We start from the raw sequence: 72,089 nt of genomic DNA, 5'->3' as shown, positions 1-72,089 counted from the left end.
CCGTGCCTCGCCCCGCAGCCTGCTCGTCACCGGTCAGGCAGTCACCGCGTCAGGTATTATTGATTTATTGTAAAATTATTTACAGAATTCAAATTTTAATTCTTTTACATTATTTATTTTCTAATTCCTAAATTTTATATTTGAAATCTTATTTGGTTGATATTAATTGTAATATTTGCATATATGTGTGAATTTTTGAATTTGTAAGGTGTGATAAGTGATTGATGCATTTAGTTAGTTTGTTGTTTATTTTTTTTTTTGTGAATGTTGAAATTGTGAGATGTAAATTTGTATAAATTAGGTAGTGTTACTGTTAATTAATTTACGGTATAATTTTCTATGATGATTTAGTTTCTTTATGACGATGATATTATTGATCGTTTCCAAAAAATGAAGACCCGTCAAATGCACTTGTAATTTTTTTTTATTTTTTTATGTAATTTTTTCTTAGTTTGGAATGTATGACAATGAATATTAGACAATATGTGTTTGTGTTGTAAACTTTTCAATATTGAATATCCTTTGTATTTTTTTGTGACCCCTCGATTTTGAAATCCTGGCTCCGCCACTGACTATAGTTATGGGTGCTCTTGGAACTTGAGTTACCATTACACTAGTGGAAAAAACCTTATATGTCACTTAGTATCAGATGCGGTTTTTGTAAAACTGCATCCGAAAATCAAACAAAAAATGGGAGGGAAATTTGGCAAAAAAATTCTGATGCTGTCCTCAAAAAACCGCATCAGATTAAAAATCTGATGCGGTTTTTTTTTAAATCTGATGCGGTTCAATGGACCGCATCAGATTATTGTATTTTTTATACGGGAAATTTGTCAAAATTTGGCCCACGCACGAAAATTGGCCCAACACTCCTAATACTAAATTCCTCCTCACTCCTCCTAACCAGACCCACTCTCTAGACTCCTCCTCTAGACCCCCTCTCTCTCCTATCAAACCCTAATCTCCCTCCTCTCCCCTCTATCTCTCCTCTCTACTCCTCCTTTGCACCACGCCATCATCACCTTACCCCTCTCTCTCCTCTCTACTCCACGAAACGAAGATATGAATGAAGAAATGAAGAACGACGAGCGAAAATGGGGATGAAGAAATGAAGAAACAAAGAACGAAATCAATTGACGAAGAAACGAAGAACGAAATCAATTGACGAAGAAACGAAGAACGAAATCAATTGACGAAGAATCGAAGAACGAATTGGGCTACCATTTTCGTTTCGATTTCCTTAGGTTTCTGCTCTTATTTTTTCTTTTTTTATCTGATTTTGTTTTTTGTATTTTTGCTCTTCATTTTTTCGTTATTTTTTTTGGATCTGATTTAGTTTTTTAGGTATTAATTCTTCTCTTTTTCGTTTTTTGGTTCTTAATTTTCGCTTTATTTCTCTTTTTTGTTTTTGGATCTGAGTCTGTATTTATATATATATATATATATATATATATATATATAAATTTTCGCTTTATTTCTCTTTTTCGTTTTCGTTATTTTTACTTGTGATTCTCTAATTTCTGTAATTTTCGTTACTTTTAGTTATGTTTTTAATTCGTTTTTTCATTGTTCAATTAGAATTGTGTATGTATTATTTTTTGAATTATATATATGTATTGTTGTTGTATATATGTATGTATATGGTTTTTTGCTATTGTTTTGAATGAAATCATCATGAACGATCTTTGTTTGTTTTGAAGTATATATTGTTAATTATTAATTAATAATATATAGTATAAAATATTAATATATATTATGTATTAGAGATTATATAAGAGCCAGATAGTAGAAGTTAGGAAAGGAAAGAATCAATTGGAGTTTTGGTATGAGTTGCGTTGCAGACCTGCAGTTGCAGGTTTGCCACTTTTTTTTAAGGACTTAACCACTACAATCTGATGCGGTTCTTAAGGAAAAACGCATCAGTTAATCACCTAAGCTGATGCGGTTTTCCCCAAAAACCGCATCAGATTGTGCTTTTTTTGATGCGGTTTTGGACGACATCAGAATCTGTTACACCTGCTGCGAGCCCACCTTATGCGGACCAAAACTGCATTCAAAAGGCCATTTTTGACCGCATCAGGTGGGGTTTTTTCACTAGTGATTCATACAATTTAGCTGGATTGGCCATCACAAACCTTTCCATCATTTGATCCATCAAATGAATTGTCTGTTTGCGCCTTTTCGAACGATGTCTGTACTCATTGTTACGAGTTATTTGAATTTGTGTGAAAGAATTTGGATCATCAGAATTCGAAGAACTAGAAGAAGAAATATTGTTATTGTAACTTGATTCGATGATATGGCTGGTTTCAATATTTTTGTAGGGGAAGAATGAGGTTTGTAGGCTTGAATGGTTTTGTGTGAATGGTTGAGTAGTTAGCATTGTAAGGTATATAGAGAGAGAAGGTGAATTATCATCAATATTACACTGATATTGGAGTGAATTGTCAAGTCATCACATGGTTTCAGTGTTTTTATTATAGCAGTTATAATGCACTGATATATGTAGTGCATTATCAAATCATTACATGGTTTCAATGTCTTTATTATTGCAATACTAATGGGCTGACATATGAAGTGAGTTGTCAAATCAAGGTCTTTATTATTGCAGTAGTAGTGGACTGATATATGTAGTACATTGTCAAGTCATGACATGATTTCAATATCTTTATTTATTATTGCACTAATAATGGACTAATATATATAGTGAATTGTCAAATCAATGTCTTCATTATTGCAGTAATAATGGACTGATATATAGAGTGAATCGTCAAATCAAGACATGGCTCATTAATAATATCATGATTTGAATCATTGGATACATATATTAACATTAAAAACATTTAGATTCATTAATATGATAATTTCATACAACAACTGAGTCTAAGACTAATTAACGAACTAAAATAACATTACAATGGAAAGTAGGAAATACATTAAATAACATTAATCTTACTAAAGGAAAATCAGAAAATTACATTGAAAATTAAACCTTAATTAGATCTCTCTTAAGTTGTTGTTTTTCCTCATTTAAATCGTTCCTTGCTGAAAACACGTTGAATAACTCCAAGTTAATCTTCCTGTTTTTAATTACAATTTTCTCCCTTTCTAACCAGACCATCTCACTGTTGCTTTCCTTTTCATGATTAATCTTTGAAACTCAACTTGAAGTTCGTTGTTTTTCTCCAACTTTAATTTTTGGACTTGATCCATCCACTGTTGAAAGGCTTCTGTAGGCATGTTAAAAACATTTCCCTTGCCTTTATTTTTGGTGAATCCGTCGTTTTGAGTAGTTGGATCTCTACTGCTTGGCGTATTTGACTCACTCGAAGTGGGATAGTTGTCAGCTTCGTTGATCCTCCACCTCTTTGAGCCATTTTCTTGATTAGCTGTCTTCTTTTTGCAAGCTTTAACGAGATCTCCCATAGGCTTCCAGACAACATTATGCCTTAGAATTTCCCAACAATGAAGCTTATTGAAGTCTGTTCTGTTATCCTTTTTGTTGATTGCAAAGCAGTTTTCATGATGTCGTCATCGGACTCACCACTTTTCTGACGAGCCTCCACATGAGCATATGCACCAACAAATTTGGATACTTTTGCATGTATTCTTTTCCATTGACTTTATAATTGACCTAACTCTCTGTCAAATGGTAAGATATCAGACTTTTTGAAACTTTCAACTCCTTCTTCCCAGCATCGATATCTATAACACTTTAACTTCCTTAAACATTTCAGTATTTTTTGTCCAGAAGATAATTGTTGTTTGTTTAGTATTATCACCTTTATCTTGGCATATCGTTAGCCACAACTTCACGAGAACCTCACTTCAGCTAGCTTCCATAATTTCTTCGATCCTTTATCTTCTTCTTTGTTGTTGTCATCATCACGCTCCACCGACGCGGCTCGAGACGGATATGAACTACTGAAGTTCGGAAATGACCCTTCACCTTGTGACTGCTGAAAATGTTAAGACATAAGAAATGATGTTTCATCCTGAAAATAACGATAATTCTCATTCGAATTGTACATATTTTCTTGTGAATCTGGAGAAAATTGGGAGTAAGAAGGTGTATTTGATAAACTCAAAATTCTGTTGGGGGAATTGTTGGTTAAGTTGAGCAGGATAAATCATATTTTGTGAGTTGTATCCCATATGAAAATTTGGATCAGTTTGAGAATTGAGATCAATTTGAGAACTAGACTATTGGAAATGTGGATTAATGTGAGGTTATTGAGGTCTTTTGGATTTTGGAGGGGGTTTTTTCTATCGATTTTGGTATCCATAACTAATCTTTATTAGGAGAGAATTTATTTTTGTGGGGTGGATAAATGATGAAAGGAAATAAATATGACTTTCAATAACAAAATACGCTCAAAATAAGATATGTAGATATAGCTCAATATTGGTCTCTATTTATAGACAAAAGAAAATATAGTTGTTGGTGTTTTTTAAAAAAAAAATTAACTGGCAATATGCCCGTTGCAAAAATTTGCAACTTAACAATTATGTTCAATCCTAGCCATTAGATTGAGAAATAAGGAGGATTGGATGTCTACCATGCAGCAGATGCAGGGCCCACTTCATTTTCAGCTTCCTCTCACCTTATACCATGTGGCGATGAACTCGCTTTTGCCAAAGGGGTTTCAGATCGTGGGACGATCTGAGCAAGCACTCTATTCTCCTTTCTTTTCTCTCTCCTAGTTGTTTAATGCTTTTTATTGTCTCTCTCCTCATGATCCATAAATTGGATCAACTAATGGCTTCACTCTTAGATGTGGTTAGAGGAGAAATGAAATAAAAGTGAGTAATAATGATATCATTTCTCTTTTAAATGATATCAGCTTGTGTAATAATAACAATATGCTATATAAGAGTTGACAAATGCTAATTAAATAGGGAAAAAAGATGCAATTTTACTGAAGAATGACACAAAAGTAAGTAATAACGATATCCTTTTCTCTTACAAATGACATCATTTTGTGTAATAAAGATAAGGTATATAAAGTATTGCAAAATGGTAATGAAAAGAGGAACTTATACATATTTGCTGAAAAATGACATGAAAGTGGATAATAATGATATCAATTTGTGTAAAATGATACAGTTAATAAAAAGTTGGAAAATTGGTAATGAAATAGGGGAAATGACATGGCACAACTTTTAAAAGTTTGCTGAAAAATAAAATAAAAGCCAGTAATAATGACATGGAAGAATTCTATAAATGACATGAAACATATTTTAAAATATTAGCATAGGACAAATCCAAAATGATATGAAATTTGCCAATGGTGACATGAAATAGTTTTATCATTCTCACTATCTGGTATGCGTCTTCTAATGTACGTCTTTAAACTTAAATATCTTTAATTATATATTGGTAAAATTTATAACGATTGAATATTAGTAAGTTTTTTTTCTTAGAAATTGAGAAATTTTGAGAATGAAGATTCTCTCCAAGCCTGAATAGTGTCAAGATTCCAAGTGAGAAAAATAAAAAACAGAGGGAACGTAAACTAATACTAATTAATAACCAAAAATACAATATTGATTTTTCTAAAGTGCATAGGTTTAGCTATTTGTTTTTACATTTGCTCAACAAAATTAATATATAGCATAGTCAATTAAGGATATAATTCTTATAATAATTGATATCTAAGAAGATAGAGAGTAAGATGGAATTATCATATCAATTATGAAAATAATCTCCTTAGTTAACTATGTCATATTTATCAGTTTTATTTAGCAAAGTTCAAAACAAATCTCTATTATATAAGCCAAGGGGGGAGTAACTGTGTCCCCCTTGAAATTTACTTAAATGCCCCCAACACAGATATTATATTTCAAATTTCCATAAACAATCTCTGGCCACCTAATCAACCCTAATGCCATGCATAAAGTTGCCTAAACAAATATATCAATCAAATCAAATTCAAACCCAATCAACTCATATAAGATTCAATCACATAAACTTGCCAATAAAAAATATTCATAATTAAAAACTTACTAAATGTTAATACTACATACTATAACAAAAAAAATTACACGGCATAACATCCTCTCAAATCAATTTTTCCATAACACAAACTCCAAACAAAAAAAAATCAGTTCTCTTCATAGATTGGAGCTTCACGACATTCTCAAATACGGAACTTTGAAATTCGCTGATTTTTTTACCTTTAATCAGGTACGCGGTTTGTTATTGAAAATAAAATTATGTGTGATGTTCTATGTTCAATAAATCTTAAAAATATGTATTATGTTTGAGTAAAACTAAACTCAAATTACAGTAACTCTTACGAATATGTGTTGTATTATATATTTGTTTTCCAAAAAAAAAAATTCACTTAAATTATAGTTTCACTAGTGGAAAAATGAAGAAGGGTTGCGCTGAAAAAGGCTTGTAGGGCTGCCCTTTTTGACAACAGCCCTTTCAATAGCAGCCCTTCACTTTTTAAGTAGGGCTGCGCTAGACAAGCGCAGCCTTTCTAAGCTAGAAGGGTTGCGCTTTTACCTAAAAAGCGCAGCCCTTCCTACCAAAAAAAAAAAAAAATTTTTTTTGACATTTTTTTACTATTAATCTCACATTTTCTGAATTTTAACATTTGCATTAAACTTTGAAGTAAACCATCCAAATCCAGAAGAGAAGAAATTATAGATCTACAATGCAACTAAACCCAAATATACAAAAGAGAAGAAATTATAGATCTACAATGCAACTAAACCCAAAACAAAAAAAAAAGAACGAAACGAAACGAAAAGGAACAAAAACTAATATACAAAAGAGAAGAAATTATAGATCTGAAAATACAATAACATTAATCAAAACAAAGATTAAGAAATTATAGATATGAAAATACAAGAACTACCTCCAAACATTAAACTAATAATATTTAAATACATAAAACAAAACCCTAATACATAATTAAGGAAAAAAAATCGAAATTTGGAGCCTTAAACGAACTCGGATGGCTTAAAAAGCCTAAACGTCACAGCATAGCGGTGAGTTTGACTCGTTGGCCCGTTCCGCTTCCGAAAAGGTATCACCATAAGCAATCAGACTCCGTCGGCATGATTAGTGCAAATCATATCAGAGTTTTTGTCGCAACGTTTCTGGGAGTTTTTGAGAGAGAAGAGAGGATGAGAGAGAAGGAGGAAAGGGAGTAGGGACGTGAGAGAAGGAGGAAAAGGGAGGAGGGACGTGAGAGAGGAGAGAGAATGAGGGATAATATATTTGACGAAGCCCGCTTAATATTTAAAGCTCGCGAATTTTTTATTTCAAATTTTTTTTAAGAAGGGCTGCGCTTTTCTTCAAAAGCGCAACCCTTCTGTATGTAATAAGGGTTGCGCTTTTCCTAAAAGCGCAACCCTACTAAGTGAAGGGATGCGCTTTTCTTCAAAAGCGCAGCCCTTCTACTATGTAAGGCTGCGCTTTTTAAAAAAAAGCGCAGCCCTTCCTGCGCAGCCCTTTCTTTTTTTCTCCCCTAGTGTTTGTTTAAAATTTAATTGGAATATAGTTGAAATTAAAATTACATCATAAATGGTCAAAGAAAATGAAATTTCGTCAAAAATGACCTCAATATTCGTGCCCTGGATATAAAAAATATTTGAGACAAAATGTGAGAACTCGAATTATTTATTTTCCCATATATTGTGAAGAATTCAAGAAAAAAATACTTAAACCCATATATTAGAATCAAAAAACTATTTCGTTAATATAACTTTAATATTCATCCCAAATATTAAAAAAAATTGAAACATAATATGAGAACTCGAATTCGGGGGAAATCAAAAAAAAATTCTTAAACCCATATATTAAAATCAAAAAATTGTGCCCATAATCGAATTTCAACATAAACTGCGGAGTTCGGGCCATGACTGCAAGCAAGCTCGGCGATCCATGACGGACTTAGCGAAAGTCAATTCCAAGACCACCAAAGCCAACTCTGCAACTTGCTTGAGATAATCCTGAGCTAATAATCGAGTAAATCGACAGTCTCAATTGAATAGAGAGCGAGAGAAAAAATCGAGTGGTGTGGTTTGAATTGGGGAAAATTGAAGAAGATAATGTTATATTGAATAGAGAGAGAAAAATATTGCGTGAAATTCAGAAATATGAGTATGGTAATTGGAGGAGTAGTGGTCTGATTTTGGGAGAATATCGTCGCACGCATCGCGTGCATTAAAAGGTAGGAGCTAAACTGAACCAAGTGCATAGGTTAGAAGAATCTATATAACATGTACAAGAGTCAATTACTTATATTGGTATATAAAAATGCAACCCTTTACTATATGGGTATAAAAAAAGAAAAATCTGACATGAATAATCTCAACTTTCACAAGTTCTTTAAAAATAATTTCAACTTTGGATTATTTTAGAATAATCCCCAACTTTAGGAGTCATCTTCTCAAAATAATCCGAACTATTAATTTTTTATATATTATAGACCTAAAACAAATTAGTGTAGACAAGAAAAGTGATAGTTTGGTTTATTTTGAGAAGATCCCCTCAAAAGTTAGGATTATTTTGAAATAATACAAAGTTGGAATTATTTTGAGAAGACAGGTGAAAGTTGGGATTGTTCATATCAATTTTTCCCAAAAAAAAATGCTTTTGATAACCCTTATAGCTTTTTTTTTATATAATATTATATTGCACTTTTTGAGACGTGTGAATTCCTGATATACACCTTTATAAACACAAAAATTTCATTTTCATTTCTACTTTTAACCCGATATATTATTTGGAAAGAAATAAACCTTCATCAGGGATCTTGGAACATTTTCAATCGAAGGCCAAATTTTTTCAAAATAAAATATAGAGATTATAAAAGTATATGAGTATTTTCAAATTCAATGTAGACAATTAAATATAGATTAAACCAAAATATCATAATAAAATATAGTACCTTTCCTCAAACAAAATATTGACATTATACGATATTAATGTTATTGATTTGTAAATTAATTAGTTATATTATTTTATGTAGAATTAATTTAATAATTTTTTACAATAACACATTAATAAATTGATTGAATCTACAATTATTTATAAAGCCAAAACAAGGGCACACATGAATAACTTTTCAATTGAAAAAAAAAAAAATCAAATGCCATTGTCACATAATGTACTCAAGTATAGGAAGGTAAGCTTGGTCTAGTGGTAAGACAAGAACCTTCCAACTTTAAGGTTGGGGTTCGATCCCCATTAGAAGTACTTTGCGAGAGAATTTTTTCCTTACCATCTCCCCTCCACTCTCAAAGTATCTGCTCACAAACCCATGTCGGGTTAACCTGCGAGAGGTTTTGTTTGGTAGGGGCCTTCATGTTAACATGGGTCCCAGTGGGAAAGACAAAAAATATTGTACTCAAGTATAATATTGATAGGTTGTCGTACACATGTCAAAAATAATTTGTGCAAAACCTTCTAACAATGTAATAGGATAAGTAGGGTCGAACCCACATAAAGATGGTCAATTTAATCTAGCTTATAAGTTATGGAAAACTAAACAAGATCATATGTATTAGCATTGACGTTCTAAACTATGAAAATCAAATAAACTAAAAGGATTATTTAAGGTAATGGTTCAATGTGTTTATAATCTAAATCTTTCAAAAAATCATCAATTGTTCAATTAATTAGATATTTAGAGCATGTGTTAATCCTACAGTTGGGTATTAATGCTTTCAATTCAACATATGCAGTATGGTCGCTAACAAACTCAGATTTGCTAATTGTAGGTAAGCCTCTAAAAGTCGATTTCTCTATTCTAACTCTTATTAGCATGATTTAATCAAACAATTGATCAGATTGCAAGATTAACAATAATAACACTAATCAATTAGAGATATCAATGGCTAATCTAACCATCAATAACATCAATAAGATTCATATAGAATATCAATATGGATTCACAAACCTTAAAAATAAAAACTACTCAATCATGAAAAATTAATAAAATCTAAATCTACAAAGAAAAACATAATCAATAAGAAATCAATAAAACAAACTAGTTAAAACTCATGTATTATTGAAGAAATAGAGAAACTATGATTCACAAGAGAGGAAAAAAAAAGAAAACTAAAACTAAATTAATAATAAAAATAACGTGAGAGAGAGAGTAAGAGGGGAGAGAGGAGTACTCATCTAATTAATACTAAGTAACCTATTATAAATAGAAAAGTAAGTTACAAAATAAGAAAAGTCGAATAAATCATAAAATACGCAAATGGGTAGCAAATTCCAGCAGAAACAATCCGAACTTCCAAAGGCATAATATCCTTGATTAGAAGTCTACTCGGGGGGTGCCACCTATTGTTGGAAAGCTATTCAAGTACAGTTTTTAAATATGCTGGAATTATTCATTTCTCATAAGTACTACTCCGTTTCCTAAAGATCTTCCCTCTTTCCGTTTAAGTGCGTTTCCAAAAGATCTTCCCTCTTTTACTTTATTCCTTATTTGGAATTTTTTCCCCTTTTTACCCACGCATGTCCCTATCATATGATCCACCATTACATTATTAATTAAATTTTACTCCCTTTCTCTCTCCTACTTTAACCTCTTTTCATTTGTTTATTTATCTTAACCCCTTTCTCTCTCCTACTTTACCCACCCCACACCCCACACCCCACACCCCACACAAATTAATTCTCATTGGTATCTGTATTAACAATAACAAGGAAGATCTTTAGGAAACGGAGATAGTACATCAAAAGTTATGATATTAATAGTAAACGTGACTCATTTTTCACATTTCTTCTAATGATTTTACACTTTGTTTTCGCTCAAACTCGTACTATAAAATATTCAAACAATACTTATGCAGTATATCTCCCTTCCAAATGCCACTAATACTTAAATTTAGCTAATCATACTCCAAATACGTTTTTAATACCTAAACTTCATTAAAAACGAAAATATACTAAATAGGAGTATAATACATAACTTAAGAATATGATACACTAATGAACCTAATAATGATTCCAAATGCTCTAGAATACAATCTAAGTGTACCTACAAAATATATATAAATATAACACATCAAATACTTGCAACATTGCAAGCAAAACTGATGAGTAAGGCATCTCTCTCTCTCTCTCTCTCTCTCTCTCTCTCTCTCTCTATATATATATATATATATATATATATATATATATATATATATATATATAGATATATATTAAAAGGCGTTCCTAAGTAACGAACTATGCCACTTGGCGCTTTTGCCTATCACTTAGAGGTTTTACATAAATTAAACACACATACAATAAAAAAAATAAATAGAAAATACATTTTATAAGATCTGATCCTATGACCTCAAGGTTATATACTAGAGTATTAACCATCAAAACAAGTAATGTTTGGTATTATATTTATGAAGTAAAATGTTAATAAATGAAAATTATAATTACCGGACATTGCGTTAAAAACTAGTTATATTGAATTAAGAGCATAAATTCTCATATACGGCCAGCCACACCCATCATTTCGCATGTGTCCGCCCCATATATAAGCCCAAGTGAGAATTCACGCTTCTTCTTCCCCACAAGTCTCTTTATTTCTTCTTATCATTTATCATAATTCATACAAAGGTTCACAAAATAACCGCAAAAATTCAAATGAGCAACCTTATTCATACATAAGAGCAAACAGGTTAGTAACTTTATTTATCCAAAAGAGTAACGACATTCCACAAAAGTAACCTCGTTTTTCATATAAGTTACCTCATACTATTAACCTTATTTAGGGCATGTTCTCCCCAACTTATTTTCAATTTAGTCAGTTAAGTTAAGTTAAGTTAAGTTCAGTTCAGTTCAGTTCAATTCAGTTAAGTTCAGTTCAGTTGCAATCAGTTCAGTTCAGTTCAGCTCCAACTATCATTTCTTAGTTATGATTTTGATTCATTTCAGTTCAGTTCAATTCAGTTCAATTGCAATAAGTTCAGTTTAATTCGGTTCAATTCAATTCAGTTGCAATCAGTTCGGTTGTTTTGTGTTCAAGAGAACATGCCCTTAGGGCCTGTTCTCTTTGGCATAAAACATCTGAATTGAACTGAACTGAACTGAAATGAATAGTGATATGTGAGAGTAAAAGTATTGTCAAGAGCTGAACTGAACTGAACTGATCTGAACTGAACTGAACTGAATTGAACTGAAAATAAGCTGGGGAGATCAGTCCCTTAATCAAACGATGACCCTGTTTGATCAACTAGCCCCAATTGTTCACAAAAGTAATCCATTTTCTTCATACGAGTAATCTTGTTCGTTCATAAAATTAAACTGATTAATATTCATAAGAGTAACCACATTTGTTTATAAGAGTGACATTTTTTTTATTGCTAAGAGTAATTATATATTTATACAAGTTACTTCATTTGGTGATAAGAGTAACTTTATTTGTTCACAAGAGTAACTCCATTTGTTCATAAGGTTTTTTGTACAAGGATCAACTTCAAAAGGTCATATCTCACAACACTCTTAATATTTTTGAAAGATTTAAATTGGAGATGAAAATTTGGCTCAATAGGTTTCCAGCATCTAGTCAAAAGCTCGATTTCGATGAAAAACGAGTGAAATATAACCATTTAAAAATGAGCTAACAAGGTGTTGGCGCGCGGTTACACCTAAAATTTTGGGTGTGGCCCAGCCACACACAAGACGCTCTGAATTAAGAGTACTCGTGACAAAGAGCGGCACATCACAGGTAGTATAACCAATTGAATTTTTTAATTAAAACTCAAAATTCAGTAAGGCAAATACCTTAGAGCAGCTCCACCAGTTGCTTGGAAATCCTAGCTTGCAATTTTCCAAAAGTTAGAGCTAGTAGCTTTATTGTTGGAGAGAAAGCAAGCTTGTTGCTTCATGAAGCCAAGTAGCTCCACAAAGCTACTTGCTTTGTCAATTTTTTGTGGGCCTCAGTTTTACTTTTATCTTTAATTGTTGATATGTGATGACATGTGAGACCTATAAAAATTACAAGTGGTTGTAGTTTTCCAATAGAAGAGGTTGTAGCTTGGAAATGTTATAGTCTAGAAATTTTATATGACACATAAAGCTACAAGTAATTATAATTTGCCATTGTGGGTGCTCTTATTTTCTGCTGAGAATCTTAATTTCTACTGCCAAAACATACTTTATGTAGAATTGCAGACTGCAATTTCGCCAAAATGCAAGCGGGGAAATAGGAAAGTGGTATGGAAATTGGAACACGTGTAACTCATCTTTTAACAAAACAAAAGTTGGGCTTTTTACTGAGTTTATAAGATAAGAGTTTAAATGATACAATCCCAGTGAAAAAGCCCAGGTCTGCCCCCATTATACTCCGCCTTTGACCCTCGCTTGACAGAGTGTTTCAAACTTCCATACATTATAAACCCCAATTGGGCCAAACCCAATAAATATAAAACCAAAGAACACTCACATAATTGATAATTCCACAAATCTCAAAGTTTTCTCTCTCCTCCATAACAACCACCAATGTCCACCACATCCATTAACAACCACCACCAAACCAACCAAATCTTCGTCTATGGGACCCTCAAACGTGGCTTCCCAAACCACTACCTCTTAGAAAACCTCACCGCCTCAAACGACGCCGTTTTCATGGGCGGTTACAAGACCCTTAACTCCTACCCTCTAGTTTGTGGGCCCCTGGGTATCCCCTTCTTGATCAACATCCCCGGGTCGGGTCACCGAATCAAGGGTGAGTTGTATTCGGTTTCGGGTCGGGCCCTGACCCGACTTGATGAACTTGAAGGGATTAGTCGTGGACACTACGAGAGGCTTCCTTTGGAGGTGGTGACGGAAGAGAAAGGTGACCCGCGGGTGATGGTAGTAGAGGCGTACTTTGGGCACCGGGATTTTGGGGAGGAAATGTGGAGGAAGAATGAGGAAATTGGGATGGAAGAGTATTTGGATAAAATGGGGGAGAAATATGTTAGGGTTGAAAATAGAGATGTTGGTCTGAATTTGAAGGATTATATTCGGGTATATCTTCAATCTAATGAATAATGATCATCATTCATCTAATAATTTGTATTTTTTTAATCATCTAATAATTTGTATAATGATGCACTAATTTTTTTAGTATCTTAATATGCAATAGTTGTATATTCTCTTTGTTTTTTTATTGTTATATTTTTCTTAAATGATTGTTTTTTGTAATTTTTACATTGTTTAAACTTTTCTTATATGGGATACTTGGTCCACCATAAAAATAATACTATTATTTTCTTTCCCTTTTTCTAGATCTGGCAATTGGGTCAGTTTGGGTCAAGATTAGGTTGCATTGGCGGGTTAATGGATTTAAAACCCCTTGACCCAACTTGACCTGGTAACTTAAACAGGTTGAGAATTACAACTCAATCCTACCTTATGATAAACGGGTCAACTTTCAGGCTGACTCGTTTATTTTTTCCCGTTTATTCCAGGAAAAAAAAAACAACAAAGAGTATGTTACAAAGAAACATTAGGCAACAAGCCAATAACTTACCATTAAACCATTACATAACCATATGTTAGTTATTGTTCAAAAATAGAGTTGTTCAAATTCAACCCAACTGTTGTTCAAAATCAATTCAATTACAAGTCCATAATCAATTGTTTATTATTAATTGTAATGAGTTAGGATTTTTACTTTTTTGACTTTCTATATGGAGAATAGAAAGACTGGACGAAGAGAGACTGCTTGAAGTGCTGATAGAAAAAAGCATTTTTAGGCGAAGAATAAGATAAAGGCTAGGGGACCACTTTTCATACTTCCTTACGAAATTGGAGAGGATTAGACCACTCGAGCCAATTTTTTTAGCTGTGAAATGAGTTAGGGGTTTTAGGTTGTTTCCATATATATATATGGGTTAAACGGGTTAAACTCAGGTCGAAAATTTCAACTTGATCCAACCCATTTAATTAAGTGGGTTGAAAATTTCGACCCAACCCATTAGTAACGGGTTGAGTTTGGGTCGGGCTGGGTAATATTTTGCTAGCTCTACCTCTTTTGATGCAAAAGTTCTATTTTTTCACTTTTTTCATTATTTTACATAAAATGGGTTAAAAAACACCTTCCAAAAAACTTAAAAGTGACATTGTCTAAATTATTTTGAATACAATAATGTAGCAATAAAAAAAAAATCGCAGTGAGTATCAACATCTTTGCCATGGTTTCTCCCTTGACAATGTTCTTATTTGTGATTTGTGTTACCCCCTATAAATTTTGAGTTCAACGTAACCAACTTAGAGTCCTAACTCCTATGAATATGGTCTTAGTGCATCTGCTCTTATATACTCCCTCCGTTTCATTTTAATTGTTACACTTACATTTTTCACGCATGTCAATGTAAAACTTTGACGATATATATCTTTAGTTTGGTATTTGTAAAAATTATAAAAAGTACATATTAATAAAATACATACTAAGAGGAATCTAACAAGATCTCACATGACTATGTTTTTATTCACGTATAAGTCACATACGAGGGTCAAAGAGCAATTTGTGAATAGTGTAAAATGTCAAAGTGTAACAATTAAAATGAATCGGAGGGAGTAATTATCTTCTATTTTTCTGTTGTTTCACTGAAATTTACAGTTTGCATATTTTGTCAATATACAAAGAAATATGTTTGAATTTTGGTTACATATTTTTTATGGTAAAATTGATTAATTTCGGGATGTCATGTACTATGTCATTATAATTTTTTTTGAAGAGAATTATCTCATAATATTTAGTTTAATGCGTATTTTAAAGTAACATTTTTTTAGTGATATTCTCAAAGTTATTAATTGTCAATTACTACATGCATCAAAGATGGCAATTTTTTTTTTGACAGGTGGAAAAAGGATTTCATTAATTATAAGGCCAAACGACACTTACGAAAATTTCTAATAAATTTAGAAAACTAACAGACATACATGAACCTTCATAATTGACTACATCACGGATTTGATTAAAATTAGCCTTAAAAAAATTCCCTTCATTTGAAGCAAATTCTGTGAGTTCGCTCTGTTTCGGCATTCTATATATTGATGCATAATTAATTTGGTGAACATACATCCTGCAGCCTTTGCAACTCTAGCAAAAATCATGAAACCATGGATCTTCAACACACCACTCCATACCCATAAAAACAAGAGATTTATTTATGCGCATGGGTATTAAAATCACACACAAACACACAAAGATAAAGGAACACACCAAAGCAATTAAATCCTCCATGTTAGAATAGACTACACAGCCATACACCTCGTCTAGCGCAAAATCAGATCCTTCCCTGATCGGACATGGATTGCAGTACCGGAACCTAACCCTTAAGCCCAAAAATTGATAGAATCCAACTAAGGCTTCACAGCCAAAATAGCCAAGCCCAGAGAACCCACACCAGGAGATCGATCACGGTGGAGGATCGATCTACGGACTGCACGAAGAAGGCCGAACCCACGCAAAACGGACGCTGATCTTAGCCTATCAAGGAGGAGAAGATGGGTGGCCCGTCGGCAAGGGATGGGTAGAGCCTGATCCCGGCCGACATGCCTCCCTTTCGGGCCAACCACCAAAAGCACAGAAATGAAGAGGAGAAAGAAAAGGAGGAGAGAAAGGAGAGAGAGATGACAGAAAGAGGCACGTTCTACGGGCAAAACCTTCAAAAGAGAAGAAAAAAACCCTCCCAAGAGATGAACCCTAGAGGGAACATTCTCTCTCTAGAAAATTAGAGAGAGAAACGGCCATATTAAGTAATATGAGAAAGATGGCAAAAATTAAAAGCAAGTATATTCATCAAAAAAGAAAATAAAAAGAATAGATATTTATCTAATTTTTAAATATCTAAGTACCATGAGTGTTGATTGTCAGACGGTTAGACCTATGCTCATCCAAAATAATTACACTTTTGTGATACATGCTCATTGTTGTTCACTTGGGCGTAAGAGATAATTAGATATCCAATTATTTTTGGAAAAATTGATGTGAATAATTAAAATTCTTATTAGTCTTCTAAATATAATTTCAAATTTAAATTATTTTACAATAATCTCAATTTTATGGGGTACATCCTCAAAATAATTCGAACTATTAAATTTTTATGTATTGTAGATCTAAAACAGATTAGTGTAGGCAAGAAAAATGATAGTTTGGTTTATTTTGAGAAGATCCCCTCAGAAGTGTTACGATTATTCTGGAATAATCCAAAGTTGAATTATTTTAAAAAAACAGGTGATAGTTGAGATTATTCATGTTAATTTTTCCGTTATTTTTTTTGTTAGATTTATAACAATCAAATATCAATATTGGTAACTAACTATTTACCTATTTAAGTCTCCAAAAAATCCCACTTGGAGTAATTGTGGTATTTTCATACTTATACTTTTTACAATTCGTACTTAGTTAACATTATTTTAGTATCAATGGATAGTTAGGTAGTACCATTTTAGTACGAATTTAGAAAGCATGGGTATCAAATGATACCAATTAAAAGAGGCACCTTGATGGAGCTTTTTTACGACTCTACCTGTTGATTGTGAAGAAGACAAGCTCATTTTGTTATTCCAAACTTGGATGTGAAGGAGTGGTGGGCCGATGGATCTTAAATGTTGCCAGGGTCTGCAATTGTTCAATGTCCATCTCAGAGACTCGGACTTGGTCTTGAAAGCTTGCAAGAGTAGCTCGAATGGGCTAATTTGAGAGTCTTGGTATTGGGTATGGGCCTTTGGTTGATATATGGGTTCGCCACCTGAAGGCTGAAGGTCGAGGCGTACTTGTCTTTTCACAATGAAAAACACCAAGTTATGAAGAATCTCTATCTATTTATACAAATATATTAAAAGACGTTATGAAGCAAGACTATTGTTCCTTTAGTTGTTTCGTTCCATGTCATCAAGATACATTAAAAAGTTTAAAATATGTTTCGTACAAGGTTCGACCACGTGACCTCAAGTTAATATAGTAAAGTTTTAACCAATGAACCATACAACATTAGATGCTCTCTTTTTGACAATCAAAGAAGGTTGCTGAGGAGTGAGGTAGAACTTTGGCACAAATAAATATCGTGATGGAACATGAAGAAGTCAGTGACCTAGTATAATTTTTTCGTGAACAAAATCGAGATCCAATTCTACATGTTTTGTGCGTTATAAGAGATTATCACAATAAACCAAATTTAAAGTAGCCTTAATGAAAGGACAATGAAGCTCATGCAAAAGATTACGTAGCCAACATGCCTGAGCATTCTCTATCAATATGATCTTATATAGGGACGGCAACACAGTCCGGTTCCGACCCGACTCAGAGTAGGAGGAGGGTCGGAGTCGGATCTCATAAAATAATCCGACTCCGACTTTAAGTCAATCAATCCTCTTTTCTTATTTATGTTAATGTATAATTTATGTATAACCTGACTTCGACTTTCAACCAACGGTATTATATAGAATTTTTCCATCGAAGAAATGATTGTTAAAATAATAGTAATATTTAGATTTGTACTATATAAGATTTCTATATGATTATTAGAATAAATTATAATGATTAGATTATTTTTTTATAGAAGACTATTCTATTAGAGAACAAATGGGCAGAAAAATAAGTCGGATTGGGTTCGGAGTCGGATATTCGGATCAGATTTGGAGCTGAATGTTCGGATTTTTAAGTCGGGTCGGATTCGGATTTTGGAGTCGGATGTCGGAGTCGGATTTAAAATCTGACTTCTTGTAGGGTCGGAGTCAGATTATGCATAATCCATTTCAAGTCCGACCCGTTGCCATCCTAATCTTATCTCAAAGCATATTTTAAACAATTCTGAGTTGTACAAAGATTATAAGGGTCTGAATACTTACACAAATTTATTGTTAAGTACTTAAATCCCCTTGCTTTTATTAAATCTCAAACTTTATTTTCCTCTTAATATTTTTTTTATAGGTCAGGAGAACAAGCGCACTTAATGAGCGAAGTGAGGGAAAATTTGAAAGTGCACTTGGTGAGCATTCATCCCTTGATCATATAGGAAACGAAGGTGAACCACAACTGCACACCTAAATCCGCATAGTATATCCATTTTAGTCGTTTTAAAAAGCCTGTTCTGTTAAACTTTTATATACGTAATTTCAGATAAATTAAGAAATGTTCAAAACCACTTAAGAGAATTACGAAAATAAAGTTTGTAAATTTCGTAAATTAATTAAAAAAAAAAGTTAATCGTATTAACTTTTTTTTAAAAAAAAAAATTAGAAAAAATGTCCAATTTTTTCAACTAAATCCAAAACAAAATATTTTAATAATAAAAAATGGATGGAGCGATGGACATGTAGATAGGTCAGGCCGTATTACCCACATTAAATCCTCATATTTGCAACTTATTCTTTTTGTCTTTGGAGTACATATCTGTATTCCTAATAGGATTCTAAGACAAAATAACAAAACATAAACCAACTGGGAAATCACAACACTAAAATTTTCTATTTAAGGGGATGAGAATGAGATGAGACTTTATTTATTACTTTCACCTGATTCTCGTAAAAACATTACATTACATCGTTTTTTTTTTCTATAACCCTACGCCGTAAGTGCGACCACATAATTTAGTTAAAGATGAAGGAGGAAGCGTGTGTTAAACGTATACAATTATTTAAGTGCCCTAGAAATAATGATGGAACTCAAGGTTTAATGGTGTTCAAGATTTATGATACTATCTATTCGGGTGAACCTGGAACCATAAGCGAGCGCATAGAACAACAAATTGTCCCGGAGTTGGTTGGGGTGACTTTCGACGAATCGCTTATTCGGTGTTTTTATGAAGAGGCTGTTAGTTCGGAATACGATGGAGCCTTGTCGGTGGTAAAGGCTACCGAAGTGTTTGAGGATGACACGGCTCAAGGTTTAGTTCAAGAAATAGGTAGACATATGCAATGTTGTTATCAGTTTCGTGATAATATGTTTTGGAGCTTTGATGAATTGACCGGCTTAGAAAACGATTGTTCATTGGTTATTTTGGTGGAGGTAGCTAGAGTTTTTGCTAGTATGAATTATCGGGAGGCTAATGAAAAGCTACGGGAGGCTATGAAGAAGGAAACCGAAGATGGTATGGATCAAGAAAGCTATGATGATAATGATGGTGATGATGTTCATGTAACGAGTATTGAGGAAGATGACTCAAAGAAACAGTGTTTGGTTAACTGTCGAGATCATGGAGATGATGATAAGTATGATGTGATTCATGACGATGAAAGAAATAGGGTTAGTGAGTCTTGTTCCATGCATATGGATGATGATAATAATCAAGATATGGTTCATGAAGATGATATAAATAGTGTTAGTGATGAGGAATTTACTTCGATGCATATGGATGACGATTATGATAGTGATGATGCTTATATACAATCCTTTATAGATGATGAAGTTATGAAGCATAATGATCATGTCGATTACGTGAAGAAGTGGAATGGTGTGCCTCTCGACGATAAGAAGTTCGAAATGGTTGAAGTAAAGCCATTGCTCAAAATTGAAAAGATGGAATTAGAGATGATTCGTTATGGTGTTTGTAGACCTATATTTGAGAATAACACATTAAAACATGACAAGTGCTCTATTTGCTTAGAAGGTTTCTCTTATGTAATTATAGGAACTCGAAAATTTATGTTGCTTGAGGATCCGAATGCTATTGTTAGGTTGAGCTGTGGCCATGTTTTTCATCATACATGTATATGTAAGTGGATTCTAAAGATGTCCTCTTGCCCTTTGTGTCGTTCGAGTACCAGTGTTTATGTTCCGGGAGTATGAAGCTCAAGGTGGTGATCAAGAAGGTAAAATGTCGAGTGAAAGCTAGCTAGGATTATCAGTATGGTAGTTGGACAGGTTGGTGTTGCTACTGACTAGTTTTTAGTACGTACATTGATCTGTTGGTGTAGTTTGTTATGAGGCAGTCATTTTTTTTTTGGAGGGGTGATGAGGCAGTCATTTTTGTGTAGTTTATATAGCTTATACAGTTTTGTGAATCTTCAAGTGTTAACTTACTTATTGTTGCGTAATTGAGAATGGTAGTTTTCATCATTTCATGGATGGTTAGGCCTTTGTATGCTATGGAGTACTGTTAGTTGATGTCTTACGTAGTTAAGGGATTAAATACTTTCTAATTAATATTCTTTTTTGTTCTAAATTTTTTTAATAAAGATATCAACAAAAGAAAAGCATTGTTTGTTGTTTTTTACCCCTTCAGTAGGTAATTTAGGGATCTTGTGAGCTTTAATTTACATGCAGCTTCACTTTTTACCCAAAAGAGCAGAGGAACAAATGATAAGGGAGCTACTAGATCAACCAAATTGATGATTGAGCTCATAGAATAATGGAAAAATTGACCTCAACACCCTAAATTATAGCACGGGTGTATCAAATATCCCCAATTGCGGCTTATGGTCAGAACATTTTATAGTACAGACCTAGGTGCAGTCCGTATCACAAATGAGGCATGTTCCCGAAATTCTCACCGAATTTTGCTCCCCTTTCTTATTTTCTTCTTTTTTAACCCTAATTTTTTTACTTAAACAAAAAAGGCACATACCTTCATTTTCTCCTTCCTCAACTGAACACAAAGACTTTCTTCCCAAAATTCCCTCGACCTTCTCCATATTTCCTCTTTCTTCCCAAATGAACCCTAAATTCTGAAAGAGTGAAATTCGCATAACAACAATGAGCACAACTTCATCTTCAAGTTCAAGAAGAATATAAATACCAGTTTAGGTAATGGTAGGGTTTATAAGTCGACATCAATTGCTTGCGATAGTCCAAATTACTTGGAAATTCAACCACAATCAAGAAAAACGCTTCTATGGCTTCCCAATATCTAGCACTCGACTTATAGCTTGTGAGAATTTTGGTCACCGAACTCATTTATGGTACGGATTGCACCCAAGTCCGAACTTCGGGGTGTTCTACCTATAAGTCGTAGTTGGGGTTGTTTGGTGCACTCGCGCTATAGTTCAGACCAATTTTACCTAGAATAAATGGTCTCGGGCAAGGAGTGTTTTCGAAATTATGTTATAGTGCGTAATTTATGCATTTTTTTTATTTTTTTTTGGGAAGTAATATTTGACAATTTTTTATAGCTATAGATTAATTTGGGCTTTATGCTTTGCAAACAATTGATACATGTAGATAAAAAAAATTTGCAAAAGAAATTTTTTTTAGAGAGAGCAAATTAAAAAGATAACTTTAGACCACATACAAATATGTTTTTTTTCATTTTATTTTCAGTCCTTGTTAAAAAAAAAAGTTTAGATAGGGATTTATTATAAAGTCAATTAAGTTCATATAAACAAAAATAAGGTTTGACGCACTCACAAATAAGCTCTGCTACAAAGATTATACGTTTATATAATGTCTAATACATTCAGATAAATTATGATAAGCAAAAACTAGTTAAAAAGACCGAACCCTACTTATGATTGATGATGATGATGATGATATATATATATATATATAATATATATATATATATATATATATATATATATATATATATATATATATATATAATATGAGTACGTGAGTTCGATAAGGTCACCAATATCCCTCTTGGTTCTAGCTCAAGAAAGACAACTACAGATTGCCAATAGGGCTAATAAGGCAAGGGATGGGTGACCAAAAGTCAATACTCTTTGATAATTGAGCGATTTTGGGTTTTAAAGGGCGATATTAGCAGTAAATATCATACAAGTTAAATAAAATGTCGAAATTAGCATATAAAAAATGTAAAAGTCAAATTATTTCAACTAATATGAAATGAAGATCACTTTATCAAAGAGTGTTCTCAATGGGATATCAAGAAGGGTAAAAGCAAATTCAAAGAAAGGGGCAAAAATCAGCCAAAACCTTTTTCGAGAACAAAAATGAAGAGAGCCATAGTTGCAGCATGGGGAGAATCTGATTCTGAAGAGGAATAGGAACAAACAGAAGAAGAAACTGCTCACTTATGTCTCATAGCCAAAACTGACTATGAAGGGGAGTCATCTAACACTAAAGAAGAAGAGCTTACAGAACTTAACAAAAGCCAACTTGTGAAATCACTTCTCGAAAGCTTAGATGATTTTAAGCCTATGTGTGTTTAAAAGGATCAACTAGAGAATTCCCTAAAAGTCACTAAGAAACATTCAAATTGGCTTTATTCTTTAAAAACCGATACTGAAAAACGGTTCGTTGACCTTTTTGATAAAACCAGAACTATACAAGAAGCTTTCGAAAAGGTTAAAAATAAGAATTATTTTTTAAACATGGAACTAGCAGAGTTGAGACTCTTTGTTCCTGAAGGATCAGTTCCTTCAACTAGTACCAGGACAGATTTTGAAAAACTAAAGTCTGATTATGAAAATGTTTTGAGTGAAAATATGTACTAAAAAGGGAATTGGGTTTCTCTAGGAACAAACTACGTGATCCTGTAGGTTGGATACAAAAGTATCAAAACAAAGGAAGGGATGGACTAGGCTTTAATCACAAGAAGAAAAATAAAAAGAAAAAATATGTTAATTTGCCTAGTAGCAAGATATGTTCCTATTGTGGGAACAGTGGAAACATTGTTTCTGACTGATCCACCAAGGAGGAACGTATAGAGAAAAATACATACCTAGTGAAACATGTATGGAAAGCAAAGGATGATTTGAGTCCACAAAAGGAACCCAAGCAAGACTGCTTGGTTCCTACCATTTACTAGTTTCTTTGGGTATAGGTTGAAGTGAGGGGGAACAACATGTGTGTAATATCCCGTATTTAAGTAATACTAATTATCGGATTAATTATAAATTAAATATTTCCAAACTAACAAAAACAAGAATTATAGATATTAAAATGTATAATAAGCTATTTTAAGTTTCCTTTATTTAATCTAACTTGTGGACAATAAAACAAGTATATACTTAAGTAAAAATAGAAATTACAAAAATGCCCCTATGAATCTAACTCTAGCCCATCTTCTTCCTTCCTCCATTTTCTTTCTCTGGCAAATTTTTTTGAAGTGTTCACACATGAAATCAAACACTTCAATTCAATACTACAACGCTCATGTCAGAAATCTTCTTCATTAGTCAATAAAACTTTCTACAATATCTCACAAAATCTGGAATAAGCCCCAAACTTTGAATTCTCAACCTTCTTCCATTAATGTATCTTGACCCCAAATTCATATTTTTCACATGATCAACAATAGGAGCATAGTTTTCCCATAAATTTCTATAAATACCGGTTGATAATTCCATTGAACAAACAAAACCAAAACTCAGAACTTTGTTAGCCAAAAAAATACCACAGAAATATCGCTTTCCTCCTCTGTTTTGGGGCGACCACCACTGAAGCACCACTGAACCACCCTCGTCTGCCGCTGCTATACCCAACCACCAAGCACTCCACGCCGTCCAGCCGCGCAGCCCGCCTCCCAACACCGCCAGCCCAGCCACCTTTCTTTCTCTCGCAGCACCATTTTCTCTCTCCGTCTCCGCGACCCACCTGCACGAACCTCCATCGGAAACGGCCCACCTTCGTCACTCCGACGAGATCCGGCGAACCACCCTGACACCTTCAAACTCGCCGCTGCATTCTCAATTTCCGGCGAAGCCCTGCTGTCGCACGTCCTCTGCCGCAAGGTTCTGTTTCCTTTCATTTCTCTCTTGATATAATTCTGCTTTACTAGTTTAATGATGATTTGTGGGCTCATTTAATATATGAGCCTGATTACTGATATATGGGCCTAAAATATGACAAACATATTAAGATGTAATCTAGATAAACTAATGCATCCTAAGGTCTAACTATTATATCATAAATCCATGTACAAACTTGTTAAAAGTAATCAACCTATATATATATTACTATTCTAATTCTTCAACTCTAACGTTAGTCATAAAAACTTGATCTAAATTATTGTCATGTGAACAAGATAAATTAATTACTATAAAATTTGACTTAATTTACATACATACGGAAACTCGTAACTCATACATATCCACTAAATCATGGGTAAGCATACTTTACTGATAATCAAAATAAGTTCTAATGTGAGTTAGATGTACGAAAATAAAACGATTATTTTAAATGAAGGAGGTTATGATAATATTATGACTTCATGTAATTTCTCAATAAGTAATATAAAAAAATATATAGGAGATAAGTCTTAAGGATTAAGATAATTATTAATATTGTTTAATAATTGAACTTGATTAGTGATTTTGGGCCTAATGTACCTAACCATATTTTACTAAAAACAATTCACGTCAGTTTATGAAATGTTAATATTATTGGAAGTAGTACGTAAAATTACAACTAGTTACTAGTTACTACAATGTTAAAGGTAAAATCTAAGTAATATGACTTAGCCTAATTAATGGGCAAGTTGGGTGAAACAAGTTTAGCAAATATAATACTAAGTAGTCTTATCCTTTAATTTGTTAAGTCCCTATTATTAACCTTAATTTATTAATATTTAAATATGACAAGTTTTTATAAAAGCTAATGCAATAGTAATAATAATAGTAATAATTATTTAAGTAATAAGACAGTACTTATAAAGTTTAGTAAATAAGTGAATAAACATAGTTCCGCAATTATTATGGTTAACGAGTCAACCTTATAACTATAATAATAACATATGAGGAATGTTACGATATTAATCGTCTCGTTATCAATTATTGGTTAGATTAAGGAAAAAGGGATATTACAAGCCTCCCCCAACTATCAAAGTTACTAAGCAGGATTTGAGGTAACGTCTACTGCTAACACCCGCATTCCCTTTCTAAATATCTGTTTTATGTTGATATTTATAATGTTTATGTTAAATGTATGCTTTTATGGATTGCGGGACATGAAATACTTTTATAACATGATCTTTCATGACGTTACGTAATTTATGCTGATTTGATGAAATTAAAGAATATGATTTCCATGATGATTGTGAAGTATAATGCATAAATAAAAAGAAATGGAACATGATAAACAAAAGTGAAAGATGGTTCTTGGCAGTACGATGTTATGTTGGTCGTGCACGTACCGTTCTATTCTATGGCGGAAACGCCACCTTCTGGTTAGGGGCAATTGTCCCTGGTGGCACCGCACTATGCATGGCTTTATGCCACCTTCTGGTTAGGGAACGTTGTCCCTGGTGGCTATTGCCCTATGATTATGACGATGATGATGATGGGAGACGTCCCTGTATGTTATACTCGCCAAGTTACCAATAAGATAATTATGATGATGATTATGATATGAAGATAATAATGAATTTATGTTTACATAAAATGTTTATGAAATGTTTTTACTCTATTCTCTCTCCTCCCTGTTTGCAACTAAAATGAATTGAAATGAATTTACGATGTTAGAGTGTATGTTACTGGGCCTCGGCTCATGACGTTTTGCTTTTCTGTTTTAGGTAATGACGGGGACGACGGAATGGCGTAGCAGTGAGGAATAATTATTACTTAAATATGCAGACTCTTATTATTATGTATTCTAAGCTTAAGAACATTAGTTTATGAACCTTAATTATGTTCCACCTAATTATTTACGCATTTCTAGGTTAGTTATGAAGTTTAATATTTATAAAGTTACGTTCTTTAACGAACTTACTTGCCTTGTATTTTCCAAAAGAAAGTACGGCAGTAACGCACCGACTAAGTTAAAGTCTTCCGCTGCTAAGTAAGAGTTAATTAATGAATTAACGATGCTTAGGAGTCGGGGCGTTACAGAATGGTATCAGAGCCAACGGTTCCGAAACCTTAAGTAAAGCCTTAAAGGTTTTACGTATTTCAATTAAGAACTAAAATTGTTTAGGATATATACTTTAGCTAACATAAGATAATAAATAAATAAAAATAAAATGGTTGTAGATAAATAAGGAAATCAATAATGAATATGAGTGTGAGTGATAGGACGGGAATGGGAAACTTTTACACTACTTTAACGCTATTGAACGAGTATGAGTATATGTTATAAACGTAAAATGTTTTATGTGTTAGACAATGGCCTCAAGTGAAAGTGACCCTATTAATGGGGGAAATGCAAACCACGAATCCGAGGTCACGCTCGAAGAAATGAGGGCAAGGATTGACGCATTGCGTAGCGACCCTGTTTTTGGAGATGCCACCGGAGATGCTAGTGATAACCGAATGGATTTAATGAGGCTGATGATGATGGAGCTTTTACAAGGAAATCGACAAAGGCCTAGGACTGAACAAGAAGAGTGCTCAAACATGTTCAAGAGGTTTTCGGCTCATAAGCCCCCAACTTATGATGGAAAGCCAGACCCCACTGAGTTTGAAGAATGGCTCAACGGCATGGAAAAATTGTTCGATGCCACCCAGTGCCCCGATAAGTGGAAAGTTAACTTTGCAGTCTTTTATCTGAAAGGACAAGCTGATCTTTGGTGGAAAACTGCCAAGGAAATGCAACAGCATCCTGGATTCGGATGGGAACATCTAAAGGAGGCCATGCGCAACCAGTTTTACCCTCAGTCATTGCAACTCCAAATGGAGTCGGAGTTTATTCATTTGAAACAGAGGAATATGACAGTCTTGGAATACGCAGTGAAATTCAATGAACTTGCTCGATTCGCTCCAGACTTGGTTTCCACTGATCGTCAACGGATGAATCGTTTCGAAGGAGGTCTAAACGTTGACCTTCAGGAGAAACTAGCAGCACATATGAGCAAATCCTATCAGGAATTTATGATAGGGCCATCAATGTCGAACGCAAGACGAAACTTAGAAAGGAGTGTTTGAAATGGTAAGAGGAAAGGAAAACCTCAAGAAGGCCAATCAAGCAACAGTTTCAACAAGAAGTTGAATATTGGTCACTTGGAGGAAATCGTAATCAAAGACAAGTTCCTCGGTGCAACAAGTGTAACAAGCAAGGCCATTGGGCAAGGGATTGTCGTAAAGGCACCGACCAATGTTATCGATGTGGTAAACAAGGCCATATAGTGAAAGATTGTCCTGTTCAAGAACAACGAGGCCACAACGTGAACAACCATGGCTTCACAAGGAATCAAGGGAATGGACAGAACTCCACTTATAGCGGCAATGCGAACAACAATCGTAATCCTCCGAGAGGACCTCCACAAGCTGGGAGAGTTTCATGATGCAAAGAGAAGAAGCTGAAGCTGATGATACCGTCATCACTGGTACTTTTCCTATCCACTCTATACCCGGTTGTGTTCTTTTTGATTCTGGAGCTTCACATTCATTTATATCTACTGCATTTTCTAGAACTTTGAATGCAAAACCATGCCCTAAATTCTCTGCCATGTCAGTTTCCATCCCAAATGGTGAATCTATCTCATGTGATGTCATGTATAGAAACTGCCCTATCCTTATAGGAGGCTATGAGTTCCTAGTTGACCTAGTTCAATTTGAATTAACCGACTTTGATGTGATATTGGGAATGGATTGGTTATCCAAGTACCAAGCCGACATTAATTGCCTTAACCATGAGATAACCCTTAGAAGACCTGATGGGTGCAAGGTTTCTTATCGAAGAAGAAAAGCCAAATCCCGTATTATCTCAACCTCAAAAGTATTCAAACTACTTGCGAAAGGTTGTTACGGATACCTTTGCAATGTAATAGACCTAGCAAAACCTGAAGTCTCTTTGTCCGACATCCCTATAGTAAAAGAGTACCCTGACGTATTTCCAGAAGACATACCTGGTATGCCTCCGCAAAGAGAAATAGACTTTAGCATCGACCTTATTCCGGGAGCTGCCCCTATCTCGAAGGCACCATATAGAATGGCACCAGCTGAATTGCAAGAATTGAAGAAGCAACTTGATGAACTGCTCGAGAAAGGGTACATCCGACCCAGTGTTTCACCCTGGGGTGCACCAGTCTTGTTTGTAAAGAAGAAAGATGGAAGTATGAGGTTGTGCATCGATTATCGAGAGTTAAATAAGATTACCATCAAAAATAGATATCCCTTACCCCGCATCGACGATCTTTTCGATCAGCTGCGAGGTGCAACCATTTTCTCCAAGATAGATTTGAGGTCTGGATATCATCAACTTCGTATTAAGCCAGAAGATATCTCAAAAACCGCCTTCAGAACTCGATACGGCCATTATGAATTCACGGTGATGCCCTTTGGGTTAACCAATGCCCCAGCCGTTTTCATGGACTTGATGAACCGAGTTTTCAAGCCCTACCTTGATAAGTCGTTGTTGTATTCATGATGATATCTTGGTATTTCAAGAAACTCAAGTGAGCACGAAGAACACTTGAGAAAGGTGTTGGAAATACTAAGAGAAAGAAAGTTGTATGCGAAGCTGAAGAAATGTGAATTTTGGTTGAAAGAAGTTGCCTTTCTAGGGCACATCATTTCTGAGAATGGAGTCTCCGTTGATCCTCAGAAAATAAAAGCCATAATGGAGTGGCCTAGACCCACCAATGTCCCCGAAATTCGAAGTTTTATGGGTTTAGCTGGATACTACCGAAGATTCGTCCAAGACTTCTCAAAGATAGCTATGCCTATAACGCGATTGGTGAAGAAGTCGGTCAAGTTTGAATGGAGCGATGAATGTGAAGAAGCTTTTCAGGAGTTAAAGAAACGCCTTACCTCTGCCCCAATTCTAACCCTTCCTTCTGGTACAGATGGCTTTGTAGTATATAGTGATGCCTCCAAGCATGGATTAGGATGCGTGCTGATGCAAAACGAGAAGGTTATAGCATATGCTTCTCGACAACTCAAACCGCATGAAAAAAATTACCCAACCCATGATCTTGAACTAGCCGCTGTCGTATTTGCCCTAAAATCTGGCGACACTATTTGTATGGTGTTCCGTGCAAAATCTTTACCGACCATAAAAGCCTCAAATACATCTTTACCCAAAAAGAGTTGAACTTAAGACAACGTAGGTGGCTAGAACTCCTAAAAGACTACGACCTTGACATTCAATATCATCCTGGAAAAGCAAATGTTGTAGCTGATGCCCTAAGTCGAAAAGCTCACCTAAACACAACTTGACCCTACCAAAAGCTATAAAAGATGATCTTTGGAAAATGAAAGTAGAGATCATTCAGAGAAAAGAAGGTGCATACTTAAATGCATTGGAGTTAAGGCCAACCTTGTTGGCAGACATACAGGAGGCACAAGGTGAAGACCCAGAGTTAGAGAAAATAAAGAATGATGTGAAAAAGGGAAGTCGCCAGGATTTGTGATCCAAGAGGATGGTACTTTGAGATTTCAAGGAAGGTTATGTGTCCCAATAAGGAGACATTAAAGAAGAGGATTTTAGAAGAAGCTCATAATAGTCCTTTCTCAATCCACCCTGGAGGAAACAAGTTATACAAAGATTTGAAACAGACATTCTGGTGGAGCAACATGAAGCAAGAAGTCGCTGAATTTGTGGCAAGATGCTTGACTTGTCAAAAGGTCAAGATAGAGCACCAAAGACCTGCAGGGCTCCTTAACCTTTGAGTATCCCTACTTGGAAGTGGGATTCGATCTCGATGGATTTCATAATGGGACTACCACCGTCAACTCGAGGCATGAACTCTATCTGGGTGATTGTGGATAGATTGACGAAATCCGCGCATTTCTTAGCTATAAGAAATAATTGGAGCTTAGACAAGCTAGCTGAGTTGTATATAAACACATTGTCAGGCTACATGGAGTTCCGAGTTCAATCGTATCTGATCGAGACTCAAGATTCCAAGCAAAGTTTTGGAAAGAATTGCAAAAGGCTCTTGGCACTAGACTCGACTTCAGTACAGCCTTCCACCCAGCAACTGATGGTCAGACGGAACGGACGATACAGACCCTAGAAGATATGTTAAGAGCATGCATGTTAGATTTTCAAGGAAATTGGGAGAAGTACTTGCCACTGGTAGAATTTTCTTACAATAACAGCTACCAAGCTAGCATCAAAATGGCCCCATATGAAGCACTCTATGGAAGAAGATGTAGAACACCCCTTTGTTGGAGTGATATTGACGAAGCTCGAATGATAGGACCCGACTTAATACAAGAAACGACAGAAAAAGTACGATTAATTCAGACCAGGATCAAGACTGCGCAGAATCGACAGAAGAGCTATGCAGACCGACGAAGGAGACCACTAGAGTTTATAGTGGGTGATCATGTTTTTCTGAAAGTCTCACCCACTAAAGGTGTCATGCGATTTGGTCAATCTGGTAAGCTTAGTCCAAGATATATCGGTCCATATGAGATTCTCGAGCGAGTGAATGACGTGGCTTATCGACTGGCGCTACCGACAGACCTAGATAAGGTGCATAATGTCTTCCATATATCGATGTTAAGAAAGTACATACCTGATCCAAGCCATGTGATTAGGCATGAACCTTTACAACTGAGAAACGACTTGACTTACGAAGAAAAACCGATTGAAATTCTCGACCGTAGGGAAAAGCAGCTCAGAAACAAAGTAATTCCCATGGTAAAAGTTTTATGGGCCAACCATTCGTCGACTGAAGCAACTTGGGAAGTTGAAGATCAAATAAAAGCGAAATACCCTCATCTATTTGCTTAGATTATTATGTATGTTTATCATGTTTGATCTGCATAGGTTATCTAAAGTATGAATATGTTTTACTTTCATAATGATTTTTGATATGCATTGCATGACCTTATTTTGACTTAGTAAGTTTCGAGGACGAAACTTTTTCTAAGGGGGTGAGGATGTAATATCCCGTATTTAAGTAATACTAATTATCGGATTAATTATAAATTAAATATTTCCAAACTAACAAAAACAAGAATTATAGATATTAAAATGTATAATAAGCTATTTTAAGTTTCCTTTATTTAATCTAACTTGTGGACAATAAAACAAGTATATACTTAAGTAAAAATAGAAATTACAAAAATGCCCCTATGAATCTAACTCTAGCCCATCTTCTTCCTTCCTCCATTTTCTTTCTCTGGCAAATTTTTTTGAAGTGTTCACACATGAAATCAAACACTTCAATTCAATACTACAACGCTCATGTCAGAAATCTTCTTCATTAGTCAATAAAACTTTCTACAATATCTCACAAAATCTGGAATAAGCCCCAAACTTTGAATTCTCAACCTTCTTCCATTTAATGTCTTGACCCCAAATTCATATTTTTCACATGATCAACAATAGGAGCATAGTTTTCCCATAAATTTCTATAAATACCGGTTGATAATTCCATTGAACAAACAAAACCAAAACTCAGAACTTTGTTAGCCAAAAAAATACCACAGAAATATCGCTTTCCTCCTCTGTTTTGGGGCGACCACCACTGAAGCACCACTGAACCACCCTCGTCTGCCGCTGCTATACCCAACCACCAAGCACTCCACGCCGTCCAGCCGCGCAGCCCGCCTCCCAACACCGCCAGCCCAGCCACCTTTCTTTCTCTCGCAGCACCATTTTCTCTCTCCCGTCTCCGCGACCACCTGCACGAACCTCCATCGGAAACGGCCCCTTCGTCACTCCGACGAGATCCGGCGAACCACCCTGACACCTTCAAACTCGCCGCTGCATTCTCAATTTCCGGCGAAGCCCTGCTGTCGCACGTCCTCTGCCGCAAGGTTCTGTTTCCTTTCATTTCTCTCTTGATATAATCTGCTTTACTAGTTTAATGATGATTTGTGGGCTCATTTAATATATGAGCCTGATTACTGATATATGGGCCTAAAATATGACAAACATATTAAGATGTAATCTAGATAAACTAATGCATCCTAAGGTCTAACTATTATATCATAAATCCATGTACAAACTTGTTAAAAGTAATCAACCTATATATATATTACTATTCTAATTCTTCAACTCTAACGTTAGTCATAAAAACTTGATCTAAATTATTGTCATGTGAACAAGATAAATTAATTACTATAAAATTTGACTTAATTTACATACATACGGAAACTCGTAACTCATACATATCCACTAAATCATGGGTAAGCATACTTTACTGATAATCAAAATAAGTTCTAATGTGAGTTAGATGTACGAAAATAAACGATTATTTTAAATGAAGGAGGTTATGATAATATTATGACTTCATGTAATTTCTCAATAAGTAATATAAAAAAATATATAGGAGATAAGTCTTAAGGATTAAGATAATTATTAATATTGTTTAATAATTGAACTTGATTAGTGATTTTGGGCCTAATGTACCTAACCATATTTTACTAAAAACAATTCACGTCAGTTTATGAAATGTTAATATTATTGGAAGTAGTACGTAAAATTACAACTAGTTACTAGTTACTACAATGTTAAAGGTAAAATCTAAGTAATATGACTTAGCCTAATTAATGGGCAAGTTGGGTGAAACAAGTTTAGCAAATATATACTAAGTAGTCTTATCCTTTAATTTGTTAAGTCCCTATTATTAACCTTAATTTATTAATATTTAAATATGACAAGTTTTTATAAAAGCTAATGCAATAGTAATAATAATAGTAATAATTATTTAAGTAATAAGACAGTACTTATAAAGTTTAGTAAATAAGTGAATAAACATAGTTCCGCAATTATTATGGTTAACGAGTCAACCTTATAACTATAATAATAACATATGAGGAATGTTACGATATTAATCGTCTCGTTATCAATTATTGGTTAGATTAAGGAAAAAGGGATATTACAAGCCTCCCCCAACTATCAAAGTTACTAAGCAGGATTTGAGGTAACGTCTACTGCTAACACCCGCATTCCCTTTCTAAATATCTGTTTTATGTTGATATTTATAATGTTTATGTTAAATGTATGCTTTTATGGATTGCGGGACATGAAATACTTTTATAACATGATCTTTTCATGACGTTACGTAATTTATGCTGATTTGATGAAAATTAAAGAATATGATTTCCATGATGATTGTGAAGTATAATGCATAAATAAAAAGAAATGGAACATGATAAACAAAAGTGAAAGATGGTTCTTGGCAGTACGATGTTATGTTGGTCGTGCACGTACCGTTCTATTCTATGGCGGAAACGCCACCTTCTGGTTAGGGGCAATTGTCCCTGGTGGCACCGCACTATGCATGGCTTTATGCCACCTTCTGGTTAGGGACGTTGTCCCTGGTGGCTATTGCCCTATGATTATGACGATGATGATGATGGGAGACGTCCCTGTATGTTATACTCGCCAAGTTACCAATAAGATAATTATGATGATGATTATGATATGAAGATAATAATGAATTTATGTTTACATAAAATGTTTATGAAATGTTTTTACTCTATTCTCTCTCCTCCCTGTTTGCAACTAAAATGAATTGAAATGAATTTACGATGTTAGAGTAGTATGTTACTGGCCTCGGCTCATGACGTTTTGCTTTTCTGTTTAGGTAATGACGGGGACGACGGAATGGCGTAGCAGTGAGGAATAATTATTACTTAAATATGCAGACTCTTATTATTATGTATTCTAAGCTTAAGAACATTAGTTTATGAACCTTAATTAGTTCACCTAATTATTTACGCATTTCTAGTTAGTTATGAAGTTTAATATTTATAAAGTTACGTTCTTTAACGAACTTACGTTGCCTTGTATTTTCCAAAAGGAAGGTACGGCAGTAACGCACCGACTAAGTTAAAGTCTTCCGCTGCTAAGTAAGAGTTAATTAATGAATTAACGATGCTTAGGAGTCGGGGCGTTACAGAATGGTATCAGAGCCAACGGTTCCGAAACCTTAAGTAAAGCCTTAAAGGTTTTACGTATTTCAATTAAGAACTAAAATTGTTTAGGATATATACTTTAGCTAACATAAGATAATAAATAAATAAAAATAAAATGGTTGTAGATAAATAAGGAAATCAATAATGAATATGAGTGTGAGTGATAGGACGGGAATGGGAAACTTTTACACTACTTTAACGCTATTGAACGAGTAGAGTATATGTTATAAACGTAAAATGTTTTATGTGTTAGACAATGGCCTCAAGTGAAAGTGACCCTATTAATGGGGGAAATGCAAACCACGAATCCGAGGTCACGCTCGAAGAAATGAGGGCAAGGATTGACGCATTGCGTAGCGACCCTGTTTTTGGAGATGCCACCGGAGATGCTAGTGATAACCGAATGGATTTAATGAGGCTGATGATGATGGAGCTTTTACAAGGAAATCGACAAAGGCCTAGGACTGAACAAGAAGAGTGCTCAAACATGTTCAAGAGGTTTTCGGCTCATAAGCCCCCAACTTATGATGGAAAGCCAGACCCCACTGAGTTTGAAGAATGGCTCAACGGCATGGAAAAATTGTTCGATGCCACCCAGTCCCCGATAAGTGGAAAGTTAACTTTGCAGTCTTTTATCTGAAAGGACAAGCTGATCTTTGGTGGAAAACTGCCAAGGAAATGCAACAGCATCCTGGATTCGGATGGGAACATCTAAAGGAGGCCATGCGCAACCAGTTTTACCCTCAGTCATTGCAACTCCAAATGGAGTCGGAGTTTATTCATTTGAAACAGAGGAATATGACAGTCTTGGAATACGCGTGAAATTCAATGAACTTGCTCGATTCGCTCCAGACTTGGTTTCCACTGATCGTCAACGGATGAATCGTTTCGAAGGAGGTCTAAACGTTGACCTTCAGGAGAAACTAGCAGCACATATGAGCAAATCCTATCAGGAATTATATGATAGGGCCATCAATGTCGAACGCAAGACGAAACTTAGAAAGGAAGTGTTTGAAAATGGTAAGAGGAAAGGAAAACCTCAAGAAGGCCAATCAAGCAACAGTTTCAACAAGAAGTTGAATACTGGTCACATGGAGGAAAATCGTAATCAAAGACAAGTTCCTCGGTGCAACAAGTGTAACAAGCAAGGCCATTGGGCAAGGGATTGTCGTAAAGGCACCGACCAATGTTATCGATGTGGTAAACAAGGCCATATAGTGAAAGATTGTCCTGTTCAAGAACAACGAGGCCACAACGTGAACAACCATGGCTTCACAAGGAATCAAGGGAATGGACAGAACTCCACTTATAGCGGCAATGCGAACAACAATCGTAATCCTCCGAGAGGACCTCCACAAGCTGGGAGAGTTTTCATGATGCAAAGAGAAGAAGCTGAAGCTGATGATACCGTCATCACTGGTACTTTTCCTATTCCACTCTATACCCGGTTGTGTTCTTTTTGATTCTGGAGCTTCACATTCATTTATATCTACTGCATTTTCTAGAACTTTGAATGCAAAACCATGCCCTAAATTCTCTGCCATGTCAGTTTCCATCCCAAATGGTGAATCTATCTCATGTGATGTCATGTATAGAAACTGCCCTATCCTTATAGGAGGCTATGAGTTCCTAGTTGACCTAGTTCAATTTGAATTAACCGACTTTGATGTGATATTGGGAATGGATTGGTTATCCAAGTACCAAGCCGACATTAATTGCCTTAACCATGAGATAACCCTTAGAAGACCTGATGGGTGCAAGGTTTCTTATCGAAGAAGAAAAGCCAAATCCCGTATTATCTCAACCTCAAAAGTATTCAAACTACTTGCGAAGGTTGTTACGGATACCTTTGCAATGTAATAGACCTAAGCAAAACCTGAAGTCTCTTTGTCCGACATCCCTATAGTAAAAGAGTACCCTGACGTATTCCAGAAGACATACCTGGTATGCCTCCGCAAAGAGAAATAGACTTTAGCATCGACCTTATTCCGGGAGCTGCCCCTATCTCGAAGGCACCATATAGAATGGCACCAGCTGAATTGCAAGAATTGAAGAAGCAACTTGATGAACTGCTCGAGAAAGGGTACATCCGACCCAGTGTTTCACCCTGGGGTGCACCAGTCTTGTTTGTAAAGAAGAAAGATGGAAGTATGAGGTTGTGCATCGATTATCGAGAGTTACAAAAGATTACCATCAAAAATAGATATCCCTTACCCCGCATCGACGATCTTTTCGATCAGCTGCGAGGTGCAACCATTTTCTCCAAGATAGATTTGAGGTCTGGATATCATCAACTTCGATTAAGCCAGAAGATATCTCAAAAACCGCCTTCAGAACTCGATACGGCCATTATGAATTCACGGTGATGCCCTTTGGGTTAACCAATGCCCCAGCCGTTTTCATGGACTTGATGAACCGAGTTTTCAAGCCCTACCTTGATAATTCGTTGTTGTATTCATCGATGATATCTTGGTATTCTCAAGAAACTCAAGTGAGCACGAAGAACACTTGAGAAAGGTGTTGGAAATACTAAGAGAAAGAAAGTTGTATGCGAAGCTGAAGAAATGTGAATTTTGGTTGAAAGAAGTTGCCTTTCTAGGGCACATCATTTCTGAGAATGGAGTCTCCGTTGATCCTCAGAAAATAAAAGCCATAATGGAGTGGCCTAGACCCACCAATGTCCCCGAAATTCGAAGTTTTATGGGTTTAGCTGGATACTACCGAAGATTCGTCCAAGACTTCTCAAAGATAGCTATGCCTATAACGCGATTGGTGAAGAAGTCGGTCAAGTTTGAATGGAGCGATGAATGTGAAGAAGCTTTTCAGGAGTTAAAGAAACGCCTTACCTCTGCCCCAATTCTAACCCTTCCTTCTGGTACAGATGGCTTTGTAGTATTATAGTGATGCCTCCAAGCATGGATTAGGATGCGTGCTGATGCAAAACGAGAAGGTTATAGCATATGCTTCTCGACAACTCAAACCGCATGAAAAAATTACCCAACCCATGATCTTGAACTAGCCGCTGTCGTATTTGCCCTAAAATCTGGCGACACATTTGTATGGTGTTCCGTGCAAAATCTTTACCGACCATAAAAGCCTCAAATACATCTTTACCCAAAAAGAGTTGAACTTAAGACAACGTAGGTGGCTAGAACTCCTAAAAGACTACGACCTTGACATTCAATATCATCCTGGAAAAGCAAATGTTGTAGCTGATGCCCTAAGTCGAAAAGCTCACCTAAACACAACCTTGACCCTACCAAAAGCTATAAAGATGATCTTTGGAAAATGAAAGTAGAGATCATTCAGAGAAAAGAAGGTGCATACTTGAATGCATTGGAGTTAAGGCCAACTTGTTGGCAGACATAAAGGAGGCACAAGTGAAGACCCAGAGTTAGAGAAAATAAAGAATGATGTGAAAAGAGGGAAGTCGCCAGGATTTGTGATCCAAGAGGATGGTACTTTGAGATTTCAAGGAAGGTTATGTTCCCAATAAGGAGACATTAAAGAAGAGGATTTTAGAAGAAGCTCATAATAGTCCTTTCTCAATCCACCCTGGAGGAAACAAGTTATACAAAGATTTGAAACAGACATTCTGGTGGAGCAACATGAAGCAAGAAGTCGCTGAATTTGTGGCAAGATGCTTGACTTGTCAAAAGGTCAAGATAGAGCACCAAAGACCTGCAGGGCTCCTACAACCTTTGAGTATCCCTACTTGGAAGTGGGATTCGATCTCGATGGATTTCATAATGGGACTACCACCGTCAACTCGAGGCATGAACTCTATCTGGGTGATTGTGGATAGATTGACGAAATCCGCGCATTTCTTAGCTATAAGAAATAATTGGAGCTTAGACAAGCTAGCTGAGTTGTATATGAACACAATTGTCAGGCTACATGGAGTTCCGAGTTCAATCGTATCTGATCGAGACTCAAGATTCCAAGCAAAGTTTTGGAAAGAATTGCAAAAGCTCTTGGCACTAGACTCGACTTCAGTACAGCCTTCCACCCAGCAACTGATGGTCAGACGGAACGGACGATACAGACCCTGAAGATATGTTAAGAGCATGCATGTTAGATTTTCAAGGAAGTTGGGAGAAGTACTTGCCACTGGTAGAATTTTCTTACAATAACAGCTACCAAGCTAGCATCAAAATGGCCCCATATGAAGCACTCTATGGAAGAAGATGTAGAACACCCCTTTGTTGGAGTGATATTGACGAAGCTCGAATGATAGGACCCGACTTATACAAGAAACGACAGAAAAAGTACGATTAATTCAGACCAGGATCAAGACTGCGCAGAATCGACAGAAGAGCTATGCAGACCGACGAAGGAGACCACTAGAGTTTATAGTGGGTGATCATGTTTTTCTGAAAGTCTCACCCACTAAAGGTGTCATGCGATTTGGTCAATCTGGTAAGCTTAGTCCAAGATATATCGGTCCATATGAGATTCTCGAGCGAGTGAATGACGTGGCTTATCGACTGGCGCTACCGACAGACCTAGATAAGGTGCATAATGTCTTCCATATATCGATGTTAAGAAAGTACATACCTGATCCAAGCCATGTGATTAGGCATGAACCTTTACAACTGGAAACGACTTGACTTACGAAGAAAAACCGATTGAAATTCTGACCGTAGGAAAAGCAGCTCAGAAACAAAGTAATTCCCATGGTAAAAGTTTTATGGGCCAACCATTCGTCGACTGAAGCAACTTGGGAAGTTGAAGATCAAATAAAAGCGAAATACCCTCATCTATTTGCTTAGATTATTATGTATGTTTATCATGTTTGATCTGCATAGTTATCTAAAGTATGAATATTTTTACTTTCATAATGATTTTTGATATGCATTGCATGACCTTATTTTGACTTAGTAAGTTTCGAGGACGAAACTTTTTCTAAGGGGTGAGGATGTAATATCCCGTATTTAAGTAATACTAATTATCGGATTAATTATAAATTAAATATTCCAAACTAACAAAAACAAGAATTATAGATATTAAAATGTATAATAAGCTATTTTAAGTTTCCTTTATTTAATCTAACTTGTGGACAATAAAACAAGTATATACTTAAGTAAAAATAGAAATTACAAAATGCCCCTATGAATCTAACTCTAGCCCATCTTCTTCCTTCCTCCATTTTCTTTCTCTGGCAAATTTTTTTGAAGTGTTCACACATGAAATCAAACACTTCAATTCAATACTACAACGCTCATGTCAGAAATCTTCTTCATTAGTCAATAAAGTTGCTACAATATCTCATAAAATCTGGAATAAGCCCCAAACTTTGAATTCTCAACCTTCTTCCATTAATGTATCTTGACCCCAAATTCATATTTTCACATGATCAACAATAGGAGCATAGTTTTCCCATAAATTTCTATAAATACCGGTTGATAATTCCATTGAACAAACAAAACCAAAACTCAGAACTTTGTTAGCCAAAAAAATACCACAGAAATATCGCTTTCCTCTGTTTTGGGGCGACACCACTGAAGCACCACTGAACCACCCTCGTCTGCCGCTGCTATACCCAACCACCAAGCACTCCACGCCGTCCAGCCGCCAGCCGCCCCAACACCGCCACCCACCACCTTCTTTTCTCTCCGCCAGCACCATTTTCTCTCTCCGTTCTCCGCCGACCCACCTGCACGAACCTCCATCGGAAACGGCCCACCTTCGTCACTCCGACGAGATCCGGCGAACCACCCTGACACCTCCAAATCGCCGCGTGCATTCTCAATTTCCGGCGAAGCCCTGCTGTCGCACGTCCTCTGCCGCAAGGTTCTGTTTCCTTTCATTTCTCTCTTGATATAATTCTGCTTTACTAGTTTAATGATGATTTGTGGCTCATTTAATATATGAGCCTGATTACTGATATATGGGCCTAAAATATGACAAACATATTAAGATGTAATCTAGATAAACTAATGCATCCTAAGGTCTAACTATTATATCATAAATCCATGTACAAACTTGTTAAAAGTAATCAACCTTATTATATATTACTATTCTAATTCTTCAACTCTAACGTAGTCATAAAAACTTGATCTAAATTATTGTCATGTGAACAAGATAAAATTAATTACTATAAAATTTGACTTAATTTACATACATACGGAAACTCGTAACTCATACATATCCACTAAATCATGGGTAAGCATACTTTACTGATAATCAAAATAAGTTCTAATGTGAGTTAGATGTACGAAAATAAAACGATTATTTTAAATGAAGGAGGTTATGATAATATTATGACTTCATGTAATTTCTCAATAAGTAATATAAAAAAATATATAGGAGATAAGTCTTAAGGATTAAGATAATTATTAATATTGTTTAATAATTGAACTTGATTAGTGATTTTGGGCCTAATGTACCTAACCATATTTTACTAAAAACAATTCACGTCAGTTTATGAAATGTTAATATTATTGAAGTAGTACGTAAAAACAACTAGTTACTAGTTACTACAATGTTAAAGTAAAATCTAAGTAATATGACTTAGCCTAATTAATGGGCAAGTGGGTGAAACAAGTTTAGCAAATATAATACTAAGTAGTCTTATCCTTTAATTTGTTAAGTCCCTATTATTAACCTTAATTTATTAATATTAAATATGACAATTTTATAAAGCTAATGCAATAGTAATAATAATAGTAATATTATTAAGTAATAAGACAGTACTTATAAAGTTTAGTAAATAAGTGAATAAACATAGTTCCGCAATTATTTGGTTAACGAGTCAACCTTATAACTATTAATAATAACATATGAGGAATGTTACGATATTAATCGTCTCGTTATCAATTATTGGTTAGATTAAGGAAAAAGGGATATTACAAGCCTCCCCCAACTATCAAAGTTACTAAGCAGGATTTGGTAACGTCTACTGCTAACACCCGCATTCCCTTTCTAAATATCTGTTTTATGTGATATTTATAATGTTTATGTTAAATGTATGCTTTTATGGATTGCGGGCATAAATACTTTTATAACATGATTTTCATGACGTTACGTAATTTATGCTGATTTGATGAAATTAAAGAATATGATTTCATGATGATTGTGAAGTATAATGCATAAATAAAAAGAAATGGAACATGATAAACAAAAGTGAAAGATGGTTCTTGGCAGTACGATGTTATGTTGGTCGTGCACGTACCGTTCTATTCTATGGCGGAAACGCACCTTCTGGTTAGGGGCAATTGTCCCTGGTGGCACCGCACTATGCATGGCTTTATGCCACCTTCTGGTTAGGGATGATGTCCCTGGTGGCTATTGCCCTATGATTATGATGATGATGATGGGAGACGTCCCTGTATGTTATACTCGCCAAGTTACCAATAAGATAATTATGATGATGATTATGATATGAAGATAATAATGAATTTATGTTTACATAAAATGTTTATGAAATGTTTTTACTCTATTCTCTCTCCTCCCTGTTTGCAACTAAAATGAATTGAAATGAATTTACGATGTTAGAGTAGTATGTTACTGGGCCTCGGCTCATGACGTTTTGCTTTTCTGTTTTAGGTAATGACGGGGAGACGGAATGGCGTAGCAGTGAGGAATAATTATACTTAAATATGCAGACTCTTATTATTATGTATTCTAAGCTTAAGAACATTAGTTTATGAACCTTAATTATGTTCACCTAATTATTTACGCATTTCTAAGTTAGTTATGAAGTTTAATATTTATAAAGTTACGTTCTTTAACGAACTTAGTTGCCTTGTATTTTCCAAAAGGAAGTACGGCAGTAACGCACCGACTAAGTTAAGTCTTCCGCTGCAAGTAAGAGTTAATTAATGAATTAACGATGCTTAGGAGTCGGGGCGTTACAGAATGGTATCAGAGCCAACGGTTCCGAAACCTTAAGTAAACCTTAAGGTTTTACGTATTTCAATTAAGAACTAAAATGGTTTAGGATATATACTTTAGCTAACATAGATAATAAATAAATAAAAATAAAATGGTTGTAGATAAATAAGGAAATCAATAATGAATATGAGTGTGAGTGATAGGACGGGAATGGGAAACTTTTACCTACTTTAACGCTATTGAACGAGTATGAGTATATGTTATAAACGTAAAATGTTTTATGTGTTAGACAATGGCCTCAAGTGAAAGTGACCCTATTAATGGGGGAAATGCAAACCACGAATCCGAGGTCACGCTCGAAGAAATGAGGGCAAGGATTGACGCATTGCGTAGCGACCCTGTTTTTGGAGATGCCACCGGAGATGCTAGTGATAACCGAATGGATTTAATGAGGCTGATGATGATGGAGCTTTTACAAGGAAATCGACAAAGGCCTAGGACTGAACAAGAAGAGTGCTCAAACATGTTCAAGAGGTTTCGGCTCATAAGCCCCCAACTTATGATGGAAAGCCAGACCCCACTGAGTTTGAAGAATGGCTCAACGGCATGGAAAAATTGTTCGATGCCACCCAGTGCCCCGATAAGTGGAAAGTTAACTTTGCAGTCTTTTATCTGAAAGGACAAGCGATCTTGGTGGAAAACTGCCAAGGAAATGCAACAGCATCCTGGATTCGGATGGGAACATCTAAAGGAGGCCATGCGCAACCAGTTTTACCTCAGTCATTGCAACTCCAAATGGAGTCGGAGTTTATTCATTTGAAACAGAGGAATATGACAGTCTTGGAATACGCGTGAAATTCAATGAACTTGCTCGATTCGCTCCAGACTTGGTTTCCACTGATCGCAACGATGAATCGTTTCGAAGGAGGTCTAAACGTTGACCTTCAGGAGAAACTAGCAGCACATATGAGCAAATCCTATCAGGAATTGTATGATAGGGCCATCAATGTCGAACGCAAGACGAAACTTAGAAAGGAGGTGTTTGAAATGGTAAGAGGAAAGGAAAACCTCAAGAAGGCCAATCAAGCAACATTTCACAAGAAGTTGAATACTGGTCTGGAGGAAATCGTAATCAAAGACAAGTTCCTCGGTGCAACAAGTGTAACAAGCAAGGCCATTGGGCAAGGGATGTCGTAAAGGCACCGACCAATGTTATCGATGTGGTAAACAAGGCCATATAGTGAAAGATTGTCCTGTTCAAGAACAACGAGGCCACAACGTGAACAACCATGGCTTCACAAGGAATCAAGGGAATGGACAGAACTCCACTTATAGCGGCAATGCGAACAACAATCGTAATCCTCCGAGAGGACCTCCACAAGCTGGGAGAGTGTTCATGATGCAAAGAGAAGAAGCTGAAGCTGATGATACCGTCATCACTGGTACTTTTCCTGTCCACTCTATACCCGGTTGTGTTCTTTTTGATTCTGGAGCTTCACATTCATTTATATCTACTGCATTTTCTAGAACTTTGAATGCAAAACCATGCCCTAAATTCTCTGCCATGTCAGTTTCCATCCCAAATGGTGAATCTATCTCATGTGATGTCATGTATAGAAACTGCCCTATCCTTATAGGAGGCTATGAGTTCCTAGTTGACCTAGTTCAATTTGAATTAACCGACTTTGATGTGATATTGGGAATGGATTGGTTATCCAAGTACCAAGCCGACATTAATTGCCTTAACCATGAGATAACCCTTAGAAGACCTGATGGGTGCAAGGTTTCTTATCGAAGAAGAAAAGCCAAACCCGTATTATCTCAACCTCAAAAGTATTCAAACTACTTGCGAAGGGTTGTTACGGATACCTTTGCAATGTAATAGACCTAACAAAACCTGAAGTCTCTTTGTCCGACATCCCTATAGTAAAAGAGTACCCTGACGTATTTCCAGAAGACATACCTGGTATGCCTCCGCAAAGAGAAATAGACTTTAGCATCGACCTTATTCCGGGAGCTGCCCCTATCTCGAAGGCACCATATAGAATGGCACCAGCTGAATTGCAAGAATTGAAGAAGCAACTAGATGAATGCTCGAGAAAGGGTACATCCGACCCAGTGTTTCACCCTGGGGTGCACCAGTCTTGTTTGTAAAGAAGAAAGATGGAAGTATGAGGTTGTGCATCGATTATCGAGAGTTAAATAAGATTACCATCAAAAATAGATATCCCTTACCCGCATCGACGATCTTTTCGATCAGCTGCGAGGTGCAACCATTTTCTCCAAGATAGATTTGAGGTCTGGATATCATCAACTTCGTATTAAGCCAGAAGATATCTCAAAAACCGCCTTCAGAACTCGATACGGCCATTATGAATTCACGGTGATGCCCTTTGGGTTAACCAATGCCCAGCCGTTTTCATGGACTTGATGAACCGAGTTTTCAAGCCCTACCTTGATAATTCGTTGTTGTATTCATGATGATATCTTGGTATTTCAAGAAACTCAAGTGAGCACGAAGAACACTTGAGAAAGGTGTTGGAAATACTAAGAGAAAGAAAGTTGTATGCGAAGCTGAAGAAATGTGAATTTTGGTTGAAAGAAGTTGCCTTTCTAGGGACATCATTTCTGAGAATGGAGTCTCCGTTGATCCTCAGAAAATAAAAGCCATAATGGAGTGGCCTAGACCCACCAATGTCCCCGAAATTCGAAGTTTTATGGGTTTAGCTGGATACTACCGAAGATTCGTCCAAGACTTCTCAAAGATAGCTATGCCTATAACGCGATTGGTGAAGAAGTCGGTCAAGTTTGAATGGAGCGATGAATGTGAAGAAGCTTTTCAGGAGTTAAAGAAACGCCTTACCTCTGCCCCAATTCTAACCCTTCCTTCTGGTACAGATGGCTTTGTAGTGATAGTGATGCCTCCAAGCATGGATTAGGATGCGTGCTGATGCAAAACGAGAAGGTTATAGCATATGCTTCTCGACAACTCAAACCGCATGAAAAAATTACCCAACCCATGATCTTGAACTAGCCGCTGTCGTATTTGCCCTAAAAATCTGGCGACACTATTTGTATGGTGTTCCGTGCAAAATCTTTACCGACCATAAAAGCCTCAAATACATCTTTACCCAAAAAGAGTTGAACTTAAGACAACGTAGGTGGCTAGAACTCCTAAAAGACTACGACCTTGACATTCAATATCATCCTGGAAAAGCAAATGTTGTAGCTGATGCCCTAAGTCGAAAAGCTCACCTAAACACAACCTTGACCCTACCAAAACCTATAAAAATGATCTTTGGAAAATGAAAGTAGAGATCATTCAGAGAAAAGAAGGTGCATACTTAAATGCATTGGAGTTAAGGCCAACCTTGTTGGCAGACATACAGGAGGCACAAGGTGAAGACCCAGAGTTAGAGAAAATAAAGAATGATGTGAAAAAAGGGAAGTCGCCAGGATTTGTGATCCAAGAGGATGGTACTTTGAGATTTCAAGGAAGGTTATGTGTTCCCAATAAGGAGACATTAAAGAAGAGGATTTTAGAAGAAGCTCATAATAGTCCTTTCTCAATCCACCCTGGAGGAAACAAGTTATACAAAGATTTGAAACAGACATTCTGGTGGAGCAACATGAAGCAAGAAGTCGCTGAATTTGTGGCAAGATGCTTGACTTGTCAAAAGGTCAAGATAGAGCACCAAAGACCTGCAGGGCTCCTTCAACCTTTGAGTATCCCTACTTGGAAGTGGGATTCGATCTCGATGGATTTCATAATGGGACTACCACCGTCAACTCGAGGCATGAACTCTATCTGGGTGATTGTGGATAGATTGACGAAATCCGCGCATTTCTTAGCTATAAGAAATAATTGGAGCTTAGACAAGCTAGCTGAGTTGTATATAAACACAATTGTCAGGCTACATGGAGTTCCGAGTTCAATCGTATCTGATCGAGACTCAAGATTCCAAGCAAAGTTTTGGAAAGAATTGCAAAAGGCTCTTGGCACTAGACTCGACTTCAGTACAGCCTTCCACCCAGCAACTGATGGTCAGACGGAACGGACGATACAGACCCTAGAAGATATGTTAAGAGCATGCATGTTAGATTTTCAAGGAAATTGGGAGAAGTACTTGCCACTGGTAGAATTTTCTTACAATAACAGCTACCAAGCTAGCATCAAAATGGCCCCATATGAAGCACTCTATGGAAGAAGATGTAGAACACCCCTTTGTTGGAGTGATATTGCGAAGCTCGAATGATAGGACCCGACTTAATACAAGAAACGACAGAAAAAGTACGATTAATTCAGACCAGGATCAAGACTGCGCAGAATCGACAGAAGAGCTATGCAGACCGACGAAGGAGACCACTAGAGTTTATAGTGGTGATCATGTTTTTCTGAAAGTCTCACCACTAAAGGTGTCATGCGATTTGGTCAATCTGGTAAGCTTAGTCCAAGATATATCGGTCCATATGAGATTCTCGAGCGAGTGAATGACGTGGCTTATCGACTGGCGCTACCGAACAGACCTAGATAAGGTGCATAATGTCTTCCATATATCGATGTTAAGAAAGTACATACCTGATCCAAGCCATGTGATTAGGCATGAACCTTTACAACTGAGAAACGACTTGACTTACGAAGAAAAACCGATTGAAATTCTCGACCGTAGGGAAAAGCAGCTCAGAAACAAAGTAATTCCCATGGTAAAAGTTTTATGGGCCAACCATTCGTCGACTGAAGCAACTTGGGAAGTTGAAGATCAAATAAAAGCGAAATACCCTCATCTATTTGCTTAGATTATTATGTATGTTTATCATGTTTGATCTGCATAGGTTATCTAAAGTATGAATATGTTTTACTTTCATAATGATTTTTGATATGCATTGCATGACCTTATTTTGACTTAGTAAGTTTCGAGGACGAAACTTTTTCTAAGGGGTGAGGATGTAATATCCCGTATTTAAGTAATACTAATTATCGGATTAATTATAAATTAAATATTTCCAAACTAACAAAAACAAGAATTATAGATATTAAAATGTATAATAAGCTATTTTAAGTTTCCTTTATTTAATCTAACTTGTGGACAATAAAACAAGTATATACTTAAGTAAAAATAGAAATTACAAAAATGCCCCTATGAATCTAACTCTAGCCCATCTTCTTCCTTCCTCCATTTTCTTTCTCTGGCAAATTTTTTTGAAGTGTTCACACATGAAATCAAACACTTCAATTCAATACTACAACGCTCATGTCAGAAATCTTCTTCATTAGTCAATAAAACTTTCTACAATATCTCACAAAATCTGGAATAAGCCCCAAACTTTGAATTCTCAACCTTCTTCCATTAATGTATCTTGACCCCAAATTCATATTTTTCACATGATCAACAATAGGAGCATAGTTTTCCCATAAATTTCTATAAATACCGGTTGATAATTCCATTGAACAAACAAAACCAAAACTCAGAACTTTGTTAGCCAAAAAAATACCACAGAAATATCGCTTTCCTCCTCTGTTTTGGGGCGACCACCACTGAAGCACCACTGAACCACCCTCGTCTGCCGCTGCTATACCCAACCACCAAGCACTCCACGCCGTCCAGCCGCGCAGCCCGCCTCCCAACACCGCCAGCCCAGCCACCTTTCTTTCTCTCGCAGCACCATTTTCTCTCTCCGTCTCCGCGACCCACCTGCACGAACCTCCATCGGAAACGGCCCCCTTCGTCACTCCGACGAGATCCGGCGAACCACCCTGACACCTTCAAACTCGCCGCTGCATTCTCAATTTCCGGCGAAGCCCTGCTGTCGCACGTCCTCTGCCGCAAGGTTCTGTTTCCTTTCATTTCTCTCTTGATATAATTCTGCTTTACTAGTTTAATGATGATTTGTGGGCTCATTTAATATATGAGCCTGATTACTGTATATGGGCCTAAAATATGACAAACATATTAAGATGTAATCTAGATAAACTAATGCATCCTAAGGTCTAACTATTATATCATAAATCCATGTACAAACTTGTTAAAAGTAATCAACCTATATATATATTACTATTCTAATTCTTCAACTCTAACGTTAGTCATAAAAACTTGATCTAAATTATTGTCATGTGAACAAGATAAATTAATTACTATAAAATTTGACTTAATTTACATACATACGGAAACTCGTAACTCATACATATCCACTAAATCATGGGTAAGCATACTTTACTGATAATCAAAATAAGTTCTAATGTGAGTTAGATGTACGAAAATAAAACGATTATTTTAAATGAAGGAGGTTATGATAATATTATGACTTCATGTAATTTCTCAATAAGTAATATAAAAAAATATATAGGAGATAAGTCTTAAGGATTAAGATAATTATTAATATTGTTTAATAATTGAACTTGATTAGTGATTTTGGGCCTAATGTACCTAACCATATTTTACTAAAAAAATTCACGTCAGTTTATGAAATGTTAATATTATTGGAAGTAGTACGTAAAATTACAACTAGTTACTAGTTACTACAATGTTAAAGGTAAAATCTAAGTAATATGACTTAGCCTAATTAATGGGCAAGTTGGGTGAAACAAGTTTAGCAAATATAATACTAAGTAGTCTTATCCTTTAATTTGTTAAGTCCCTATTATTAACCTTAATTTATTAATATTTAAATATGACAAGTTTTTATAAAAGCTAATGCAATAGTAATAATAATAGTAATAATTATTTAAGTAATAAGACAGTACTTATAAAGTTTAGTAAATAAGTGAATAAACATAGTTCCGCAATTATTATGGTTAACGAGTCAACCTTATAACTATAATAATAACATATGAGGAATGTTACGATATTAATCGTCTCGTTATCAATTATTGGTTAGATTAAGGAAAAAGGGATATTACAAGCCTCCCCCAACTATCAAAGTTACTAAGCAGGATTTGAGGTAACGTCTACTGCTAACACCCGCATTCCCTTTCTAAATATCTGTTTATGTTGATATTTATAATGTTTATGTTAAATGTATGCTTTTATGGATTGCGGGACATGAAATACTTTTATAACATGATCTTTCATGACGTTACGTAATTTATGCTGATTTGATGAAAATTAAAGAATATGATTTCCATGATGATTGTGAAGTATAATGCATAAATAAAAAGAAATGGAACATGATAAACAAAAGTGAAAGATGGTTCTTGGCAGTACGATGTTATGTTGGTCGTGCACGTACCGTTCTATTCTATGGCGGAAACGCCACCTTCTGGTTAGGGGCAATTGTCCCTGGTGGCACCGCACTATGCATGGCTTTATGCCACCTTCTGGTTAGGGACGTTGTCCCTGGTGGCTATTGCCCTATGATTATGACGATGATGATGATGGGAGACGTCCCTGTATGTTATACTCGCCAAGTTACCAATAAGATAATTATGATGATGATTATGATATGAAGATAATAATGAATTTATGTTTACATAAAATGTTTATGAAATGTTTTTACTCTATTCTCTCTCCTCCCTGTTTGCAACTAAAATGAATTGAAATGAATTTACGATGTTAGAGTGGTATGTTACTGGGCCTCGGCTCATGACGTTTTGCTTTTCTGTTTTAGGTAATGACGGGGACGACGGAATGGCGTAGCAGTGAGGAATAATTATTACTTAAAATATGCAGACTCTTATTATTATGTATTCTAAGCTTAAGAACATTAGTTTATGAACCTTAATTATGTTCCACCTAATTATTTACGCATTTCTAGGTTAGTTATGAAGTTTAATATTTATAAAGTTACGTTCTTTAACGAACTTACGTTGCCTTGTATTTTCCAAAAGGAAGGTACGGCAGTAACGCACCGACTAAGTTAAAGTCTTCCGCTGCTAAGTAAGAGTTAATTAATGAATTAACGATGCTTAGGAGTCGGGGCATTACAATGTGGGTCCTTGATAGCGGGTGTTCCAAGCATATGACTAGTGATCAATCCAAGTTTCTCTCACTTTTAGCATACCATGGAGGAACAGTGACCTTTGGAGACAACCTTACTAGTAATATTGGAAAAACAACATGCTTTGTACATAATAATGGAAAGGACAATTTAGGAAAGTTTGATGCTACAAATGATAAGGCTATATTTCTAGGATATGCCTCAAATAGTATAGCTTATCGTGTCCACAATAAGCGAACAATGTGTGTTGAGGAAAGTGTCGATATTACATTTGATGAAACTAATTCTCTGCAGGAACAAAGTCATGACAATGGCCTTGAAATTGAATTAACTCGTCCAGAAGAATCTAATCATAATAATGAGGAACTAACCCCTGCAAAAAAAGAGAAAAAGTTAGTTCCTGATCCAGAGAACTTAGTACCTGATCCTCCCAAGGAACAAGCAATAGGAGGAGATCAAGAAACTGTAGTAACTCCTTAAACAGAAGAAACTCACATAAATTAACCACCTCAAGAAACTCAATAAGCAACAAGGAGCTTTGATCCAAAACCTTGGATCCAAAACCTTGGAGTTCGAAATGAGTATGATGGGAGAATTGGACTTCTTTCTGGGATTGCAAATCAAGCAAACCGAAAGAGGACCAATGATCCATCAACAAAAATATGTCAAGGAACTGGTGAAGAAATATGGGCTAGAACAATAAAAAACCAATGACACTTCCATAGAAACAGGAACAAGGTTAGATGAAGACACAAATGGTAAGTGTGTAAATGAGAAGCAATACAGAGGTATGATTGGTTCTTTACTCTACTTAACTGCAAGTAGACCTGATATTGCTTTTAGTGTTGGTTTATATGCAAGATTTCAATTGAATCCTAAAGAATCTCACTTAACGGCAGCTAAGCGAATTCTTAGATATTTGAAAGGAAGTGATGACTTATGTTTTTCTAACTTTTTGTATTTTCAAAATATGATACCTCTGCGTCATCATTTTACTCATAAATTTTGATACAGAAATGATAATGAGTTTATTTCAACTGATTTAGAAACTAGACTTCAAGGGCCTTCCAACAATATATTAAATGTTCCAAACAAAGCTCCGGATCAAAAGTTATAGCTATTCGAAGTTGAGCTGAAGAATCTGATGGTTACAGGTCAACACGCTCGTGTCCGTTTTGACATATCCGTGTTACCCTGATTTCTTTGAGGCAGTAGCTTATATTCACATGCTGGTTTATATGGTTATAGGTCAACACACCCGTGTCATTATTGACACGCCCGTGTGGGTCTGCTTCATGTCGCATTTTATTTCGTCGGTTCATTATTTTTTAAAGTTATAAATACTCTTTTATTTGTTTAATGACAGAGAGAGTTAAATTGTATACACTTTTTAGGGTTTATAGTGAGAAGTTAGAGAGAGAAACTTGTAGATCTTCATTGTTATTCAAGACTTGAAGTGATGTTTCTGATCTTATAAGTTATTCTGATGAGGATTATGTTGGAGACTTAATAAACTGCAAAAGCACATCAGGTGTTGTTTATTATCTAGGAACAAGCTTGGTCTCGTGGAGCTCAAAGGAACAGAACACAGTTTCTCTATCCACTGCAAAAGCAGAGTATGTGGTAGCTGCTGCATATTGCTCCTAGATCCTCTGGATCAAATAATAGATACGAGACTTTGGTATTAAGTTTAAGTGTGTTCTTATCTACTGTGATAATACAAATGTCATATGCATTTCCAATGATCCAGTTCATCATTCAAGAGTCAAACATATACACATCATGCATCACTTTTTTAAAGACAATGTTGGACAAGGTCTTGACAAAGTTGAATTTTGTCCTACTCAAAATCAAATTGCTGACATCTTGACCAAACCACTTCCTGAAGACAAATTTGAGAAAATTCGCCTAGAACTAGGAATGGTTAGAATTCAATTAATGTGCTACATAAAAAATGGAACCCTTAGTCTAAATTGATATTCATTAAGTGACTAGCATTATGTTATGAGATATTTATGTATCACACTTCATAATAAAGGACTCACATCTTGTCTTCATGATAAAGGACCCACATATTGTGTCGCTTTTGATTTGTGATTAAGGAAGCAAAATACAAGATCCAAACTGCATGGTGGTGCTTTTAGACTTTTTTTTTATAATTTAGGAATTGCTTTTAAACTTTAATTTAGTACTCACTAGCAGTGGCATGTTAATTTTGAGTTGTTATCTTAGTGAAAGCCCAACAAAAATAAATTTCTTTATCTATCATTAGGTTTTTCAGTTTACATTTACATGTGACAACACATGCAACTTTCACCACTTATATCACCAGTTAAGGCTGTGCAAAAAGACAGAGTGGGAATGAAATTTGGATTGGACCGGATCAGAATTTTGACCGAACCGAAAGTGTTCGGTCCAGACAAAATTCCGATTTCGAATTTTCGGTCTAGTCCAAATTCAGAAAATTCTGGTCCGAACCGGTGGACCAGAATCTATGATTTTTTTTTGGTAAAAAAAAAGGTTTATATATTAAAAAAGCTTAAACGGTAAAAAGTTATAAATTTAAAAACCTAGTATTTATTACCTTTAGGAATATTGTTATTAAAATTATTAAATAAGTTTTTTTTTGCAAAAATATAAATATACAGACAAAAATTTTCCAGTCCGGTCTAGGTCCAAAAGTTTTTGCGAATTCCGGTCCACCGATCCAGCCGGTTTCAGCCAGATCCGGTCTTCTCCTGGACCAGTGAACACTTATCATCTGTTATCTGTCAATAAAGCTATAAAAGTTGATATTTTAAAATCTTACATCATGCCATATCCAATACTATTTTAGATGTTATTAGATACAATTACACAATTAATTTTACGTTTTACATGTTTTTAAACGCATTGCGTGCATACAAGACTATAGATATATAGTTATACACTTATTTGTATAATTACATTTAAAACAAAATTTTAACCCAAGAATGAGGATTAAATTGAAAATGTCCACAAAATTACACATACATGATGTCACGCATGCATCGCATTAAAAAAATAATACTAGTTGATAGTTTATATCAACAATTTGGGCGATGCCCCAATTAATTGTAACATGTGGGTAGTTACTTATCAGTTTATATGCATTTTTAGGACATAAAAGTAGTTGGTGGCCGGACAATTATCTGAATCATTTGATTTATATAAAGAGTGACATCAGATAAAATAATTTAAACATCATATATTATGACAGTTGCAGTAGTGAAATAGATTAATTTGAATCAATTAGCCATCTTCCATTACTAAGAAAAATCAGATCCTAATTTTAAGGGACAATCACCAACTAAATCATTTATTTGTTAAAGTCAAACTAGAACCTTTCAACAACAAAAAAAACGACGATAAGTCAATTTCATAAACTTTGCAGGATTGTAATTAAAAGCACATGTAGTTTGGACTGTATCCTTTTTGTTACTGATCTTAGCAAATACAATCAATTTTTTTAAAAATAAACATAATGATTAAACCTACGTTTGATGGTCATTTAAAAATAACAGTATTCATGCAATAGATTGGGAGTCATCATACTTTTTAAAAAAAATGATAAATCACAAATAATTTTATTCATATTGTTTGGTTTGTGTTTTAATAAAAGATAGAGTATGAAATTGTCATTTTGGGATAACAAGATGTAATTGTGATTTTTTTTTATTATAATTTTGTTTACCAACAACTGAATTTAGTAATTGTGTAGGGTGTATGTTAACTTGTCATTAAATATTTTTTTTCCCCTACAAAAACCAATATGAGATTGTAGATAAGTTGGTTAGTGTATTAGTATTTTAGTTAAAAGACTATGGGTCCGGGTCTTTCTACACACAATTTTATTGTTCACTTTGTGTCATTTGTTTAGGAGGGGGAGGACATATGTAGTATGACAATTCTTTGCCTTGGATTTCAGATATGTATATAAATTTATATTCTCGATATTAATTTCTATTTATTTGAATATAAATTCATTTAAAGTTCTTTTAGGAGTGAATTAATATCATTGGTAAAAATTTTATATTTTCCAAAAGAGAAATAAAAAAGGAAAATAAAATAGAGTTATGACATGAAGAATGAGTCTAGAGAGAGAAACTCTCGCCTCTCTCTAGAATTGAAATTTTCTCACGATTGTTCATTTTACCTACAATTGAACCTCCGCTACTTGGTGGAACCATGGCTAAGGTTTCGAAGAAAGGTAATGGTGGGCAGAAGGTGAAGCAACTGATTAAGGTGGTTAAGAAACCTCATACAGTTAATGCGAAGAAGATGAAGAATGTGAATAAGATTTCAGAGAATGTGGCCTTAAGTTGGACATCAGAGCAAGAACTTGATGACGATTCTGTAGCATCGGTGGATTATAATGCTTTAATGTTGGATCGAGCAAATTTTGAGGCGGCTCGAAGTCAACTGGCGAGTTGGGTGGCACGGATGCGAACTCCGGCGATACCTGCGTCCAGCAACATGGTGAACCCTTCTCCTCAACCTTTGCAGCAATTAGCCAGTCACACAGGTAATACCTCATAACGACATAATCTTTTTGAAAGTATTCAGGAGGAGGGTATTGATTTAGAAGTACATGTATGTCATAATGTTAGTGCTGATCCCGTGGTGAATAATGTTGATATTGATCCTACTATACTTAATGTAGTGATTTCAGAGGAGGATGTTAAAGATGAAATAGAATGTTGGAACTCTTCCATTGTATGTTATGTCCTAGGGGTTAAACCACCTACTCGAATCATTAATGGATTTGTTAGGTGTGTTTGGGGAAAGTTTGGAATTGATCGACTTGCTATGGGTTCAAATGGGGTTTTTGTGGTTCGCTTTGTAGTTTGGATGGTAGACTTTCTGCTATGGATGCTGGCCCAATCTTATATGATAACAAGCCTGTGATCATGAAGAATGGGTCTCCTGATCTGGATCTGCTGAGTGAAGAGGTGAAAGTGGTTCCAACTTGGGTTCGTTTCCCAGGACTAGCATTGAAGTATTGGGGTCAGGTAGCATTGCATAAGATTGCGAGTCTAATAGGTGAACCTATTAGGACATATCGTGCTATTGCTCAAAAGGATTGTATTGAGTATGCTCATAGTATGGTGGAAGTTACTATAGGCCAATGTTTTCTCGAGGAAATTAGTTTTGTCAATGAAAAGGGTCAAATAATGAAACATAAGGTTTTTTATGAGTGCAAACCCATTATATGTGGGGATTGTGGTGGGATTGGGCACACTCTAGAGATGTGCAAATAGAAGAAATATGAGTTGGCATTGAAGAAGCTGAAGCCTAAGCAAATATGGGTTACAAAACCAAAACCTGTTGGGGGTGGCTCAATCTGTTATGGTAGCACAACCTGTTACCTTATCTTCTGGGAATCCTTGTCCTATACAACCTTAGGGGTCCTCTCCTATTAAGGGTACTAGTAAGGATGCAGAGAATGCACAATCTGTTAAAGAAAGAGGGAATCCAGTTAGTCCTAGTAGGGTAGAGGCTCAGGATGTTCCACTAGATAATCATTCTCTTGAGGTGCCTGAGCAAATGGTAATGCAGCAGGGAGGGGAGGAGACTATCCTTCCTAATGGACAGGATTGGTAGATGGAATGTAAGGGGTCTTAATAGCCCTCAAAAACATAATGATATCAAATATTTTTTGAATCATTATAATATTTGGGCTATTTGGACTTCTAGAGACTCGGGTGAAGGCTAGAAATTTCTCTAAAGTCTTCCCTAGGATTTGTCAGGGATGGTCTGTCATTACTAATTATCAATACCATGTTAGAGGTAGAATATAGTTAATTTGGCTACCTTTTATGTTTGTTGTGAATGTCTGTCTTTATGCAACATAATTCATTCACTATGAGGTGGTGCATAGGGCTACTGGTATGGCTTTTCAAGTAACTGTGGTGTATGAAGCAAATGATGCTACTGTTAGAAAAGATTTATGCTGTGATCTTGATCAAATTAGTCATAAAGTGAGGGGTGCTTGGATTGTTTTTAGTGATTTTAACAATTTTCTCAATTTGGGGGAAATAATTGGTTCTGCTGTCTTCTTGAAGGAAGTGGCGCAATTTAGGCAATGTATTCGTGACTGTTTGTTGCAGGATCACCCTTCTATTGGTCCTTTTTTTACATGGTATAACAAGCAAGAAGGAGAGAATAGGGTATTTTTGAAAATTGACATAGTGTTGAGCCAACTCTTAGTGGTTTAACTCTTTTGATAATGCGAATGCTATCTTTATTCCTCGGGGTATTTCGGATCATTATTGTGCATCTATTATTAAGTTGGATAACACTGTGGTGATTAAAGTAAAACCTTTCAAATTTTGCAACATGTGGGCTCTAGATGAAATTTTTTTCTGTCCATTGTTCAGACTCAGTGGCAGGAGAGCTTTGTGGGAGTACCTATGTTGAAAGTGATGAACAAATTGAAAAAGTTGAAGCAGGTTCTTAAAGTGTTGCACAGGAATAAATTCTCTAATGTTGAAACTAATGCTTCTGTTGCATTAACAAAGCTCATGGACATTCAACAAAGTATATACCTTGACTCTCAGAACTTAGAGCTGCATCATCAGGAGGTTAAAGCCAGGAAAGTGTACGATAATTTGAATGCTACTAAAATGAGTTTCCTGAGACTGAAGCAGGATTGGATCAAGGGCGGTGATGAAAATTCTAGCTACTTTCATGCTTGTTTGAGGAAGCGAAGACAACATAATCATGTACATATAATAAGAGATGTAGAGGGTATTTGGCATGAAAATTCGAAGGATGTTGAACGAGCTTTCTTGAAGTATTATGAGAAGCTGTTGTGTTCAGAGAGTTTAGCTGGCCATGTGAGTAACTCTCACGAGTGGAAAAAAGCCCATATGATGCGGTCATAATCGGGCTTAGTGATGCGGTTTTGGTCCGCATTAGATGGGCTCCCAGTAGATCCAAATTATTTACTGATCCGGTCCAAAACCGAATCAGTAAATGATTTCCGATGCGGTTCTTAAGAAAAACCGCATCAGTTACTTATGTTAACTGCTGCGGTTTTCGTAAGAACCACATCAGTAACTCCAAAACTGATGAGGTTCTGTACAATAACCGCAACAGATACGTAATTGTAAGGGTAAAAAAAAGCACTTTACACAAAACACAATACCGTGCTTTGTATAAAGTACTTTTTTGTACCCTGTAGCGGCTAGAAACCCAAACTATATTCAATCTACGAAGATTCCAATTTAGTACTACTGTGTTTACATATAAATATGTGGAAATTTTTTCCGACATCAATAATAATATTGAAATCCTGCCAATTTGGAACTTAATCCATAATTTGTGTGACGATATATTACAATTATTCCAACTTGCGCACAACTGTTTGCATATGCTTAAAGTTACTATCTCAAACTCCCAAACATCTACATTATCTCCAAATTTCAATGACCATAACAAATCCTAATGGGAGTATCAACAAAAACTCACTCGCTAAAAATACACCTTTAAACTAACTTGAATTTAATTTAATCATGAGACACAAGGAACTCAAACTATACCACATAATTACAACAATATATGTACGATAATCTAAAAAAATACAGAGGAATAACATGAATACAGAAAATTATACATAGAAACAACAAAAATAGAGAATTGACATGGAAACAACATTTCAACATAAATATAGAAAATTAATATATATAAAATTACGGAAAATATGTGGACAAAAAATTAACAAACATACCATTCGAATATGTGTACTGAAAATTAACAAACATTCCATCCAAAACCAACAGCTGCAGAAAAACCAAAATTAAGCGAAATTAAGAGCCCGAAAACGAAAAGAGAAAAATTAAGACCTAAAAACTAAATCAGATAAAAAAAAACGAAAAAATTAAGAGCCTAAAAAAAACTAAATCAGATCCAAAATAAAAACGAAAAAATTAAGAGCCCAAAACCAAAAAAACGAAAATGGCATCCCAAAAAACCAATGAAAACCTACATCTAAAATCAAATCCAAAACTAAATCCTAATATAAAACGAAAAAATCTAATAAAAAAACGAAAACACGAAGAAATCTGGTAAACAAAAAAAAAAAAACGAAAAAATTACGCTCAATTCGTTCTTCGATTCTTCGTCAATTTATTTATGTTATTCGATTTCGTTATTCGATTGTTCGTCAATTGATTTCGTTCTTCGTTTATTCGTCAATTCATTTCGTCGTTACGCTCTTCATTTCGTTCTTCGTTTCTTCATCCCCATTTTCGATCTTCGTTCTTCATTTTCTGATTTTTCTTAATTCATTCAACTTCGTTTCTTCGTTTCGTGAAGGAGTAGAGTAGAGAGACAGGTAAGGTGTTGTGTATACTGATGACGACGTGATGTGAGGGAGGAGTAGAGAGGAGAGAGAGGGGAGAGGAGGGAGATCTAATGATGGCGTGGTGTGAGAGAGGATTAGAGAGGAGAGAGAGGGGAGAAGAGGGAGATAAGGGTTTGATAGTTATAAGGGAGGAGAGAGTGTGGGTCTGGAGGAGGGGAGAGTGTTAGGTTTAGGAGTGAGGAGGGGATTTAGTATTAAGAGGCCAATTTGTGCGTGGGCCTTAATTCAACGTGCCGGGCTGAGCGAAAAAATAACAACAATCTGATGCGGTCCATCAAATCGCATCAAATTTTAAACAAACCGAATCGGTTTATTTAATCTCATACGGTCCACAAGAGGACTGCATCAGATTGTACTCCCAACTTTGTTTACCATTTTTAATGTTGATTTTCGGATGCGGTTTTACAAAAACCGCATCCGTTACTAAGTGACATATAAGATTTTCTTCCACTAGTGTATGTCATGGCTGAAGGGACAATGGTGGGTGATGAACTTCATTATTTGCTGGGTGCTCCTTTCACTAGTGAAAAGGTAAAGAATGCCATGTTTGATATTGATGAAAATAGGGCTGCTGGCCTAGATGGTTATTCTAGTTGTTTTTTCAAGAAAGCTTGGGTGTGTGTGGGTCATGAAGTTACTGCCGTTGTCCTGGAATCTTTTCAAACTGGACAACTCCTAAAGCAAATTAATGCCATCACCTTGTGTCTGATCCCTAAGGTTGAACAATCTGAAGATACCATTTACAAGATAATATCTAAACTGCTTTGTAGTAGATCACTCAAACTGGTATTGCCTAGTTTGGTGGATCAAGTACATGGTGCTTTTGTGGTAAATAGACAGATTATGCATAACATTCTTATATGTCAAGATATCCTAAGGCATTATAAAAGGAAGAGTTAACCTAGCAAGTGCACTATGAAAATTGACTTGAGGAAGGCGTATGATTCTGTGAGCTGGGAGTTATTAGGAGAGTTGCTTAAAAAATTTAAATTTCCTGATCAGTTTAGGCTTTGGATCATGACTTGTGTTACTTCCTCTCTTTCTCTATTAGTATCAATGGTGGCCTATGTGGCTTTTTCAATGGGAAAAAAGGGCTTAGGCAGGGAGACCCTATTTCCCCTCTACTCTTTGTGCTTAATATGGAATATTTTGCCAGGATATTGAAGAAAATGAGTAGTAGGGATGATTTTTGCTTCCATTATAGATGTAAATCTCTAAAGCTTATTCATCTTGTCTTCGCTGATGATTTAATGTTTTCTGTAAAGATGAAGTGAAGTTTGTGACTCTTATGGCTAGGGACCTGAAAGCCTTTTCAAATGCTTCTGGGCTGAGTGTAAATAATGAGAAATCTGCCATTTATTTTGGCAATGTTCCTGATGAGACAAAGCTTAAAATACTGCAAGTGACTGGGTTTCAAATGGGATCCTTCCCATTTAGATATCTTTGTGTTCCTATAACATCTAGAAGACTTTCTATTGTGGAATGTGATGTCTTGGTTGATAGCCTTTTGAGAAGAATTTTGTGTTGGACATCTTGAAATTTGTCCTATGCTGGTAGAAATGTTCTTGTTAATGTTGTATTGCTTAGCATTCACACTTATTGGGCCCTAGTTTTCTTGATTTCAAATTGTGTGCTTCAAAAAATTTCCCAAATCTGCAGATCATTTCTTTGGGATGGAAAGTCTTACCTCCGCAAACCCCCTCTGGTGTCATAGGAATGGCTTTGTAAGCCCAAGCAACGTGGTGATATGAGTGTCACTAGTAGAATAAATGCTTATTGCTGCGGTCATGAAGTGGCCTATTGCGGCGGCTTTGGCCGCGTAGGCAGCAATAGGTAATTAATATATTGTTGCGGTTTTTAACCGCAACAATATTTTAAAATATTGCTGCGGTTTCTAGCGAAAACCGCAACAATATGTATGTTTTTTAATACAAAAAAATGAAGTCTATTGCTGCGGTTTTTAGTAAAACCCGCAGCAATAGGGTACTGGTATGGGCAAATATTTTTTTTTTTTTTTGTCTTTGCCATCAAATTTTAAAGAAAAGGAACTAGGAACAAAATAAGACACTAATGATTCAAAATAATAACAAAAAATGCTTATACAATATTCAAAAACAGAAAAGATATACAAAATTCAAAACCATAAAAAATACACAAAATCCAACACATATAAGAAAAGAAATTAAAAAAAAATATTTAAAAAATAACCAAAAATCAGAATCTAACCATTAACATCTGAATCTTAAAAAATAAAAATGAAGAAAAAAACAAAACAAGATCCGAATTTTTGAGGAAGGACGAAGACGGAACGACAGAGGTTGACCGACGATCGAACCTCGCCTGTGAACCGTCTTCGCCTGCGAACCGTCTTCGCGTGGTGAACCATCGAGCGCGGGCTTAGAAGGGTTGTGTCTTCGTCTTCGCCTGGTGAACCGGCGAAGAACACGGATGAAATGGCGAAGGAAATCTCGACGCGGCCGATGAGCACGGGCTTCAAAGGGTCGAGTCTTCGTCTTCAATTCGCCTGGTGAACCGACAAAGAACGCAGATGAAACGGTTCATCTTTGACCAACGAAGACCACATTTCGAGGAGAGAAGACTGGTGATGTGCGTGATATCTCGAGGAGTAGGGAAGACTTCGTCAAAAACGACGAAGAACGATTGAGGAGAGAAGACGGGTGAACTGACGAGGAATGAGGGAGGATACTGAATGAGGGAGCGGGGAAGGAGTGAGAGAGAGATATGAGGAAACGACGCTCAAATGTTCAATATATTATAAAAACCCTATTTCTAATATTTTTTAAATATTAATTTATTATATTGCTGCGGTTCTTGCTAGAAACTGCAGCAATATATTTGGTCAAATAGTAAAAAAAATTCCAAAAAAAATTGTTGAGATCATATTGCTGCGGTTTTCGTTCGAAATCGCAACAATATGGTTATTTAATATTTTTCTTTTTCTTTTTACGTGATATATTGCTGCATATGGGAAAAACCGCATTAATATTACCGCAGCAATAAGCAATTATTCTACTAGTGTGTGAGGGATTGTAATTTGTGGAACACTACTGCCGTGGGGAAATACACATGGCAAATTGCAAAGAAAGAAGTTATTCTTTGGATAAGATAGGTCCATAGTGTCTATATTAAGGACACAAATTGGTGGGACTATATTGCTCCAAGCTTTGCTAGTTGGGCTTGGAAGATGATTTGTAGAGTGAAGGATAAATTCAAACATGCATATCAAAACAATGTTTGGCTTGATGGAAGCTAAGTAAACGGTACTCTATTAAAGAAGGGTACAAATGACTCAGAGGTAACATGAAGGGTGTTAGGTTGCATTACTGGGTTTGCAACTCTGTGAAAATCTCTAAACACTCGTTCATTTCTTAGCTCACTGCTTTGGTTAGGCTCAGAACAAGAGAGAGGCTTAATTGGGCAGTCATTTGCCCTGATACTAACTGCCTGCTATGCATTCATGGTAGTGATTCCTTCCACCATCTTTTCTTCCAATGTGCATTCAGTCAACAAGTTTGCCAGGGAGTTATGAGGTGGCTTCAGATTAATTGTAGTGCCTAGGAAAATCTTTATGTACACTGGAGAAAATGGGGTAGAAAATTCAGCAACAAACATCAACAACATGTGGCTTATGCTTGTTTGCCTACCACTGTTTACCATATTTGGAGGGCTCGTAACCATGTTTTGTGGAATGCTGCTGTGTTGAGTCCAGATTTGGTTATCAAACAAATTCAGATTGATATTTGTATAAGGGTTAAAGCTAAAATTTGTACTAGATGGAGAGATATAGAACGAAACTGGTTTGCCGCTCTTATGGCTCTTGTGTTATGAGCCTGTTTGCTGTGTCTAGCGTCCTTAGCTTGGTGTGGTTGTGTTTGTTTTGGTGTTTGGGTTGTTTTCTGTTGCTTTGGTTGTTTGTTTTTGGTAGGATGGTTGTTTTGTAGGTCTCTTGTTGCTTTGTTGTAATTGTTGTTGGTGCTTAACTGCTTATAGGTAATATAATCTCTTACATATTTACCAAAAAGAAATAGAGATATGACATGCAAAAGAATGTATGTATTTGAATCCATCATCTGTATATATATATAAAAACGCGTTATTAAGAAAGTTTATATGCCACGTGGCGCTTTGTCAAGCTTCTAGTGCAAATGCTCCATACCCATGTGAACTCATTGATTAAAAAATATATATATAGTGTAACTACAAGGTATGAAACACGACATTCAAAATAATGAAAAATGATAGCTTACCCGTCAATATAATATGACTTTATTGTCTAATGTTTTAAATTAAATATGATATAGTCTTTAACTAGTTATATTTAACTAAAAATACTCAAATAAATATTTAAACATGTAACACTCTAATTACAGTAATACCAAGAGACTATTGATGACATATTCTCTTACTCCAATTCCTTCTAAAGTATTATTTTCAAATTTATAACTTTAAGGTTTTTTTTACTTATCATGTCATGACGCCAAATTTTCAATTTCTCACCGGACAAAAATACGAAAAGTAACAAATGAATTATGACATTTATGAATAATAACATATTGGTTTATTGTAATTGACTTGAAGCATCGCACCGGCCAAAATGCTAGTTAATAAACTAATGCGCGAAGAAAGTCTCATCCAAAAAATCATGTTAATGCTTTCTATTATAAAATACCTTTTGTACTTCATAAATTACTAATAACATCCCACTAGTAGAAAAAAGCCCATCTGATGGGGTCAAAATTGGGCTTACTGATGCGATTTTAGTCCGTGTCAGGTGGCATCGCAGCAACTTCCAATAATTAATGATCCGTTCAAAAACCGGATCAGTAAATGATTTACTGATGCGGTTCTTAAGGAAAACCGCATCATATTTCATCTTGGCGCCAAATTTTGGTGTGCTTTGGGAATAAACTGCTCCGATTATGTTAGAGAACTGGATAAGTTTGTTATATATATAAAGCTTGTATCTAAACTTGCTATAATTAGAAAACGTCTCACGCACGCATCGTATGCAAGTCAAAATGATATTATATATATGAGATTCAAAAGCTGAAATTTCACCCCTACCATCAATAGGTTGAGCTAGGGCATTTACAACACGACCCAAATAAGCCTCACCCACGGGTATCTGAGAAATTCTTCCTGTTGCTTTTACAGAACTTCCCTCTTGTATCATCAAACCGTCACCCATTAATACAACACCAACTTGAAATACTGAACCGGTATTTAAAACATTTACTTCTCGATTATATTGTTCAATACGCTCCCGGATAATATTGCTAATTTCGTCTGCTCGAATGGTATAGAAGGACTAATCAATTATTACTTAATTTTTCTTTTGAAACAAAAAAATAATTCCTATGAATAGAAGCATTAATCAGTTATTTCGTTCATCGCACCAAACATGCCAATATTAGCATTGATGGTCCGTACATGTAATTCGTTGTTCAAACAACTATTCAGAGTTCCTAGAGCTCCTTGTAAGGCTTGTTGGAAAACCCGTTGTAATTCTCTAATTGTTCTGAAGTTTTAGAAGTTGAATTAATCAAATTCATTTTTTCTCGTTCTATTTCAGAATATCCAGTCACTCGAAACTGATCCGCGTCCGTTTCGACTTTCTTTAAGCGAGCTCGGGCTTTTTGCAGCTATTCACTGGCCTTTCCACGTAGTTCTTCTGAATTTCGAATAGTATTCAAGATCCTTTGTTTTCGATCATCTAATAAATCATTTAATGAAAGTTGATTATTTTTCCATTCATTTCAAAATGTTCATGATCCCTTCCCAACCAAACTTGAATCTTTCATTCATTTGGCTTTCACGCTCAATTACTTCAATTATTTCAATTATTCATGGAAAATTTCCATATCCTTTATTTGAATTAATGTAATGAACCTATCTTCTCTTCTCTGTTTATATTCGAAAAAAATTGAAAACGGATCATTAATCAAGACTCGAGTATTCGGAGGACTTTCCTGACCCAAATAAAAAAAATAGAAATATATAAGTAATTATCAGCAAAGTTGTTTTTTTTCCTTCAAATCCAAAAATGTTTCTTACTTTATACGTAGGTCATCGACTCAGCCTTTGGCATTTATTTACTTAATATTAATAAAAAAAAGAAAGGATAAAATTTTTTCCAATAACAATAAATAAAGGATTCAAATCATTTTATCGACATGAGTAGGGATGGCAATGGGTCCCGGACCCGACCAAGACCCGCTAGGACCCGACCTTAGGGTCGGTCTAAATTTTATCCAAGCGGTCGGGTCGGGTCTGGGTCCCGAAGAACGTGGGTCGGGTCTGGGTTCGGGTCCACATATGCTAGACTCAGACCCGCCCCGCGGACCCATTTACATATTAGAAATTTTTTTTTTACCTAAACTCTAAAATTTTATGAGAGACATTAACTTTATAAGTTGTAACATTTTAATATTTTATCAGTTAATTCTTAAAATTTTATTTAGAGAATGCTTTAACCATGGATACAAGAACCTATATACATTAGGGGGAGAATTTTTAATTACATATATTTAAAAATGTGATGAAAACTTAAAACTAAGAAGGACCCATTTAGGACCCAGTAAGGACCCATGGACCCGCTAGACCCAGCGGGTCTGGGTCTGGGTCTGAAAAATCTAGACCCAACGGGTCTGGGGCGGGTCTGGGTCTGTGAAAAATAAACGGGTCTGGGTCTGGGTCCAAGTGGACTCGACCCAGACCCGCCCCATTGCCATCCCTAGACATGAGTGTTATATATCGGAAAATTTATAACTATTTTTTTAATTAATTTTAAAAACGTTTCGGTATTAAGGATTACCCTAGTGGTAGAAAGAATACCCTGCTGTGCCTGGACTTCAAACAATTTAAGTTTTAACCATGTTAATGATCCTACATTATTGGTTGATAGAGAATCTAAGTATATTTACCAACAAATCACGAAATGCTATGGTTCTTACATATGATTTCTTTAATTATTATTGATTCAGAAGTCATTCGTGAAATAAACAACCCAATATATATAAAAAGCTTGTATCTAAACTTGCTATAATTGGAAAACATCTCACACACACACATCGTATATAAGTCAAAATATATATATATATATATATATATATATATATATATATATATATATATATATATATATATATATATATATATATATATATATATATATATATATATATATATATATATATATATATATATATATAATATATATATATATATAATATAATAATATATATATATATATATATCATTTTGACTTATATACGATGTGTGTGTGTGAGATGTTTTCCAATTATATATATATATAACTAATCTGGGTGTGCCACATTCAATTTCTGAAGCTTTGTTAACGTAAAACGCTGCACAACTCCAAGAGGAGCGGGATTTTGAAATTAAGCCTTTACTTTCGAGAAATATAATTTCTTCATGACAATGACGTTCTAGATCGGCATTCATCTGGGTTGGCCGGGCCTTGGTAGGGATATTCTTCTCATCATTATATATATATATAATATTTTGAGAATGTACTACAATTGAAGTTTTAATAAGTACTAAAATCAAAGATAAACATCATGTAAGTAGCTAGTAACACAATAAGAATAAAGAAGCTCAAAGCCGCGACATCATATTCACATGCAAATGTTGGTAAGGTAGCGTTCTAGCAAATCCCGAACCTCGTTTATCTCAGCGGTGGTGAAAGTGTAACACCCCGATAATTCTCACTTTTCAAAAATATTTTTTCAATATAAACATACAAAATTACCTAAGCATTATCGTCCATGTAATAACGTATCAGCTTATTCAGAATTTGCAGCGGAAAAGATATAACTAAATTTCATACTTTAATATAATAAATAAATAAGTAAATAGCACTCAAAACCAAACACTCTATAAATGTCTACTGAAACCAAACTTATTATAATATGTTCCGACTAAGGCAGCAAATATATATACTAATAGATTACACAAGCTCTCCATTCCCAGATTCCCAATGATGCAACATCTGCGGACCTGTAAATATCAATGCTTTAAAGAATCTGCTCACCAAAATGGGTCATCACATGATCAATAAGGCAAAGCCATGATCAACAATCACAAACAAAGCACGTAATCAGCAAAGATGAGTACTATATAGTATTACATAAACATTCCTAACATGATAATAATAAATAACATGCAGGGATAAATAATAAGATAACAATATAACATTCTGCAGATAACTTCTACTGAACTAAACTTTAAACATCTTTTTATTACTTTAATGGAATAGTTATTCGACCGAGTTGTCTTATCTAAACTTGCCTTTCCCTAGGAAGACGAAATACGGGCGCGACTCCGTATTCCAGAATGACCTGCGATATCGAGGAACCTTTGAAAAATAGGAATGGTGATCAATCCATTTCCTAGAAAAAGCCATGGGCTACCACAACGTAAAATTATAAATCTCTCTTTAAACATACGTAAATATGCTTAAATTCCTAATTACAGAAAGAACCCTCCCTTGGCTTGCCGTTGAGGAATACCATATAAAACAAACATATAAAAGGAAACACACATAAAACTTTAGTTGACTCGAAAGAGATTAAGCAAATAATATAATGTAAGAAATTAAGGAAATCGAGCATAAAAAGCAAAAATCGGCCAAGAATGACAATCATAATTACCCAAAATGGGTTTTATAGCGTGTGAGTGAACTTTAGTTGACTCATTTACTTTCATATATACTTATTAGAACTATATATGACCTTAAAACACTAGTAGAATAAATGCTATTTGACGGTTAACAAGTGCCCTATTGCTGCGGTTTTGGGCGCGCAGCAATTAAGGGCGCAGCAATAGATATTAATTATATTGCTGCGGTTTCTAAGAAAAAACCGTATACTCTATTTTACTAATATAGAATAAGCATATTGATGCGGTTTTGACTAGGAACCGCAGCAATATGTCAAGGTGTAGGTCCAAATTTTTTTTTTTTTTTTTTGCATTTTACCATTAAATTCGATAAATGAACAAAATTCAAAAAAATAGCAAAAATTCATACAAACTTAACATTGATTCTAACACAAACAAAAAAATAAAGTGACTAACTTATATTACATCAGAAAAAAAACAGATCTGAAATAATTAGGAAAAACGAAAAAAACAGATATAAAATAATCAAAAAACGAAAAAAACAACAAATATGTAACAACAGACCTGAAATAATTACAAAAACGAAAAAACAGATAAAAGAAAAAAAACGAAAAAACAACAAAATATGTAACAATTGGAAAACGAATTTTTTTTTTTGAAAAAAACAAAATGAAAAAAAGAACGAGAAAAGATAAAAAAAATAATCGAAAAGAGTCCGAATCTTCAATCTTCAAGTCGAGTCTTCGATCTTCGACAAGGAACTCAAAACGCCGACGAAGAAAAACCGACGAAGACGAAAAAACGAGACGACGAAGAAGACAGCCGATGAAGAACTCGAGTTTCAGATCTGTTTTCAGATCGAGTCTTCAGATTTGTCGACGAAGACAGCCGACGAAGAACTCGAGACGCTGTGGTTAAGACCGGCGATTGAAGAGATGTGACACGATTTCGGTGATGAAGACCGGCGAGAGAGATGAGGAACGGTCGATGATGAAGACGATGAGATCTGATAGTGGGAAGCACGACGGAGAGACAACCATGGCGGTAGACGTGGGACATCAAACTAGACGACCACCGTGGAGGAGGAGATGCGAGAGAGTGAGGAGAGAGAGAGAGGAGAGAGAAAGAGGAGAGCATGATTTTCTTTTTACTGATCTGTGAGGAGGAAATGAGAGGGAGAGAAAGAAGATAGGTGAGAGGGTGAGGAGAGAGGTTTAAAAAAACGGCTGGAGGAATTGTTAAAAGAAGGGAGGAATAAAACTCTAATTGGGCTGAGCATTTTATTTTAAAATATCATATTGCTGCTGTTTTTAGTAGGAACCGCAGCAATATGTTCAAAACTTAATAAAAAAAATATTTTAATATATTGCTGCGGTTTTTTTACTGAAAACCGCAGCAATACATTTGGTCAAAAAGTCAACTTGAGTTTGAAAATTTTCCTGTTGACACAATATTGCTGCGGTTTTTGGCCGAAACCGCAGCAATATCCTTATTTCACATTTTACATTTTTTTTACGTGATATATTGCTGCGTATGGGTAAAACCGCAGCAATACTACCGCAGCAAATAACAATTATTCTACTAGTGAAATGAGACTAAGTGCGTGTGGGAGGTTAATGAAAGTTGAGCTAAGAACTCAAAAATCGCCCCGAAACGACCTTCGTTTACCCAATGGTTATATATGTTGCTATCATAACTATATATGTCCTAATTTGTTGCTAAATGTGGGAAACTAAGTAAATTGAACTTGAAAGGCCAAAATCGGCCCGAAACGACCTTTATTTACCCAAAATGACATTTATCTACCTAAAATGGATTAAGAGCATATGAGTGGACTTTACATGACTCTAATGGTTAAATATGATATTATTATAGCTATACATGTTCTAACCTGAGACTAAATGCGTGAATTATGGGAATGAACATGAAAATCTAATATCGGCCCTAAATGACCTTCATTTACCGAAAATGGGTTTCAAAGCATGAAAAAATATTTTTTCTTGACTCTAACGGTTATATATGTTGCTATTAGAACTATATATGTCGTCCTAACAAGTGGATAAATGTGGGAAACTAAGTAAATTAAACTTGAAAGGCCAAAATCAGCCCGAAACTACCTTCATTTACCGAAAATGACATTTATCTACCCAAAATGGATTGAGAGCATATGAGTGGACTATACTTCAGTCTAATGGTTAAATATGTTGCTATTATAGCTATACATGTTCTAACACGAGACTAAATGCGGGAACTAAGGAAAATGAACATAATCTAATATTGGCCCTAAATGACCTTTCATTTACCCAAAATAGGTCTTAAATGATGTGAATGTATTTTAATTGACTCTAATGGGTCTATATATACTTGTTATAAATATATATGACCTAAAATGTGGCCAAATGCGGGAAAGTAAAAAAAAATTGAGCTTACGAGGCTAAAATCGACCCTAAATTGAGCTACGTATTAGTTATGTATAATACCTTGTCAAGATCCCCGACTTCCTTGAAACTTGATGTTTTATCGAACATGAACATCAACACATAGTATCCACACTCGATTCTCCCGGGTTGTTGAGCACACTAATTATAGAATTACATTAAAAAATCATGTAAGCTAAGAAACATACATGTTTGTTTTTTGTAAAGAAAGAAGTAGCTTAAATAATATGTATTACCTTCATTGTTTTCCATTGAGGAACTTTTCTTGTTCTCTCAACCTTCTTCAAACAACTGTAGTTATGTTAATTTCATGTGAGAAGTGGACAAAGGACGAAATTAGTGAAACGTGTATGCTAATTATAAGCATTTTAAGTAACAAGCATACCTATTATGCATGATTTGAGGAGTAAGGATCGTGGTGGATCTTGAGCTGCAGAATCAAACTGATATACTATGTTGTTTGAAGGACAAATCACAAGAAGCAACCAATGGAGACTAAAATCCCAAAAAAGTTAGGAAGCAATCATGTGAGGACTTGTATTGTAAAATAATTATTAAGTGGTAAAATGGATACAAGGTTAAGAACTATACTCTTCAAAACAAGGGGCAAGTATGAACTTATGTTGTACATGTTTAGCTGTTTTGAGACATAGCCAAATATACTCCTTAACCTCACTTGTGTTTTGTAAACAATTGACAGCTCGGACGAAATTTGGACATTACCACCGAAACTAATCGCGTTCACAAGGAGAATTTTGGAGTAATCTTCAATTCAAAGCACAACCAAGTACATAACATAGATATATTATTAGATATTGCAAAGGAAATTAATATATTTCATAAGTACAAATGTTATACCTCATGAATGCTTGAATCAATGAAACATTCAACATCTCTCCACAAAGGAACTCCTTCACATCAACCTTGGACACCCATGTCGATGTTTCCTCGTGGTAGTTGAATTCTGTGGTACCCAACTTCACCTCCACAGGTGTATCATCCGGCATATCACGCATATTTGCATGTAGCCATAAGCATGCCTTAGTAAGACACTGAAGCGTTGATGACTTAATCCAAGTATCTTTAGAAGGGTTTTGTTGGTGACTTGAACCTTTGGAGACTTGCGTTCCTTTACCCGAAATGGACTTCTTTGGCTTGCTTGAACCCTCCTTTTCCTTCGCCTTTTCTAGAGGAGGTGAGTCCGCCTTGCTTTCCTTGGGCTTGTTTATTCTCTCCAAAAGTTATTGATTCAAACAGAAAAACATTCAACTTAGTTAGTTAATACTTAATAGATATAAATTAGATAAATCAACACTAGTGGAAAAAACCTTATATGTTACTTAGTAACATATGCGGTTTTTGTAAAACCGCATCCGAAAATCAACATTAAAAATGGGAGGGAAAGCTGGAAGGACAAGCTGATGCGGTCCTCTTGTGGACCGCACGAGATTACAAAAACTGATGCGATTTTGGTGCACCGCATCAGATTTTCCTACTTTTTCGGAAGTGTTGGCCCAATCTTCGCCAAAACCTCTGGCCTAATCTTCGCGAAAATCGCTGGCCCAATCTTCCCCCTAATAAAACTAACCCTAAGACGATCCACACTCATCATTCCTTTCTTTCTCTCCTGAGCCCCCGCCTTCTCTCTCCTCACCTCCCTGTCTTCTCTCTCCTCACGAACCTGCATCTTCTCTATCCTCACCCTTCCGCCTACACGCACCACACAAGACAATAACCACCAGCCATAATTTCACCAACCAACCACCAAGACCAAACACCAACCTTTTATAGTCGTCGCCGCCTTCATTCGACGTCGTTGTATAAGATTTAGGGTTTGTTTAAACATCAAAACTCTTCGACGCCATCAAAACTTCGCGACCCAGTTCAAATTCGTTGCGATTTTGAAGAAAAAGCATGCAGATGAGGATTCTGATTGGCTCGAAGCTGTCAAAGCTCGCAACCTAGTTCAAATTTGTAATGAGGATTTCGATTGGCTCGAAGCCGAAGTCGGCGCAGTTCAATTTCGAAGAAAAAGCATGCGGATGAGGATTTAATTTTTTTTTGATTTTTTGATGGAGGTGGTGGATTATTTGATGCATCTAAATATGAATTTTTCGACAATTGAAGAAGTTATTTTTATCATCTTTTAATTTCTGGATTTTTGTAGTACTTGAATATTCAGATTTCTTTTTAATTCCTTTAA

The 72,089-nt window shown here is 35.5% G+C and overlaps 5 protein-coding genes across 5 annotated transcripts; all 5 read left to right on the top strand.

Moving 5' to 3' along the window:
• Positions 1-13,293: 13,293 nt before the first annotated feature.
• Positions 13,294-14,148, top strand: LOC104908182 (putative gamma-glutamylcyclotransferase At3g02910). The gene has a single exon (XM_010697268.4). It carries the CDS (start codon positions 13,478-13,480, stop codon positions 14,009-14,011), a length of 534 nt encoding a protein of 177 aa, XP_010695570.2. The 5' UTR covers positions 13,294-13,477; the 3' UTR covers positions 14,012-14,148.
• A 12,826-nt stretch (positions 14,149-26,974) lies between these two features.
• On the top strand, positions 26,975-27,733 carry LOC130591354 (uncharacterized). Its single transcript, XM_057394638.1, has one exon. The coding sequence runs from the start codon at positions 26,975-26,977 to the stop codon at positions 27,731-27,733; it is 759 nt and encodes a 252-aa protein (XP_057250621.1).
• Positions 27,734-35,331: 7,598 nt separating this feature from the next.
• Positions 35,332-36,490, top strand: LOC130591353 (uncharacterized). The gene is made up of 2 exons (XM_057394637.1): positions 35,332-36,049; positions 36,102-36,490. Exons 1-2 carry the CDS (start codon positions 35,332-35,334, stop codon positions 36,488-36,490), a joined length of 1,107 nt encoding a protein of 368 aa, XP_057250620.1.
• Positions 36,491-43,375: 6,885 nt separating this feature from the next.
• LOC130591352 (uncharacterized) lies at positions 43,376-44,620 on the top strand. Its single transcript, XM_057394636.1, has 3 exons — positions 43,376-43,616; positions 43,699-44,249; positions 44,321-44,620. The coding sequence occupies exons 1-3, from the start codon at positions 43,376-43,378 to the stop codon at positions 44,618-44,620; spliced, it is 1,092 nt and encodes a 363-aa protein (XP_057250619.1).
• Positions 44,621-54,453: 9,833 nt separating this feature from the next.
• LOC125497553 (uncharacterized) lies at positions 54,454-57,244 on the top strand. Its single transcript, XM_048644804.1, has 2 exons — positions 54,454-54,944; positions 56,800-57,244. Exons 1-2 carry the CDS (start codon positions 54,608-54,610, stop codon positions 56,877-56,879), a joined length of 417 nt encoding a protein of 138 aa, XP_048500761.1. The 5' UTR covers positions 54,454-54,607; the 3' UTR covers positions 56,880-57,244.
• Positions 57,245-72,089: the final 14,845 nt, after the last annotated feature.

This window comes from Beta vulgaris, chromosome 5 (assembly GCF_026745355.1).
Source record: "Beta vulgaris subsp. vulgaris cultivar EL10 chromosome 5, EL10.2, whole genome shotgun sequence".
Classification (NCBI taxonomy): Eukaryota; Viridiplantae; Streptophyta; class Magnoliopsida; order Caryophyllales; family Amaranthaceae; genus Beta; species Beta vulgaris.
Note: the sequence above shows the minus strand (reverse complement) of the source record. Positions and strands in the feature narration are given on the sequence as shown.

What these genes read in the sequence shown, in the direction of transcription:
- LOC125497553 (XM_048644804.1), top strand. Translation starts at nt 54,608, where the DNA reads ATGGCTAAGGTTTCGAAGAAAGGTAATGGTGGGCAGAAGGTGAAGCAA. An exon ending in GCAATTAGCCAGTCACACAG is followed by an intron (nt 54,945 to 56,799) that starts GTAATACCTCAT and finishes TCCATTGTTCAG; the next exon opens with ACTCAGTGGCAGGAGAGCTT.
- LOC104908182 (XM_010697268.4), top strand. Translation starts at nt 13,478, where the DNA reads ATGTCCACCACATCCATTAACAACCACCACCAAACCAACCAAATCTTC.
- LOC130591352 (XM_057394636.1), top strand. Translation starts at nt 43,376, where the DNA reads ATGAATCGTTTCGAAGGAGGTCTAAACGTTGACCTTCAGGAGAAACTA. An exon ending in AATCAAAGACAAGTTCCTCG is followed by an intron (nt 43,617 to 43,698) that starts GTGCAACAAGTG and finishes GTGGTAAACAAG; the next exon opens with GCCATATAGTGAAAGATTGT. An exon ending in GAAGACCTGATGGGTGCAAG is followed by an intron (nt 44,250 to 44,320) that starts GTTTCTTATCGA and finishes CTACTTGCGAAG; the next exon opens with GGTTGTTACGGATACCTTTG.
- LOC130591354 (XM_057394638.1), top strand. Translation starts at nt 26,975, where the DNA reads ATGGCCTCAAGTGAAAGTGACCCTATTAATGGGGGAAATGCAAACCAC.
- LOC130591353 (XM_057394637.1), top strand. Translation starts at nt 35,332, where the DNA reads ATGGGAACATCTAAAGGAGGCCATGCGCAACCAGTTTTACCCTCAGTC. An exon ending in TGATGATACCGTCATCACTG is followed by an intron (nt 36,050 to 36,101) that starts GTACTTTTCCTA and finishes TTGATTCTGGAG; the next exon opens with CTTCACATTCATTTATATCT.